Source organism: Ambystoma mexicanum, chromosome 4p (assembly GCF_040938575.1).
Source record: "Ambystoma mexicanum isolate Mex_15411 chromosome 4p, UKY_AmexF1_1, whole genome shotgun sequence".
Taxonomy (NCBI): domain Eukaryota; kingdom Metazoa; phylum Chordata; class Amphibia; order Caudata; family Ambystomatidae; genus Ambystoma; species Ambystoma mexicanum.
In genome coordinates, this window is record NC_090927.1 from 854,598,847 (window position 1) to 854,670,935 (window position 72,089).

Genomic DNA, 72,089 nt, shown 5'->3' on the forward strand with positions numbered 1-72,089 from the left:
TATATAAAAAGAAAAAAACAAATGCAGAACCTCCAAACCAAAGAGAGACCAAATGATCTGGTCCTTTTAAATTCAGCAACACAGCTGGACTAAATTGCTATGCAAATGTAGACATAAATCTTCTTTTCCAATGTCCACCAATGGTGGATAATATTTATTTACATAGCTCAGAACATCTATGTTTACAAAGGCTCACTCTGCCCAGAAATGCCGCTAACAACTCTGACACTATCTCCAGTGTGTCAGGGATAATACAGGAATTGGGTTACTGTGCAAGAATTGCTAAATTCAACATAAACACACAGGAGGATCTGCAATAATTCCTAATGTACTTACTAGAAGTACTACAGACACCGCACATCCTATAAATGAAATCTTACACATTCCATCCACTTGGAAACATGTAAAAAGTCTCTGCAACCATGTTTCACAATAACATGTCCCTAATGAACGATATCTGTATGCATCTATACCAAATTGTAATTCAATTCCAACTTCTCTAAAATGCAAATCATGGCATATTATGCTAATTTTGCAATTCAGACAATCTTTCGAACATAGAAATAGATTCACATGCCCAATATGCAATATTAATGCTTTTAAGATACAATGCAGATGGTACTAAAAATGACTAACAAATGTAATAACGTGACACATGCCCAAGTAGCTCTTGGCAAAAAACATTCATAACAGTAGGCATAATATGCCACACAGGTGAGACAACCAGTTCAGGCCTCTGTACTGCATATGTGAAAAAAGAAATGGTTGGTTTGAATGTAATGATACTTCCAGTACCCAAAAACATTGGTTTCCAGTAAATCTGACAAATGCCTTCATAATATTCCTGAAACCAAAAATTAGACATTAAATTATGCTTTAAATTCCCATTTACATTACTATACAGTTAGAATACGCCAATAGGTATTTACTTTAAACATAAACACACAATGCTAATATTCCTTCATTACATTACAATTAAAACACACCATCACCTATGTATTTACGTAGTACACCCATACTACAACTGTACTACTTAATACACACACAAAATGTGTCTGTTTCATAAATGTAACAGTCTGAAAAAAAGTTGACCAAAATGTAATTTTTATTAACAGTAAATGAACAAAATGTTTTGTTCAATCCATCTTGCATTTGTTTCCCCATGACCCAATGATTACGATATGTTAATACAAGACTCAAATTTTGTATAAAACATAGTACATACAATGTACTATTTATGAGGGTAAAAATAAAGTAAATGTATGTGTAAAACCTTGAGTATGTATATCTTCCATACCATGTTCTACAACTAAGTATATTTTCTTTTCTTTTCAGACAAACACATATGTTCTATTGTTACCATGTCCAACTGAGCGCGCTATTGTATACATAGCCAATAGCCACATTTTGCAGACGTTCAACCCAAAGTAAACATACTATTTTGACTGTAGACAATGGCCACATTGCTCAGACCATGCCACAAACAATCTAGCCAAAGGCAAAGGCCACAACTTTATGTATTGTTATTACTGCTGCTATATCCATACTCCATGCAGCCATGCCCCGAACAATATTACCTTGTTACCATGTCCAACGAAGTGCACTATTGTACCTAAGGCCAGCAGCCACATTATTGCAGGCATTCAACCCAAAGTAAACGTACTGTTGTGCCCATACAGTATCCAGATTGAACCCAACACCACTGCCCACATTGTTTCAGGCATTTAACCCAAAGTAAACATATTATTCTGACCAAAGCCAATAGTCACATTGTTGCAAGCATTCAACCCAAAGTAGACATACTGTTATGCCCATAGCCAGTGACCACATTCTTCCAGGCATTCAACCGATTGTTGCAAGCATTCAAACCAAAGTAAACATACTATTGTGACCATGGGCAGTAGCCACATTGTTGCACACAATCAACCCAAAGTAAACATATTGTCGTGGCCATGGCCAGTGGCCATCCCCCAAACAATCTGGTCACAGCAATATGAATTGTTATTACTACTGCTACTATATCCATACTCAGTGACAACCCCACTGCCATTTTTATACAAAATAACATATACGTTTTTCCTTTTCATCCCTCCCATACCCTCCAAAGACAGACTTTCATCCTAAGAATAACCAGAAATGTATATAGCTATTAGTCACACTCACTAGTTTCATTACATAAGTACAAAACCCAAAGTAAGCATTGAGTAACATATAACATAACACCACCATTATCAATAGATGCCCGCAGACACATAGTGATGTCTGAATTAGTCGCGGGCAGGAAAAATGACCACAACCCCAGAGGCACTCAATAACTCAAACAATTTTCCTTTTCGTCTTCCCCTCACCTTCTCCAGACACTATTTTATCCTCAAAATAACCACAAAAGTATTTATCACAGCTTTTTTCTACTGTTATGTACATGGAATATGGGCGGAGTTTGCAAATCCAACATGGTGTCCATTTCAATCATCGGCCGCATCCTATGTCCGCAAATGGTACACAGCTCTCTGATTTGTCCATAGGTGTTGGCTGGGACAGAATCGGGAAGTGAGTCTGCAGACCAGACAGGGAGATCAGACATTTCTTGGGCCCTACAATTTGAGCATTTAAAAAAAAATTTACTAAAAGGATTTACACTTTTGGGGCCAGCCTGCTGCTCATCATGCAAGTTTTGTGCAAATCCATCCAGCCGTTTTGGCTGTAGCCATGAACAAAAAAGCTTTCCAATCATGTCTATTTCGATTTCACAAGTTTTGACATCCCCCTATAACTCTGCCCCCCTCGTTTTGGCTGTAGCCATGAACAAAAAAGCTTTCCAATCATGTCTATTTGGATTACACAAGTTTTGACATCCCCCTATAACTCTGCCCCCCCTTGAAAAAAACATACAAAACTTTGTTAAATCATTCAGAATTGACTCTGAAGTGTTTTGCAAGTTTTGTGAGGATTTGTCCAATGGCGCCAAAGTTATTAGCCACCCAAATACTGTTCTTCCTATTGGAAGTACAACTTAACCACAACTCCAGGGTTGCTACCGCAGACCCCGTAACGCTGCTAGGTTGTTGCAAGTTGTATATATTTTCCAAATTGCAAACTGTTTAGAAGTATATTGGTTGACATATTGCTATGTTGTTCAATAGTAAAGGAGGGAGATGTGTTATTACTGGGACAAGACAGAAGTCCCTTATGGAAGTCGGACAGAGGCTTGGCCTTTCCTGCCTCCTGTACTGTGTTGGTATGGAATGCGAAGAGGTTTGGAAAAAGGAAGGTTGATGTCAGCTGGGGTTGCAAGGTGAGTGAGCCCACCAGTTTGATGTGAATAAAAACTATAAATCACTCATCGGACTCCTGAATCATACATAAAATGATACCAATGACAAATAACATTGCGAGGAGAAGGGTATGGGCAGAAAGACAGCTTTGCAGGCTGCTGCACACACAAGTGGGCTTTTGTCTTTCTGTGGTTAGCTGGGTTTATGAAGAGAAACCTAAACATAGTTAACCTCTGTGATACATGATTTACGAGAGACGACCTAGAGACTGTCCCAACAGAGAGCCCCTGGTTTGGAGAATGACTGTGCTCTACCATGCAGCAGCTCCTTGCTGGAGTTTGCATATCGCTGCGGAAGGAAGCAGAGAGTGATCGTGTTTCTGGTGATGCTCGCCATGGAGATAGTGTGATGGTTGAGGAGCAGCGAACTGACACAAAGATAAGAAATGTGTGAAAACAAGATTGCATCCCCTGTTATGAAACCGTGGGTCACAAGGCCATGTTGTCAGATGCTGTCAGCCTTGCATGGGTAACTGATATGCTCTTTTTCTTGTTTCACGGTGGAAACCAATTAAGGGTCTCCTCAATTGAGGGTGACCTTTCTTATGAAACAACACTTCACCAAAGGTAAAACAACTGGAGAAATCAAGCTTCAAATAAAAGAGCAAAAAAGGATCATCAGGAATCGCCAGGCTAGAGAAAGAAGAAACAAGAAGAAACAAGACTTTAGGAACCGGGAATCAATACATTGTATTTTATGATAACTCCTAAATAAGAGGCCTACCTCAATAGCCTGAATGTAGAACAGGCCTCAATCGTCTCAAGCCTGATAATTCAAAAAACACGGAGTTCTGTTTTGGTATCTGATGAACAAAACAATAGTATAAGTGTTTTGAGTTCTAAGTAAATATGGATTTGTATATCTATGCAGTATTTTCTCTCGCCTATTTTGAAAGATTGGGAAGAGCAAGTTTACACTAGTTCCGGACAGGGGACTGCTTAATTCAACCTTAGAACCAGAGAAGGGTCTTTGAGATGGGATAGGGAAAGGGGAAAGAGGGGAGGTTAGTATGGTTAGTGGGACTTGACCCCGGACAGCATGAGGACGCTCTGTGGAGACACTGTAGTTCAAGCAGTATTCATACAGCATTGCGTCCCAAAGTTCTGCTGCTCCAAAAACTCAGCCCAAGAAAAAAGGTTCAGGAGGACAACAAAACTGAATCCAAATGTCTTATTAGCAGATACAGGAAATCCAAATGTAATCCTTCAAACCAAATCCAATAGACTGTAGGTAGGAAAAATCACAAGTAACAGCATCAAAGAGGAGATTACAAAAGACTGTCCTTTTAAACAAAGCATGGTCCGAATACTAAGTATAGCTATTTCATGAAGCAGTGAAGTAACTGAGAGCAACACTTACTTCAATCAGAAGCAGCAATGCTGCGGCAAGATAAAGCTTTTCTAGTTCTCGAAACATCATTGTGTGAAAAACGGTGTACTGATGCTTTGCGTGCTTCCATGGCAACATGGAATGCACATTGATCAAAGCAAGGCTTGGATGTTGCTTTGTTTCCAAAGACGGCACATAGAGTCAATCGCCATGGCAACCGCCAGTTGCATCGTGCAGCAGACCGGGGAAGCCGCTTGTCCGTGGATGTAACATGGAACGGACCCATTCCTGACACTATCCTCCCCCAAAGGATGAAACCTCTCTCGAGCAGCACAGAATCAGGCCAAAAGATGGGTGTGCGACGATGTTTCCTTCAGGTTCCCACGTGCGATCTTCTGGACCATAGCCTTTCCATTCGATGCAGTTTGCCGTTGCGAACCTTGCAATCCAGAATAGCCTGCACCTCATATTTATTGACCCCTTCAACACACAGTGGTGGTGGTTTAGTGAGGAATCTAGTGTGCATAGGACATTGCTACAATAAGGACACATGAATTAGATGCACACCCCGTTCAGGGAGAGCAAGACGAACAGCCACCAGATTTATCACTTTGCTGATGGGGAATGGACCTGAGGGTGAAACTTGCTTTTACCTGGAATCTTCAAATTCTTAGTGGATAGCCATACTTTCGTCCCAACCTGATAACTAGGTGATGCCGTACGGTGGTAATCGGCATACTGTTTGGCAGAAAGTTGGCCCTGTTCTCAGTGCTCCTTAACTTGTTTGCATATTCGTGTTAAATCCCTAATTCAGGCCTGGGCAGCCGGTGTATCTTGAGGTAGGGCAGGATTCACAGCTAAAGACTGTGGTTGTTGACCACATATGGCATAGAATGGAGAACTGCCAACAGAAGTATGTAATGAATTGTTATATGCAGTCTTGGGGTGATAGTGAAAGTGAGAGGCCCCCAACAATACAGTCAATTAATTCAATAGAGTCAATCAAGACACATCCCTGGTGACAATGAGACCAGAACCAAGTGCTGGTGTTAAGAAAAGGCTTTATCTAAATAGGGCAAGCAGAATCTACTCTGCTCACGACGAGAGCCCTCTGAAGAAAACACGTTACAAATTGCTTTTATACAACAATATTGTCATCGAATAGGGGGAAGGCCTAAGGGGCACATGATTGATTGAGATTGGTCACTAGGGGCGAACACCTATAGATGCCAAAGGGTTGGAGACGCTTGGTTGGCTTGAGGACACGTGGTATGGCGATGATGTTTCTCGGGTCAATCGGTCACCTGGGCTCATTGAGTTGACATGTGGGATCGACAACTTGTTGCACTGTTTATATATTAAATAACCATTTGACATTTGCCCTTGTGGCCACACATTGCCATTCATTCCCTACCATACTCTGCTTGTCCAGTGAACTCAAAGACTTGTACGTTTAGACACTTATGAAGAACGTTTTTCAAGTACATGTTAATTTATCTGTAGGCATAGGTCAGAATATAACTATTAAATGCAGCACTTGATCTGTTGGTAGGCGTTTTAACTGTGGGTTGATACAATGCAAGATGTATTGGCTAAAGAGGTGAGGCCTTTGAGGTCATTGCATGGTCTGGAATGTCCATCTGATAAACAACAAAGAGGGCTCTACATCTAAGACTGGAATTACACTTTAAAAATAGGTCACAAGAGGCACATACAATTATGGGCATAAATATCATTGTGGGGGGTTAGTGGTCGGTTGTTCAAACACCATTAAATCTCTGCTAATCTTCTTTGACGCCATGAAGGATGGAGGGGAATTGAAACACCTTTGCGGTATAATTCCGCATTGCATAAAGAGACAGGGCCTTCAGAAACAAGTTTTACATACGGGCTCTTTACACGTGGCCTATTACTTTACATTCTGGTTACATTTGTTTAAAGTATGCTATACTTCTATTCAGCTAAATATCCTCACTGTTACAAAACTCATTAGGAAAGCAAACATATGTCAAGGTTAGTGTCCATTCTACACTAAACAGTTCATGGTTCAGGTTCTGCACATGCGGCCTTAACACATATCGTTGTAATATGAACAATCTAGTCAGAGCGATTGGTTGCAGTATTTAATTTCACACAATATCATTCATGTATTCACAGTTAAACTAAAAAATGAGGCAGCTTTATGCTGGCGTGTACAGTGTTATGTTGGCCATGCATGTAGTTACAGCATTCCATTTCTGTTAGCAGCATCGTACCATACGTTGATATACATCACACTTTTATAATTGAATTCTAACGTTAGGGCTTTCAACGACACATATATTATACATTGCGCTACTATGCTTATTGTTCTACTACAGTCCTTACATTATTTTGCATGAGATAGAACCGGCCCATGAGCAGCATTTTCTAATTGCATGAAAAAAGGCATTTTGGCTCTCGCTTTACTAAGGCGCGAACAATCAAACAGACTTGGGGGTTGCTTCAACTGTTTGATCCTGTTTTAAGGAGTGTGGGGACAGTATTCTTTATGGCTAGGGTCTGCTGGGTGGGGGGCAGGTTTATAGAGACAGATTACTCCTGCGCTGGCCCTTGTGCTGGGCCATGTCAGGATCAATGAAGTAAAACGGAAGGCAGAAGATACAGTGTAAAGTTTGTTGCATTCTCGCGGCTAGTCTCTCATGAGAACCGAACAACTGCAGAGTCGGCAGAGGGGAGTAGGTAGGGGGGAGTAGCTTGCTCGCTGTGTGCATCTGACTGGGAGAACTGTGGGCCTTCGTTTTAATTTCACGACTGTCTTGCCATTACAAAATGGAGTCGGTAACTTACAAAATGGAGTCTCGTTCAACTCTGGTTTCATGCTGTCTTGAGGGGGGTCATAGTTCCTAGGGGTGTTCCCGCACGAGTGCTCCGGGGCCGGGGCCCTGAACCCACAGCAGCTGCTGCTGGGCCTACCCAGGAAGTGTGGAAAATGGAGGGGGGGGGTTTCTAAGACCCTCTCCTCCCACACAATAGGCACTGGACTTCCTCTCGTCAATCCCAAAAGCAGAGATTAGGGCGGTCCAGAAATGGAAGGTGAACTGCATGCCCCTGTTAGTGACTATGATAGTGGTTAACCTAAAAAAACAAAAAACATGTTTTAAGAATAGATCAGCCAAAACAGTGGCAGACGGGATGACTGAACAAGGAATGAAAAGTGCCATTTTTGTAAAATAGTCAATAATCACCCAGATGGTGTTATGACAGAGTACGGATGGGAGTTCCACTATAAATCCATTTAAATCATATACCATGGCTTAGGTGACACAGGGAGGGGTTTCAGAAATCCAACATGTTTCCCTGTTTGTTGTTTGCATTGGGCACATATGGCACGTGTAGATATGTATTCTGCCACATCTCATGAGGTGGAAGGCCATCAACACCATCTGCGTAATAGACCTAGGCCCTCATTACGACCCTGGCGGAATACGAAAAACGATGGCGGAAATGTAATACCGCCATCGAATACCGCCCGTTGCGATTATGACCCGTCACCGTAAAGTACGATGCGATTAGCGACACCGTAATGAACGCCAACGCTAACTGCACCAAGTACGCGCACGCGCGCCGTGCAAACCCGCAATATCCGCCATGGCGCAACGGTACGCGAATGCTGACCCCAGCGGACATTCACCTAACGCCATCAAGCATGGCGGAAAGTACCATTCCGCCATGGCGAGAACTACGGCATCGCGAACCAACCGTAATGGCCCCACTGAGTGCCTGTACTCCACTCCCTGGCCACATTGCACAACTTCTCGTAGGCGCAATGCAGTCACACCATGCAACCAGTGAAATGTACAAGTCACCCATGCATGCCAACGAACAAATGCATGCAGGGGCCCCAAGTGCCCTGTGAGTGGCCATCCCCAATTGGCAACACACCATTGCCGTACTGATGCAGCACAGGCACCTGAAGGTGCAAGTACATCAAAAAGAACTGAAAATTCCATGACACAAAACAACAACAGTCCCCCATCGCTTGCCACCAGTGTAAACCAACAGTCAAAGCAGTAACCTGAGGGAGACTGCACCAGCCCTGTACACATGGCAGTAGTCAAAACAACCATCAGCATAAGCACGTACCACACAACTGTACCCAGAAGCCGGAACCCAATGCAGAACACCTCACAATACATCGCGCCACAAATCGGAATATGCCACATTACTAGCAAAGAAAAACGCTACACGGTTAATATCTGAATATAAATTCAATGCACATCAAAATCACCAAGGCCATACAGCCATTTGAGCATAAAGTCACAAATGATCAGCATTACTGTGGGCTGCATCCGCAATAAATGACCAGCTTCCCCATGTGTGACGCCCTGTACCTCCATGGCACACAGGGGCTACATCCACGTCCAAAAAGGCAACATGGAAGCGCCTAGGACCGCAGGCCCGTCCCATGAAGTAGGCACTAGTCCAGCTGGAAGCTAGGTATGCTGCACCTAGCCACTAGTACTGCGTAAGGGCATGTGGGCCATTGGCGATCGTCCCATAAGATCGTAATGGTGCTCCACTGATTAACTCGAAGCTGCAGGTGTCGACTGTAGAAGCCATCTGCAGGAGTGGCGTACAGATGGCAGCGGCAGAAGGGGAGGAGATACCTGTCACCCAAATGAAAAAAAAGATAGTATGGGCATCCGAACTTCATATGTCGTACTCACTACATTCAACACACCAAACCTACAACCATATGCATGCTAGCCCACTCATAAGGATCAATTGCACTCAAAAATCACTTGCGAATCATTACGACACAAATCGAGGTGAATACACTATTTCAAACGAGTGTCTGTGTGCATGCGCCTGTCAGAACAGGATCCATCAGATGGGATCATCAACGTGCATAGACACAAGTGATTGAAGGCGCGCCGAGACAGGGAGGGTTCAACAAGGGCAGACAGACGATGGTCCCACTATGGCAGCCTTGCATCACATAGCGCAGGGGAAGGGGATACATTCCAAATAGCCATGTACATGGCCGACTCCCAATTAAAACATCTTCCCATGCATCCATTCATCATTCCCTCATCCCGTAATGAAAACGCCTGAATATTCACTCACATCACATTCGAAATTTCCATTGAGTCTGTGCGTAATGCAGCCTTCAAAATCCACTGTGCTCCTGCCCGGATTCCTTGTGTAGTGAAGTCACATGTATTTGGGAACGTCCTGCCTTATCGTCCACTACGCTATAGCGCATCCCATTCAAATCATATCATTCATTGCATTCCCGTCATGGGCCCTGTCCCAAGGACATTCAACAATAGAACGTTACATTTCCAGTCAGACCTGTGGGCGTCTCCACGCCGCTAGTTGAAAACCGAAAGCGCTGTCCTTCGAATTCCTAATTTGCAACATCACGTTGAAAAGGCATCTGTGAACGCTTGTATTCACAAATACATCTATGCAGTGCGTCTGTGTGTGAAAATGGTAACTGCCCTCAATCACTGATGGGACTCCCCGCCGTCGGCGAACATCGGTACAGTGCTGCATGAGGGTCCACCGTTGATCAAGCACTACATTCCACTGACCCTTCACAAGTCTGCTCGCGAATGCAAATATCGTATGTGCAACAATGGGACCATAGCAGAACCAACATTTAAACCAATATTCAACAGCCTTCGGGATTAAGAACATGAATGCAAATGCAAGATGCCATGCGTCGAATTGCAGCATTGTGTGCGGGACGTGCTCGCACGAATGGCATTGCAGCTGACACAGGTGGAATGAATCACCACAGGTGAAGGCTATACAGCCTGAAGACACATAAATTGCATACCCAAACCCCTCCCACAACCACACCCACTCCAGAATGCTACCGGCAGGACTAGCGATGTTGGGCCTGGGGGACCTGATTGCACTGCAAGTACTCCAACTTCAAGAAGAAGACGAACGCCAACGACTGCAACAACCGGCCGCACAGAGGAGACGCAGGAGGAGGAGGAGGAGGGCAAGGCATGGCCAGCAAGCCCCACCAGCACAGCCACTACCACCACGCAGGCAGCCCGCAATCCCACGCCTCCGAGCTAATCCGTTCAACCTCACAGCTGAGCAGATCCACACCCTCTACCGTTTGGACCGGGACACCATAACCGCCATAGTCGACATGACACACGCTGACCTTGTCAGCATGATAGATAGCCCAACCGCCATCCCACCCCTACTGAAGGTGGTGTCTGTACTCCACTTCCTAGCCACAGGCACCTACCAGCACACAGTCGGACAGTTGCATGGCATTTCACAGCCCCTATTCTCACGGACACTATTCCAAGTGCTTGATGCCCTCCTGAAGCACTCAGACGACTACATCACTTTACCACGCTCGGAGCAGGAGCTTACAAACACAAAAGTGGGATTCCATGCACTTGGCGGCATACCGGGTTGCATTGGTGCCATCGACTGCACCCATGTGGAATTGGTTGTCCCACATGCCATGGAGGCCCAGTACCGCAACCGGAAACAATATCATTCTATCAATGTACAAATGGTGTGTGACTCCAACAGGATCTTTACACATTGTTGTGCCCGATTTCCAGGATCAACACATGATTCTATGGTCTTGCGGAACTCTAGAATACCACGCTACATGGAGCGACACGCAGGGCGCCGATCCTGGCTACTCGGTGAGTCTCATTTAATGCATGAGTATGTGGGGTAGGTGATGCGTGAATGACCTTGCAGGAAGGGGGGGGTGCGTACGTAGCAATGACATTCCACAAACATCCTTTCTTGTCCACATACAGGTGATTGCGGGTATCCACTGAAGAGATGGCTCCTCACACCAATCCGGAACCCACAGGACCAGCATGAGGAGGACTACAACCATGCCCACTCACGTACCCGTGTGGTCATAGAACAGGCATTCGGCCTACTGAAGGCTCGTTTCTGCTGCCTCAGCAGGTCTGGCGGGGCACTCCTGTACCACCATGAGAAGGTGGCAAAGATGGTCATGGCATGTGTCATGCTACACAACATGTGCGTACGTAGGAATGTGGCCATGCCCCCCGACGCAGAACTGCTAGCACCTGAAGATGGTCATGATGAGGGTGGGGATGTGGCAGCACCTCAAGGGGTCCGCGAGGCACAGGAGGCCCGTGAATTACGTCAGAATCTCATAGATGCATGCTTCTAGCACTCACGCCTGGTGGCTGTTACATGGACACGGGACTTGTGGCACTGTGTGTGTCTGGATCATGCACAATGTGGACTGTACGCAAAGATAGGCCTCGTACACAATGATCAATGTCCACACATCTCATTGGATGATTGTGAAGAGTTGTATTGCATATGTGAAATGACATTACACACCCAATCGACCCGCCACCCAATGAAGCCCAACACACCCCCTACACCCTCCCACCTCCCCCCCAACACCAGTGTCCGAAGACGCTCATCGTCAGTGGGCAGACGCTATTGCAAGCCCCCTCTCCGGGTATCAGGGGCACCCCTGCCTGTGGAGTGCCGGTTCCTCCCAGATCTAAGTTGGGGGCTGCCCTGGACGGAACTTGCAACGGATGATGTCTCTGCCTGCTCACGTCCATGCATGTCCCTAAGGGTTTGTGAGAGCTCAGTGAGCACACGGCGCACAGTGGCAAGTTCACCACATACGTCTTTGGACGTCGCATGCAGTTCCCCCCTCAGGCTCTCGGTGCTTCTCTCCATTTGTCCCCTCAGGCTCTCGGTGCTTCTCTCCATTTGTGCCCTTAGTGTCTCTGTACTACGCTCCATTTCTGCCCTAAGTGTCTCAGTAGATGTTTCAATGGCTGCCTTAGAACCCCCACATTCATCACCATGCTCCTTGAGGAGCGTGGCCATTTGCTGCTGTTGCACTATCATCTGCTCGAGGGACTGTTGCCTCTGCTGGGCCATGCCCATTTGCGGTGGTGTCACAGAGGGGCTGGACGCCTCATGTTGCCTTGCAACTGGCCTTGTGGGGGTTGGCCAGTCGTCGTCTTGTGGGTGCCCCTGCGTGGTGTCCTCATGGTGTATGGGATGAAACATACAGGGGGATTGGGACAGGTCATGGATGGATCCTACATCTACAGCACCATTTTCTGTGTCGGAGCATGCTGGCATGAAAGCAGTGTCACCTATGGTGCTGCTGCCACCAGAAGCAGTGCCTTCTGTGGCATCCATTGGGGGGACCTGTGGTGCTGCTGTTGTGGACATGCTGGCTGCTGGGGTGCCTGTTGATGTCCCCTCCAGTGTGCTGCCACTCGATTTGTGCTGCTGCCGTGTCTTGATCCGTGCAGCTGAGGTGGAGGGTCTTTGGCCGTTGGTCTTGGCCCTCTTTGCAGGTGTGCTGGTAGGGGTGTCCTGAAGCTCGTCGTTGGAATCTGACCCTGTGGTGGAGTAAAGGAGGGCGAGCGTTATTCATGGGTCTGCGGTAATTGTAATGGCAATTGTATCACATGCATTGGGGTGGTACCTGGGGGTGATTTGGGTCAGGGCCTTGGAGGTGGTCTCATTTTTGTGTGCATTGGGGATGCAGTTGTTTTGCAGTCTGCAGTTAGGGTGTGCATGCTACACATGTAGAGTGTGTTTTTTGGATTTTTAAATATTTATTTATTTAATCTGACTTTTAAGGGGCGCTGTCATGGCAATGTATGTGGTCGTTCTCCTGGACATGTGTTTCTAGTGCACTATGGGGACACATGGTACTTCACATGGTTGGTAATTGTGGATTTGGCATAGTTTTATTTGGGCCACCTACCTGATCCTTCTGATGTCTGCACTCCTTTCTCCATCCCTCCGACTCCCTCTATGCTCTCCATTCCAATGGTGGAGGCACAGATTTCTTCCCAGGGGGTCAACTTGATGGGTGATTCCGATCCTCCCCCGGTAGCTGTGGCAATGTTCCGGTTGGCAGAGAGTATGCTCCGGACGCGTATCCGTAGGTCGTCCCATCGCTTTCTGCATTGCTGTGGGTTGCGGGGTGCGGTCCCCACCGCACTTACCCGCTGTGCCACCAGCGCCCATATGGCCTTCTTGTTCGCAAGTGCCGTCCTGGTCATTTGCGTCGAGAAGACGACGGCAGCGTTCTCCTGGAGGGTCTCTGTGAGCACGATGAGTTCCTCGTGGGAGAAGTGGACCTGCCGCTTGCGGTCGCACGCTTTTTTAGCAACTTTTCCCATATTTATTTTTTTAACTGGGGTGGCTAACGGTTTGGGACGTGTCTCAGGGTCGGATTTTTAATGGTTGTGTTGGGATTCGGATCTTATAGGTGTACGGCGTGCTGTTTCCCGTTCCGGCCCCATGTTTTTACTTCCGTTTCCGTATATTTACAGTGACCGTATTTTGCGCTGACCGCTCATTACGGTGACCGCTAATATGGGTGGCGGAATTGCACCTAGGGCGACGTACGACGGCGGTAAGGGGCGTTTTGGGGTCATTTCCGCCATCGCGGACTTTGCACTTCCGCCATGGCGTAATGCTCGTGCCCGATGGGTCAGAATTAGCCGCACTTTCCTCCATCGTGCAGTGGCGGAAACGCTATTTACGCTATGGCGGTCATGTCAGTTGATTTCCGCCAGGGTCGTAATGAGGGCCCTAGTCTTTTGTCTTCCTGGATGGACTCCTATACGGGAATCGTGACATCAACTTAAAGCACATAAACAGGTTTCTTCAGACGGGATGTAAAAGCAGTCTTGAATATATGGTAGATCATTAATGATATCAGCATTAAGGCCTGTCTGTCTCCTCTTGATTTTGGGACACCCATTTTTGTATATTTTCTTTCAAAGTAGGCTGTTGAGTACAAACACAAATTACAGACATGACATCTGGCTTTCCATGTTGTGAGGCAGGTTGATAATATTGAAATCAACCATATAAATGAAGTTATGCCAGTGGGCTTGCTGAGCTGTGATGCACTTTACGGTTTTCAGGGCTTGAATTTTGAGGTGGTCTGTATACACCATTACAGTGTGATGTGCCCCTAACAAATAATTTATATAATGTATATAATTTTTATAATTTATAATTGGTTATTTATTACGAGCTTAATACTCAGATGATACTAAGTGTGGACCTGGCGATTCAATCTGTTTTGCTAGTGTTGTCTTGCTGCCAAGGCGAGCACGTTGCCCCTGAGCTATCCTCCAGAGAAAGGATACCTCCATTCTTTGAACGCTTCTTTAATGAAGAGAAGTTCTCTTTCTGTTACAGGTTAATTCCCTTCAGGAATGGTTAGTTTTCTTGAATAAAATGCGACTGGATGGAGTGAACCAGTGTCAGGACATGTTTGCGAAAGAACAGCTCCTATGGCAATAGTAGAGGCGTCAGCTTCTACTATGAGTGGTTGCATAGGATTAGGATGTTGCAAAACTGGTGCCTTTGTAAAGGCTGTTTTTAGTGCATCAAATTACTTTTGCACTGTGGGATTCTAAGAAAACGGCACTGCAGGGCTAGTGAGATTCGTAAGAGGAGATACAATACTGGAAAAAGAGTGTATACATTTTCTATAGAAATTGGCAAAACAATCATTCTCTGTGTCCTATGACAGTGGACATTGAGAGGATCTGTGTTTGCTCTGTGAGTAAACTTGAGGCCAGGGCAGTTCCATCTACGGCGTTGACTACTTCTGGACATTTCTTGGTAGCTTGGTAGCAAACTGTATACCCATGTAGTTACCAGTGGCTCCTAAATCTTTTACAGCAGAGGTCATAATAATAGTGCTTGTGGAAAGTTCAAAGAAGACAGGAAGGTATACAGGGTGTACAATTTGTGTGCCAGGGGAGTCCAGAGGAGAACTACTCGACTGAGGGAATACTTCTACGGATGAGTTTTGGAGTTTACCTGTTTTTGTATTGGTTTTTTGAGACAAATATGCAAAAATGATCAGATGCCCCACAAAACATACAAAGGATGGCTTTACGTCTATGTTCTCTTTCTGCGGTTGTTAAAGGACCTCTCAGTGTATCTATGTGCATGGGTTCTGGCTCAGAACTAGTTGAAGAAGCAGCAGCCTCATCCTTAAGACAACCAGCTGTGGAGAACGTGTTTCCCCTTTTCTTTCGGCTCTCCGAGCATCAATCTGTAGTACCATGTCCAATAATTCATGAAACCCAGTTGGTACTACTGGTATTGTGAGCAAGATATCTTTACGTTCCTCAGACAAACCTTTGTGAAAAATGGCTACTTTCTTGTCCTCTGGCCATGTAGTTTCTGCTGCAAGCTGGTTAAACCGGGCCAAATATTTTAACAACGGAGCATTACCTATCTTTAGTTGTGGAAACTCTAAATCAGTCGCCTGTGTTTTGTAGCGAGTATAAAAAATACAATTCATGGCTACTATTAATGTGTCAAAATCATATAGAACTGGGCTGTTGCCCTCCAATAATGGATTAGCCCACAATAATGCTGTTCCGCCTAAACATGAAAGGATAAAGGCTGCTTTAGTGGTAGCATCCGGAAAATAATTAGGGTGGCACAAAAAATGCAGTTTACACTGATCGAAAAAAAATGCAATCGTTTTTTGGCTCTCCATGTAACCTTTCTGGGGGAGCCAATAGAAATTGATAGGGCATGAGTACTGGTATTGGGTTTATGTGCAGGAATGTGCAGTTTCGTAGCCGTCGCTGTGGCTTCCCCAAATTCCTCATCATGAGGTAAAGGAGGAACCATGCTATGCAATGAATCGATTCTCTGAGAATCCATCAAATCATCGCGTAAGTTAATTACCAACTGGACTAGTGAGCTAAAGATCCATTAGCCCTGTCCATAATGGCTTCTTATTCTGTCATACTTGCTTGGGTAGCAGATTTGCTCTTTTCCTTGTTTCAGAGTGCAAACCCAAATAAGGATCTACTAAATCGAAGGTGACCTTTTTTATGAAACAACACTTCCCCAAAGGTAAAACAAATGCAGAATTCAAGGTTCCAGTGAAAGAGCAAACAAGGATCATCAGTTATTGCCAAGCTAGAGAAAGAAGGAACAAGACTTTAGGAACCAGAAATCAATACATTTTATTGTAAATACGTGATCTACCTTAATACTGTGAATACCCAGGTATCAATGGTCACAAGTCTGATAATCCAAATTAAATGGTGTTCTGTTTTGGTATCTGATGAACAAAGCAATAGTATAAGTGTTTGGAGTTCTAAGTAAATATGATTTGTCTATCTATGTAGTATTTTCTCTCACCTATTTTAATAGATTGGGAAGAGAAGTTTTACACCAGTTCCGGACAGGGTACTGCTTAATTCAATCTTAGAACCACAGAAGGGTCTTCATCTACCCTCCAATCTTTGCCCACACCTCTAAGCCAATATCTATCACCTCCTTATGTTCTTCTAATGACTATGCTCACTACTTTTCCTCTCAAATGTCTAAAATGTATGACACTCTCACAGCTCTCCTCTCTCTCACTCCCCAGCCCTCCTTTTGTCCACGGCCTCATCCCTTACCTCTTCTACACTTGACTACTTCTCTCCTACCTCTCCTATTGAATTAACACCCATTCTTCACAAGGCCAACCTATCTTGAACTCCTATAGATCCCTTTGCTCATCAAATGGTCAAAGAGTTAGATTAAGTCCTTGTCCTTATCTCTATCTCTCTGACCTCTTTTACCTCTCGCTCTCCACTGAACTCTTCCCTGCATCCTTCAAATCTTCAACTGTGCTACCCCATTCAAGAAACCCTCTGCTGACCCAAATGTTCCAACACACTATTGCCCAGTTTCTCTCCATCCCCATTATTCAAAAGTCCTTGAGAGGGTGGGCTATGACCAGATCACTAAGTAGCCTGAGCATAATGGCCTTGGTGCTCCACTTCAATATAGCTTTTGTAGGAAACACTCAACCCAGACTGCACTCCTGCATGTCTCCAACTTTCTCTCTCATGCTCACCACTCCAAAAATTCTTCTATACTCATACTGTTGGACCTTTTTTGACACTTTTGACACTCAATCCTTTCAAATTCCCTTGAACTCACAAATCTCTGAACCCACGCTTTGACCCCACCCTCTCCCTGCCGGTGTCCCCCATACATCAGTCCTTGAAACTCTGCTCTTCAGCCTCTATGCCTTTGCCCTATCTCATTAATTAGCTTTCACTATCACCTTCACTATCACCTTTTTGCTGATTACACTCACATATGTTTTTCCTTTCCCTTCTTCAACTCAGCCATCTCAAAACAGATTACAAACTTTCTCACTGCAATACATCACCGGATGGCTATCTGCTGCTTCATGCTGAACTCTTCAAAATGCCATCTCTCCTATCTTCTATCTCCTTCCCTTCTGACCTTCTTGCTCCCTCGCCCAATTCCTGCAGTCTTCGTGTCTTCTTTATAAGACCTACGACTACAGCAATTCATTACTACCACTGCCTCTGCTACTCGGTTCAACCTCCTTAACATGAGGAAAATGTATCTTTTTCTTACTAAACACTCCACAAAAACTCAAATCTCAACTCTTGTGCTCAGCAAACTGCACTACTACTCAGGTCTCTTCCTTGATCTCCTTCTTTACTCCTTCACCCCTCTAGAAAAAGTCCTCAAATTTGCTTCTCATACTCTCTACAACCTATCCAAATCCTCCCCCACGTCTACCGACTGGCAATCAGCTGGTTGGCTCTCCATGCACAACCGCTCTCCTTTGAAGTTCCTTCTCCTAGTCCATAAGGCTATCAATGGTCTTGATCCTCAGTACCTGTCTGAGATTGTATCTCAGTTTACTCACCATCTCGTTACCTTTGATCCTCCTCCGAACTCAACCTCACTGTCTCATATCCCCCCTGAGCAACCTCTCCCTACTCACCCTGTTTCATTAGAACCCACTGCCCTTAACAATCAAAGCCGGCCCAAGTGTGTTTCTCTTCAAAGCTTGGTTTAGACTTCACTTACTTGCCAAAGAGGGAGCTCCCTCTACCCTCTCCCCTATCCTCCCTAACAGACCCCACCACTCCCTCCAGTGACGCCTAATAATGTCATTTTTTATATTTAATTAGTCATTTGAAGCATTGCCCCCTTAGGTTAATGTTTCCTTTCTAAGTCATGTCCTTTCTTATATACATTTTTTTGCTGGTTATTTTGTATTTTTACACCATCATGAACTACTTGTTCTGTTCTCATATTTATGCTATCGTACAGGCACCCTTTGTGGGAATGCTTCCACCATCTGCAAATGTGTTATTGTAAGTCATTTATGTTCGCAATTGACATCCCTGTATTTCAAATAAATACAAATTTCACATGGTTAAAACAGACAGAAGCCAATTTTTAGGTATCCAGGATGTAGTAAATAAGGTGGAAGCTAAAGAGAGAAAATGGATGACTAATTATGCCACTTGCTGGTTAAATAAGCTGCTTCTGCTGAGGGAGTGGTGTCTTCCATTTCCCGGGAACCCCAAGGAGCAACACAGTGGTTAGAGATAAGGAGACATTGCTCAGTTAACTCTATTTTTCAAAAGAGTTCCCATTGGTCAATGTGCCACATACACGAGAGTGCAGCATCTTTGTCTGACACTGTATCAAATTTAAGAGAAACTTCAGTGGTGTCGGAAACAAATGCAGTAGAGACTGGATAATTTTGATTGACACCGCTGAAGAAGATCTTAAAAAAGTAAGGTGATGAACTAGTCATTCTGGAGCGCCAATTTGCTACAGACACATTGATGAAAGATGCAAAAGATACGTTAGGCAAACTGAATGAAGAAATCGTAAAATGTAGACTACTCAATCTTGATAAAAAGATCTGGAAGTTTAAGAAAGACATGTCAAATTACAAAGAAGAAAGGACATATCCTTTCTTACAGCCAACATTTTATACAAACTCCAACTCCAACTTATACAGGAAATCATTTGCAATCAAGATTTAGATGGGCAGCACATAGATTGAGACTCTTTGGGCCGCATTACAAGGCTTGCACTCCCGTAATGAAGGGTGCTGGTACGTTCATTCGGGGATCCATGATTACGAGGTCCCCTAGCGGGACCTGGAACAGATGTCTGGTAAAATCAGATTTCCTTTCCAGGTCCCACAGGGGACCAAGGAGCTAATACCGGGCCCATTAGCTCCATCCCCATTCCCATTGAGCCCTATTGCAGCTCAAATTGGATTGGGGAATGGTTTTGTGCATGAGGAATTACCGGGTCCTCCAAGGTTGGAATGACCCGGTAATTCCTCATTCACAGAACCCGGTACTGGAACCCGGTGGGAGGCAGCCATGCCGGCTACCTCCATACTCGTAATGAGGCCCTTTGTAACGTTTTCAGAAACAAGTGCAAGCACCAGTGGTAGTGATCAAGACAAGAGAGATCAAGGGGCAATGGTCTCCACTTCAATCTAATCATCTTTTAACCTCCGCTGAGACAAGTATCCTAAAAAAAGGCCTAAACGATGTGCCAACTAAAAGAGATTACCTTTTTGAGACAGAAATTGAACTGAGGAAATTTTTCAGACTCATTACGTTATAATTCTCTTTTTAAAACAGCACGTAGGACCCACCTCCCTGTGTGACAGGCCTCAAAAATCCATCTTCTTTCAACCTTCTGAGCAACACCATCTGCCCTGCAATCATCACGTTTGAAAACAGAGTTATCAAAGCACTTTAGGTATAAGATCCGGCAGCCAATTCATATAAAGACAATCTAAAATTTGATGAGCGAAAAGCTCTCGCCACCCTTCAAAATCACGACAAAATAGTCATCAAGCCCGCCAGGAAAGGCGGTGGAATTGTCCTTATGGACATTCAGATATATGAAACTGAAGCACTCGCCCTGCTTAACAACACTTTAAACTATAAAAAAACTAAAAATAGATCCCACCAAACGTCTCCAGCAAGAGATGTTAACTTTATGTGAAGAAGCTGAGACAGAAGAGTGGATATGCGCTAAGGAAAGAGAATTCTTGTCTAAAACCAATCCCAGGATACCTGTTTTGTACGTTTTTCTAAAGGTGCATAAAAGTGAAACAGCTCCCCCAGGTAGATCAATCGTCTCAGCTATTGGGTCACTGTTAGAACCACTATCGGTTTATGTGGATTTCTTTATAAAAGCTTTTGTACTCAGAACTGAGGCATATATAAAGGATACAACTGATATTATCAAGACTATGGACGGAGTGCGAGTTGAAGACAATGATGTGCTGGAATCATTTGAAGAAGAGTCTTTGTACAATGTAGAGCAGCAGCTGCATGCCTATATGTTGGAAACGGTTAATTGTGACATGTGCAAACCCAGTAATGATAACTATACCATGAAGAGTCCTTGAGATAAGGGGCCTCATTACGACCCAGGCGGTAACCATGGCGCTAGTGGCGCCATGGTTGCTGCCGGTATTTTATCGATTGCGCCATGGTGAATGGCGGAATTACCGCCCCATTCCAAGGTTGGTGGGGCAGTAATTCCCCATTCACCATTGGCCCTTCCCCATTCCCATTTTTGCCCCCATAGGGCTCAATGAAAATGGGGAAGGCGGTAGTTACGGTACGGCAAATAGCGGTACCGTAAATACCTTCAAGGTCCCTTTGCGGGTCCAATCCTTAACGGCTGGTAAAGGTCGGGACCCGCAAAGGGACCTCGTAATTAGGCGGTAAGGGGTTAACGGCGCCGCCACCTTTTATGGCGCTGTTAACCCCTTACCGCCTGGGTCGTAATGAGGCCCAAGGTATCCATTGAGAATACCCTACATGAAGTATGCCAGAAAGACTGGTGGTCTTCTGAGGAAAGCGCCTGAAGAAGTTTGAAGACGTGAAAAGAAGAAGCTGGTGATGTCACAAGGAAAATGAGACTCACTGAAAAGGATGACCAGAAAAGAGAATGCATAGACAATATAGAATTTGATGGCAAAGTAACGAATCGAGAAGACTTTATATGCGGAATTCAGATAGCATGTGTGAAGAACAGTACAGAAAACCCAAGCCTTTTTATAACTGTACAGATGCTGCAACGCAAGTAGACTAAGTATTCATAAGGCTGACTATAAATAGCATATAGACTGCAGGCGGTGCCGTCAACATATATGTATATGGAATTCTGGATATTCGATGATACAATTTAAGTAAGTGAGTCTCCATGAAGGAAGATGGATTGAGAGCTATGTGTGTGTCGCAGCAAAGAATATGCTCGAATTCGAAGCAAAACTAAAGAGGCTGCCTGGCATGATGTCAAAGACTGGAAGCAGCCAAGAACTGGTTATCAGACTGTGAAGAACAGTATACGTGAGAAGCCGTGGCATCCCTTGTTAAGTTGCAAAGAGAGAACACCATGAGTTAATTGGGTGGGAAGAAACAGTCAACTTCACCCACCAGCACCTGGAGTACCAGCTTACGTGCTGCTAGAGAATTGAATGTTCCAGAAGGTTACAAGCCTGCCAACCAATTGTAGAAGGCTGCATAACGAAGGGCCTTATAGTTGAAGAACCAATAGTATTCTGTGTACTTAATAAGTGTTGAGGATGACTTGCACTAGAGGTAGGCTTAAGTTGGCCACCTGACCGTAGAGACCCAATCACGATACTATCCCATATAAAATGTATACTTAGATGTTCCCCTTGAGCCAACCACAATCCCACGTTTGCCACATAGTATGACATCACGTATGATGGGTTTTTGGTATATAAGAATGCTTTTTTATGAAATGTGTTGAGATTATGCTGTGCGACATCCGTTGACGCCCGTTGTACTCCCTGTTCTAGACATTTGAAAATAAAACAGAGTTATTGGCCAACTTCCTGAGTCGGTCTTATTGCTTAGTTTGAGAAGTTATTATCTTTCCCATACATAGTATGATGTGTTACCTTGATTAAAAGGGCCTCTAGGGTTCAACATCAATTTACCACAGGTAGACTGCCTCAAAATGTTTGAGACCTGCCTCAAAAGCAAAGAGTCTGGATTAGACACTGTTCTGACAGGTTTATAGTGGATTGTGTCAGACTGGCATCCTTCAAAAATGTTTTATGCAAATAAATAAAAGGGACCAGTATGGGGGCAACATTTGCCCCACATCTGGCCAATCTATATGTAGCCTGTTTTAAGGACAAGCACATTTTGAATGCAAATAACCTTTTCAGGTCCAATTTGATTGTTTGATTGTGTGGAGACGGTACATAGATGATATTGTGACAATATGGTGACGTACTGCTGAGGGCCTCAATGAGTTTCATATGTGGCTGATTGAAAGAGATGTCCATATCAAATTTACCAAATCCCAGGACTATTTGGCTTTACCGTTTTTAAACATTTGGATAAAGAAATCCAAAAGGAAGTTGTTCACTTCCCTATACAAAAAACCTACGGATAGAAGTAGTGCCCTCCATCTTGAAAGTTTCCACCCCAAGGCACTTAAAGAAAACTTGCTTTATGGGCAGTTTCTCCGGATCAGAAGGAACTACTCCAAGAAAACTGATTTTGTAGCAGAAGCGGTCTAACTCAGGTTTAATGTAATTTCCAGAGGGTACCTCAAGAAGGTAGTCAAACAATGCTGTAAGCGGGCCCACAATACCAACAGGGTTTATTGTTTGGTGCAACGACCAAGAGAGAAACAAGATAAAATGGTGTGCGTTACCACAACAAGCCCACTTAGCAATCTGTTAAGAAAAGAAATACGCGGAAATTGGAATGAACGACAGACTTGGAGCTTGGCAAGCAGATGTTTGCTTTAAAAAAAAGGCTGTAATATTAAACAGAAATTTGTGAGAGCAGAACATGTGTAGAGGAGATCGACCAAGGAGCAGCCCCTTTGAGCCTTTCCTCCAGTGATAGCGCATTTCAAATGTGGACAATGCTGTCTGCAATTTAACCAACAATTTGAAAAATGTAGACTTTTTGCAACTGTAAAAGCAAGTTTGTCATCTATAGAATCAAATGTCCCTGTGATCTAGTATATATAGGGAAGGCGAAACAGGAAGTTTGCCAAAGAATTTGCAAACACCTGTCATGTGTGAAGAACAAGGGGGCAGACAAACCTTTGGTTGACCATTACAAAGAAAATAGCCATGGGATCAATTACATCTTTTGGTTTGTCATTTGGCAAATGAGATTGAAGGGAGGCGTGAACCACAAGTTCTTACTCCAGAAAATGGAACACAGATGTATACAGAAGTTCAATACTGTACAGACGGTGTTTGAATATATGTATCAAGTGGGGTCCACTCGTCACGTGACGTTTCACATTGCTGCTATGGCAGTTATCCTTGGATGTGTCAGCTCACATATTGCTATTTCTGACCCAGCTGAGGACTTAATCACTTGAAATTAGGTCTGGCTGTGATCCAACATGGTTGTAATAAACCTATTTCTGCTGCATTTTTTGAGTAAAAGTCTAGCTAGGTGTGTCCGTAAGAATGGGAACACGTGTACAGATTGGAGTTCTATCTGTTATACTGGATGCGTCCCCTAAAAACTACATATTGGGAAAAATGCATAGCCCAGAGTCAAATTTTTAATTTTGTGTTTCCATGCAGCTCCGTTTGGAGTCAAGAATGCAACATTTGTCACTAAGCTGCATTAAAAACTGCATTATGGATCTTTTATTTCTACATTCTGTTCCATTTAGCTCTATTTGGAGCCCAGAATGGAATGTGTTTGACTAATCTGAATCAAGGTGACATGCTAACGGTCATGTTCCCAGCACTCTTTCTGTCTCCTGTTTGCTCCCTCGGAGCATGCAGGTCCACTGTATGGCAGAGTGTGGCACTCTGCAATGATCACAAACCTTTTTGGTGGTGATACAAGCAGGAGGTGTGCACGTTGTGCACGCCACACTTTGATTTGCTGACACTCCCTTACGGTGGTGTCAGACTAGGGAAAGCCAGGTTCCCATGGTTTCCATTAAACGTCATGGGCGCGACCCAGGCTCTCCAAAGTCTATTTTTAGAAAGGTCTAAACGCGGCAGACACCATTTTAATTGCTGCTACTGGACCCCGCGTGAAGCAGGTAAGCATTCGAGTCCCAGTGAACAGGGCTGTCAGAAGATGTGGTGAGGCCCGGGGCAAAACATTTGGTGAGGCCCCCTTACAGTTTTTTGCACTCGGCCAGCGGCAGCATATCCGCACACAGGAGACTTGAGAAAGCTACCCTTGAGTTTGTGTGGAGGATCCCAAATATGGTTTATTACTACTTTCTCTACTGAAGAAAGGTTCATGCCAGACTAACTTTTTTATCATATGAATAAATATATATAAGATGGCATGAGCTCTCCACTGCGCCACCTCCAATTCTCTGAGGGTCAATCACTTTTCCAAGCAAAGAGTTGAGGGCAGAACTCTTTCTTCGGCTGGGGCCTCCCTCTGGAAACAGCCTCCCTGCCTCGCTAAAAACGAGGAGCACCATATCCGGTTCCGGAAGCACCTCAAGACCTGTTCATTTGCTTCTGCCTTCTTTCTTCCTCTCCCTTGCTGATCACCTGCCTGATCCATGCACTGGTCACCTGGTCAAGCTCTGAATCGGGCCCAGGTCCCTGCCTGTACGTCCTATTGCAATCCCGCACTGCCTCTTGGCTCCCCTGCACTTGTGGTCTGTATCTGTAACCCTACAGTCCCCGCTCTTGCTCGTATTGTCCACCTGTTGGCTACACTTATGAGTACTCACACTTGCCACCAGTTGGCTGCACTCTTGTTTCTACTTTGTTCCTGCACTTCTGCATCCTACCCCACCCTCGGCACTTCTCCCCTCCCCATTCCCTGCTCTTGTACGATCTGAATGACACAAGGCCTAGTAAGATCTGTGTTTTGTCCTACTCTTTTGTTTCTCCCTCCTTGCCTTGTCGCGCCTAGAAACACTTGCGTACAGGCACGTTATAAATGCCATGTAATATAATTAAGGAGCACCCTGCCCCTGTTTGCGCATTAAAACACACATCATACACAGTGACAAATGATGTAGAGTGGAGGCTGGTACATTTCTGAACTTAAGAGGCTTAAATGTTTGTTCCAATTAGTCAGGATCAACAGAGCACAGTGAGGGAGCCCAAACCAAAGGGTGGCTTGGGGGCGGGGGGGGGGGTTCTCACTCCCAAGAAAATGTTTGAAACATTGGGTTAAAAGTATGCATTTTATAGCACTTTCTTTGCAAAATTGGGTAGAAATCCACACAGTTTGCAATTAGTTTTGTATGGAAGCACATGGAAATTCCCAATAGTTGCAAATCACAAATTGTGCATAGGAACATTTTCCAATACATTTCATGCCGCCTTTCCACACGGGATATGCTAGTATAAACATATATTCATGCTGGTTGTTCTAATTATGTTGAAGCAGGCTGCATCAATATTTTCCATTATTACCATGTACGGATTCCCAACCAGTAAAAATGCCATGCCACAGAAGGTATATCCAGGCTGACTGTGTACCATAAGTGTTATTACTGGCTAGATTGGCCTACATTCAAAGTGGGCCAATTTAGCCAAGTAGTATGTTTGCTTTAACCTTGATGCATAGTCCTGTGCATCAAGGGTAAAGCAAAAAGAGCACTGGCAATGCCAACAGTTTGGGCATTTGTGTAGGCATGGCAAAGGCACTTCTGTATTGGTATTAGCTGGCCATTGATAGTGCCAGTGCAAAATGGTTTGAGTACCTGAGCAGCTAATAGCAGTGCCTCGTAAATGCCTAATACTTATACATAAGCCAAAACTGTTGGCTTTGCCAATGCTTATTTTTAAAAGAATTTCAGCAAAAGACATGCAGGGTGTTTTTAAATTGAGTGGCCAAAGGCAGACCTGATTAAGACATTTTTATTACACCAGTTACGTGTTTACAACTCCAATGAAGTCATGAACTCTTAGAAGACTCCTTTGAGGAAACACTTGCAGGCACATTGAGGGCAAAGTTTGATGGCTAGCCATGTTTAAAGCTAGCCCAAAGAGTTCCAGTGAGGAGTTGTTTTGGGTGGGGAGGACAGGGACTGGGTGAGAATGCCATAGGGATAAGCATGGCCATGAGAAGTCATTTCACTTTTAGCACCTGCATTCATATCCATACACTTTTAGGTAATTGAAATCGTGATGTGGGGTTAGCACTTGCATGCTAGGGGAGTGATTAGAAGGGAAGTGGTGACATGAGACACCTCATTCTCACAGCAGTCCTTAAGTGTGATGTTTCAGAAATGAAGGCAAGAGGTAGCTGCTTGTAACATTGAAGCTTCACCAGAATAGTCTCATTCGAAAAGTGGAAAGATTTTAGGTGCCCCCACACAAGGAAGTTTGCCCCTTCCTCACAGCTACTGACGTTAGCACCTCTCCCAACATTTGAAGTATTAGTCCCCTTTCCCCCCTGACATTTTAGCCTAGGTGCACCTCTGATGCCATGAGCCCAGCCCTTAATGAAGTGGCCCCCAGGGTGGCTACATTTAGGGGTGGTGCTGAACACACACTCACAAAAAACACTTTCACCCATGCATTCATCCACCAGTTACACAACTCTATGCATGCATGCATACATAAAACCAAACACAGCATTGACACAAACATCAACATGCATGCATGCATTCATACATACATACACATATACATATTAATTTAATTTAAATACACATACACACTTTTAATTTAAAATAAAAAACACTTACCTTACCTCCATGCACCCTTAAAAAGCATCCACGCAGCCGACACGTAGACATGCTGCCTGACAAGAGAGAACTCCTCTCCCATCAGTCAGCGGGGTCACGCTGAGCAATGTGAACACACTGACTGACAATAGAGAACTCCTCTCCCATCAGGCAGCGTGGTCACGCTGAGCAACGTGAACACACTGACTGACAAGAGAGAACTCCTCTCCCATCAGTCAACGTGGTCACGCTGAGCAACGTGAACACACTGATTGACAAGCGAGGAGTCCTCCCTAATCAAGATGAACACACTGACTGACAGGAGAACTCTCCTGTCAGTCAGCGTGGTCATGCTGAGCAACGTGAACACACTGACTGACAAGAGAGAACTCCTCTCCTGTCAGTCAGCATGGTCATGCTGAGCAACGTGAACACTGACTGACGAGAGAGAACTCCTCTCCCATCAGTCAGCGTGGTCACACTGACAACATGAACACACTGACTGACAAGAGAAAACTCCTCTCCTGTCAGTCAGCGTGGTCATGCTGAGCAACTTGAACACACTGACTGACAAGAGAGAACTCCTCTCCTGTCAGTCAGCATGATCAAGCTGACATGAACATACTGACTGACAGGAGAGGAGTCCTCTCCCATCAGTCAGTGTGGTCACACTGACAACATGAACATACTGACTGACAAGAGAGAACTCCTCTCCTGTCAGTCAGCATGATCACGCTGACATGAACATACTGACTGACAGGAGAGGAGTCCTCTCCCATCAGTCAGTGTGGTCACACTGACAACATGAACACACTGACTGACAAGAGAGAACTCCTCTCCCATCAGTCAGCGTGGTCACACTAACAACATGAACACACTGACTGACAAGAGAGAATTCCTCTCCTGTCAGTCAGTGTGGTCACGCTGAGCAACCTGAACACACTGACTGACGAGAGAGAACTCCTCTCCCATCAGTTAGCGTGGTCACACTGACAACATGAACACACTGACTGACAAGAGAGAACTCCTCTCCTGTCAGTCAGTGTGGTCACGCTGAGCAACGTGAACACACTGACTGACAGGATAGGAGTCCTCTCTTGTCAGTCAGCGTGTCCACGTTTTCAGCTGAATGACGGGAGGCAGCAGAGCTCACTTCTGAGCCCTGCTGTCTCCCATTATTTTGCTGTTTGTTGCGGAGCCAAACGGCTTCACAAGAAACAGCAAAATCATTGCAGGGGCAGCACAGTCCCCCGTGTGAATAAAGGACACGGGAGACTGTGCTGCCTTCCACTTAGGAGAGGGGGCCGCGAGACCCCCAGCAAGCGCGAGGCCCGGGGCAGTTTGCCCCCCCTACACCCCCCTCGTGACGGCCCTGCCAGTGAATAGCTTATATTTACAAGCCGCAGTGGCAAAGGCCTTCGCATTTACTGAGCACATGGCAGACTGCCAAATTGCAGTTGCAACGTGACTCCATATTTGTTTGTGTTTGGATTAGCAACGTGGTAGAACTACAATGGGATATTCTGCATGTATGACATAAGTAACATATTTTACAGTGTGGCTTGGGGATTTGGTAATTTAATTGCCTTCTCTACACGATTGTTTCGAACAGACACCTTGGTGTGTGTGTTTTTCTAGCACCAAAGGAAACAAGAATGAGAGAAAGACTTTAAAGGATTGCAAACCAGGTAAACACTTTGTTCTGATTTTTGGAAAGCTGGCATTTCTGTTTGGAAACTAGAAATAGAGTAGGTCTCACTGCGCATGTTTAGAAGCGGGAGGTAAAGAAAATAACTTTTTGTAACCCATGAATCAGCAATGCATTTAATCCAGTTCCAAGGTGTCACAGGGAGGCAAAGGGCAGTAGTGCTTACACTACACCTATCCAGGCGAGGCACGTTTTAATTTACGTTTTGCGCCATGGAGGAGTCAGACTTTTTTTTTACTTTTTTCTGACTAGTGAGGGAACAATAAAGAGCATGGTTGTTTCAATTGAAACAATTTAGCAGCTGTACGAAAATCAGTTTCCGGACTGACAGGAGAACAGTAAGGTCTATGTTTGTTTCAACAGAAACTATTTAGCGACTGCATGAATTTCAGTCTTAAGAGGAAGCCCCAGATCTTTTTTGTGACCGGGAAGGCTTTGTGTTGTGTATTAATTAAATACAATGAGTTTCTCCGTTTTTTAGTTGTTTAGGTTGCTTAGGACTGAGACAATTCTGGCACCTATATCTCAGAGAAGACTATGGAGTAAGCAGTTTTTCTTTGCAGGTTCACCAGTTCACAAGGCAATCTGTGTGCCATGAATAACAACTATACAACAGCATTTGCTGCTTTGAACAGGGAGAGATACGGAGAGTCCCAAGTAAGTCGGTGAACCTTGACTGTCTGATGGAAGGAAATATATATGTAGAATGACCGAGTTTGTGACTGATGATGGATCCTTTCATTTGTTTTTTCACCTGTAGGGGTAGCTTTTTGAAAAGAGAAAGGCCTACTTGTGCCGTATATACAACTCAGTTTCATCATGGGGAGTCACCTGCTATCTGCCCTGATGAAGGCCGAGCCAATTGAAGGGTGGTGAAGATACATTCTGCTTCATAAGAGGCGGAAACACACGTCTGTCGACACTGTTTTGTTTGAATAATACACAGTGCATCAAAGAAAATGTATGCAAGTCTGTGACGGAGCCATGACATTTGAGTTTAGATTGTTATAGTTTTGCCACTGTCAATTGGCCATAAGAAAACATTGAAATAGGGTATGAACACTGTAAATGGCCAGAGTAAAGGCATTGAGGCGCCACGTCCAGACGGATGCCTGTGGATGAAGAAAAGTGAAATTGTGGTTTAATGTAATACTGCTGCTTTGAGCTTTTTTCAGTCACTTTTGCTAACCCCAGTGTAGAGGAGGAGCCAAGTACCTCTACCGGATGTCCCGCCCCCTTTTGTCTATATGTTGGTAACCAGAAATTGTGACATTCGCAAAGCCAATAATGGTGCCTATACCGCGAAAAGTCCTTCAAACAAGTTATTAATTGAGGAAACCCTACTTAATGTACCTGCGGAGAAATGCCGGTCTTCTGAAGGAAGTTCCGGAAGAAGTGTGAAGATGAGTGAAAGAGAAGACTGGTGATCACATGAAGCAGAAATGAAGCACTCAGAAGAGATGCCAATGAAGAAAGTATATAGACTTTATAGAATCTGATGGCAAAGTAGAGAATCAAGCAACATTTTGGGAGCAACATGTTAATTGCATGTAGGAGAAGCACTGAAGAAAATGCAAAGCCATTTCCCAAATGTACAGATGCAGGTATGCAAGTAGATAAAGTAATCATAAGGCGGCCTATACGTAGTGAATAGACTGCAGGTGGTGCTGCCAATATAAATATATACATGATAAATGGGTATAGAATCTGATGTTCCACAACGCATTTTAGCAAAGTTGGACTCCGTGAATGGAAGGGCTGAAAGTGTGGCGCAGTAGAATAAAACAGAAGATGGCGAAGGAAGATCTGAGAAAGCTTGCCTGGCCCAGTGTCAAAAGTTGGGGCACCAAGAACCTGGTTATCTACTTGAGAAGATACAATGAAGGTGAGAAGCCAACCGAGCTCCTGTTTGAGGTGTAATGGAAAAACACTAGAAGTGTCATGTTTTATTCACTTAATAGTATTAAATACAACGAAGGAGCTCAAAACATGGTCTCTAGTCACATTCTCAGATGAAAATAAACTTTGGGGTGAGCTACACCGAAACCAGAAGATAATGCCATGCTCTCACCCCCTTGTATTTACAGGCACAGTGAGCCTTTGCAAGGCTGACTTCAAAGACATTAGTTGAATGGCAGACCACAGGAATGATGATGGATGTTGGGCTAATTCGTTTGGCAGGCATGACCAAGCCAACCCCCCAGCACCTGGGGTACACGCTTGCGTGCTGCTAGTGAGTGGAATATTCCAGAAGAGTACAAGCCTGCCAGCCAATCATAGAGGGCCACGTAGCAAAGAGCCCTATAGTTTGAGAAGCCAATGGAACATTGTGTATTAGTATGACACGGAAGATGACTTGCACTAGGGGTGGGCATAGCTGTCAACCTTATCCTAGAGATACAATCCCAAACCCATACCCTATAGAAAGTACACTTTGATGTTCTCCTTAAGCCTATCGCAAACCCCCGTATGTTTTCTTATTTTGCCATGTAGCATGATGTCAGTGATGACACATTTTTAGTATAAAGTTGTGTTTTTTATGTGATGCATTGAGACTCTTGAGAAAGAGAATACCTGTGCAGCTTCCGTTGATGTCGATTGTATTCCCTGCTTTAGACAATTACAAATAAAACAGTTATGTTTTTGCCAACTTCATGAGTCGGTCTGATTATTGATGTATGAGTAATATCTGCATCCCATCCATCTCATATATTGTTACCTCATTTTACAGGGCCTATGGGTTCACTTGGTAGCAGAAAGATAATGGTTCAGACCCGTTGGTTAGTAGGCTTTATGATTTTTTCGGAAAATCGGACATCCCCCGCCATTTAGCCGGAGGATCGCAAGGTTTCCTGTGGATAGCGGCCGATATAGGACTCTTGCAAGAAAATTGATACAGGTGGGACAGATCCCTCTTTCACAAAATCCCTCCTGGTTTCCACAGGTGCTGAGTGGACCGAAGGCGATAGTGGCTGATTGGAGGAGGAGACAAACCTGAGGATCAGGAGCTGAAAGGCGAATGGTGAGTAGATTGCGGGACCTGGTAAAATAGGGGAATGGGGATTGTGGTAAAAGGAAAATAATGGGGGGTTGATTAATATATGACGAGGAGCGTCAGAGATATATGACAAGGAGCGTTAAAAAGAGCCCAGAGTCCTAGCTCAAGGAGGTTTTATGATAGGGAATGATTCAAACTCCAGTTGGAGAATTTAGGGATTAAGAGAAAAGGAGTGATATGACAAGATATATGGAAAGTCGACTAGTCTGCATGTGTATTTTGAAATTTAAGAAAGGTGTCGAGGAGTGAAAAAAGTAAAACTGTGAGGTTAAAGAAGAGGAAAAAGTTGTTATCTATCTTTTTAATCATTGTCCGCGGCGACTGAACAGGTAGATGGAAATAAATTGAGAAGAGGCTTTGAGCGATGAGGCTGGTGCATGCTCATATTTGTTATTTTTCTGAAATGTATTTTGTGTAAATTAACAGTAAGTATTGACAGTCAATTAAGACTTGTCACAATGGGGGATGTTACTCCACTGATGCACCAGTGCAAAACACTGCCAAAACTCGCACCCAAGCTCAAACAATATAGTGCAGAATGGGTAAAGGGTACAGTAGACAAAATGTGTATGCCATGCCCACATGGGGGATCGCTGTCAAAAGCGGTTTTACAACACATGACCACATACTTGCACGCTGTATACACAGGGAAGAAATTGGAGAAAAGGCTAGCTAGTTTAGAGCTCTGGAAAATGTACCAGAAGGAACGGGAAGAGCCGCCTCCTGAGGGCTGGATGCTTAGTTAGTGGAGAGGAAGGTGCTGAGCTGTCTGCTCCCCTTACCTCGCCCGAAGTAAATGGCGATAGTGAAAAAGATGGAGGAGTATATCCATTGACGGAATTAAAAGCGGTGACAGGATATAGTAATCTGATACATGAACTGCCTGCTTACAGCAGTGACGATAGTTCAGAAAAGACTAAAGGAAAGGAGGAGATCTTTAAGGTCTCACAAGACAAAGGGGAGAAAAATGAATGACCAAATGTGACCCTAGATATAGAAAAAGAGATTGAGAGATGGAAAGGAGAAAAGGATAAAGCTGACAAGGTAACGCTCATACAGAATGAATGGATGGGTGGACAGATATTGCTCAAGCTCGATGAGAAAAGTATTGAGAAAGTTAGGCAAAGGGAAGATCAAAACGAACAAGATAAAAAGGCAGGGAACGAGAGAAACGATCGAAAAAGGATGATTACAAGAGAAAGGATAGACAAAGGCAAGAGCAAATATATCAAGAAGAAAGGGCATAGGAGTAAAGGAAGTATGACAACAGGCAGAGAGCAATCAAAGAATGAGATAGGCTAGAAAAGAAGAGATAAGAGGAAGAAGCTCAGAGATTACGGGATAAAACAATACAAAGATGAAGGGAATAAGTAGAGCGTAGAGCAAATGAAAGAAGGGAAGAGAAAAGACAAGAGTAGGAAAGGATTAGACAGGAAGGGAATTAGATGAAGAAATGGAGAGAAAAAGGAGACGGAGGGAGCGCAATATTGATCGCATTCAGAAAGAGTTAATCGAACCAAGTCCAGTGATATCATGGAGCCACATAGAAACGTTCCTCCCGTCACCGGGAGCAAAGTCAGGGCCATCTAAAGTTACATTACATGAGAATTTTGAGATAGGTAACATCATAGATAGGACCGATAAAGCCTACAAAGAGATGAGGGCAAGAAGCAAATCAGGAAGCAGGGGGAAAGGAGATTGATCTATACTCGCCCAATCACAAGGCAAAGAAGGAAGCCTGTTTAGTCTCCAGCATAGAGCCTCGTCCTTAGACAGGCTGACCTTAGACAGGGGCGACAGAGAAGAAAGCCATACTAGTTGCAGACTAGGTATGTCAGACAAAGAAAGGGAAACCTTACGTGGGCAGGAGGGAGAGAGTGCATGCCGTCCCGAGGGATGTCTGCAGACAGACAAGGAAGGGAGATGGTCTCATCTAGAGCAACCTAAGGATAGGGCGCCAGATCCCATTGCATACCCAGAGCCACCTAAAGGACGATCGCATAGTGAGAAGGGAGAGTCGCCACCATATGTAAACAGGCTGAGGTCATTGCCAGGTAGAAGGCAATCAGGAACCATTGGGCCCAATATTGATAGGCAGGCAATGGGAGCCAATTGCGGTTTTGGGTTCACGCAGTTCCCATTATTGGAGAAAGGAGGGCCAGACCGCAGTATATCCCCTGTCCCCAAATGGACAAGGGTAATTTAAGATGTAAACTCCCTAGTTTAACAGTGGGTGCGGTAAAATGGATTTATGAGATAGAAAAGATGACAGGAGGAAATACTCTGGCTATAGGGGACATTAAAGGTCTCCTAGCAGCCATTCTTGGGGAAAGGGCTAATGACATTTGGACGAGAGCAGGTTACTTAAGTATCGTGGCACAGAACACAGCTCATGACAAAGAGCCTTTTAATAATTGCAGAGCAGATGTTTGGAGAGTACTTCGGATACAGTATCCTGATACGTCATATATGAATGCATTATGGTACATAAAATGAAAGATGGTGAAGATCCGCTTGCTTACAGTCAAAGTATTCAGGATCGCTGGACATTGGAAATGAGGGAGCCATGGGGAAGTCAGTGGCAGTATTTTATCACATTCTGTGTCAGGGATTGCCAGAACAGGCACAGAGACAGCTTAAGAAATTAGTGGGGATGGAAGCGAAGCCATGTGCAGAGAGACAGTTGACTATCGCACATCACGGACGATTGTTACAAGAAAAAAAGAAGAAGAAGGAAGATGCTAGGAAACTTGAGAAGCTAAGTTAGTTCAGAAGAAATTGTCAAAGTATGCCCTAGAAGAGGCAGTACTGACAAGCCGAGAAGGGCTGGGAACGCAGCAAGCAGTGGGTACATTGCAGGTGAATAATCAACATCAGATGCATCAAGGAGGGAACCGGTTCACGCCGTGAGGTAGAGGAATGGGCTATAGAGGAAGGGGTGGTTTCCAGAATAATCAGGGTGGTTTTCAAAATAACCAAGGTGGGTTTCAGAATATGCAGAAATATAATCAAAATATGCAAGGAGGTTTTAATCAAGGAGGGCTAGTTAGAATAGCTCCTCGTATATATTGGACATGTGGAATGATAGGACACATTGCGCAAACATGTGGGAGCCATGGGTATGTAGAGAATGGGCAATTCTCAAGAGGGGGGACAGCTTATCCTCCAGCATATAGCTCACGAAATAGGGACAGGTTTGCCCAAGATCATACAGTGTATCAAGCACATGCGCCGCAAATGCAACAAGCATTGCAACCACAGCAAACACCATTGAATCCGCCGCAATGGCAGTCACAGCATGCACCCATGCAGATACAGCAGAATGCAAACATGGGTCAGTTACTAACACCTAGAGTAGGGGGTGTCACTGTGGTGGGAGGAAGTCCTTTCACGGGTACAGGGATAAGCATGCACCCACAATAGGACAGCTCATAGGGTGACCTGATGTGTTCAGTACTATCGGTGACACCGAACCCCCAAGAGGAACCGAGGGTTGATGTTACCATAGGAGGCAAATCTTTTTCTTTTTTAGTAGACACTGGGGCAACTCGCTCATGTGTACGAGATCGAAAATATCTGTTATGGGGAAATTACATTTATGTTCAAGGCTTCTCTGGAACTACAAGCAGAGTTCCTTTTACTAATGAATTACCAGTCTCTATAGGAGAGTGTGACATGTCTGTTCCATTATTGTATTCAAGAAAGACACTGGTTAATATTTTGGTCCGAGATTTAATGACGATGTTAAACATGAGGATTTACTTTGAAGATGAAAGCATAGTGTGTTCCACTCCAGGGATACATTATCTAAATGTGGGCGAATTTATAATGGCGTTTACAGGCCAATTGGCTCTGTGAGGAATGCTATTAGAGCCAGAAGTCTTTCTTTATGGGGTATGCATTTTGTTAACATAGCTACCCGGACTAGTGGGTAAGATTATGAGAATACCTGATGAGTTCTTGCTCAGGCCACAGATACCTATGGACGAAAAGGGGAGACAAACAGTTCCCCTAGGGTTACATGCAGCCATAGTGTGAGGGGAATTGGCCATGCTCGAAGGTACCGATGATGAGGGCAGGCCATGAAGAACGCTAATTGCCATTGGGAGGGGTATAGATTGACTGACGTCACAGACAAATATATGTTCACAGATGATCCATCAGATGATGAAGTTGTATTCAAGATGAGTATTACATATTGGATCAAAATAGAGAGAAGGGAAATTCCACAGCTAATGGTAATAGTGCGGCAGCGCCCGGCATTTTTTGATGAGGACATGGAAAAAGTGGCAATCTCTTTATGGACCAAAGGCCCCTACGACTTAGGCCTATTGAAGGGGGTAGCAGATGTTAAGATTAAGATGAAACCAGGAGCAATTCAACCTCGAGCAAGACAGTACCTGATGTCTCCAGAGGGTATCTTTAAGACCATATCAGCCATGATGGAACAGGGTATCTTGGTGACATCAGAGTCACTGTGTAATACTGCTGTGTATAGAGGCAGAGTTTCCATTAGTTCCGAATCCTGGACAATTTTATGTATTATCCCCACAGAGGCACGATATTTCACGGTGATTGACTTGAAAAACAGGTTCTTCTGAATCCTGTTTCATAAGGACTCCCAAGACCTTACGTCATTTACGTTTCATAAAACTAAGCTGAAGAGCACTTGTTTTCCCCAAGGGTACTGTGAATCTCCATCGATCTTTAATAGTGTCCTGCAGATGGACCTAACCAATATTTATTTACAAAGTGTTGTGCTGCAGTACGTAGATGACGTTTTAATTTATAGCACAACAGAAGATGAGTGCAGGCAATATTCGATTCAGTTAATGACTATACTAGCAGACAAGAGACATAAAGTGGACTAGGAGAAGTTGCAATATTGTCAGGAGGAGGTGCTGTATATAGGTGCAGTGTGAAGCACTGGCGTTAATCCACTGAGTTACCTAAGGCTTGTTGTACATACATAATGCTACATAGAACTTATTCAAAGAGTGTAGAAAAATGCTGCTGAATGGTGCCTCATAGATAGATGGCCAGCTTAAGAACCCTTCTGTGCTTGTGACGGGTTAACTGCAAGAAGCTACTGTAGGCAGACATTAGTCCAGGGCTGCCTTCCACCGTGCTCCCAGCTACCAGGTGCACTAATAAGGCTGCATTCCATAGAGAGTTTCCCAGAAAAAAAAGGAGGGGGCCCGAGCGCTAAGGAGAATGGAAGCTTTCCTATGGAAAACATCTTTTGCTCTAAGAGGGTTCTGTTAAGAAACTTCTAAAAAATCCAGTGTGTCACATTGATTGACAGGAAGGCCTAATAAGAAAACTTTACCTGCTCTAGGATGGGAGGGACTCTTCCTGGGCTGTTTGATAGAGACGTGCATGCAGAACAGCACCCGGATACCAGCCAGCACTGAAGGGCAGAGGCTCCTGGCTGTCACATCCCGCCTTCATGCAGGCTGCAGAGCCGGGGCTAGGCCAGTCCTGGGAGGGAGAGGCACGAGGGCGGCTTGTGTCCTTGATGTGATAAGATTGCGCCAAGATCAGCGATTTCCAGGAGCATAAGAATATATATTTTCTTCTCACCTATAACTAATAACCTGCATTGTTTAGCTTGCATTTTAATCCCATTTTATTGAAAACTGCTGCTTTGATTTTGTTGGTTTATTAGTAAATAAATGCAAGTGTAACATCTTTTTGTGAGTGGGTTTCTTCCAGACTGTGTACATTGTGCCTCTCATAGCTTCGAACTTGTGAGGGGTGGTAGAAGGTCATAGGTCAATCAAGGCTGGTCCCGGGGTGAGCAAATGCCCTTTCTACTACAATAGGTCAGTTAATCTCACATGAGGGGGAGAAAGTCACAACTGAAAGAGCTGAAGCGATTATGAAAACTGCAAAACCGCACACGATAAAGCAAATGCAGCAGTTTCTGGGATTGTGCAAATATGTTGGAGCATGGGTATTTGATTATAGATCATACACGAGATCCCTTTTGCAGGCACTGAAGAAAGCCCAAGTGAACAAGGAAAAAATAGAATGGACTGAGGAAAAGGAAGGAGGGTTTGAGGAATTAAAGAAAGCAATATGTACAGCTCCAGTTTTAGGAATTCCCAACCATTCTGAGGAGTTTTTCTCATTTCACACACAAATGGGACAGTTAGGACAGTGGTGCTTACACAGAGGACTACACTAGGGTACAAACCTCTGGCATATTATAGTGGGATTCTAGATCCAGTTATGAGAGGACACTTTCCTCGCGAACAATCGCTGGCAGCAGCCACATTGGCCATTGAGATGTCTGCAAGCATTGTGATGGGGCGTTTTATGATGTTGTTTGTTGAGCATGCATTGTTTGCTGTTTTGGAGAAACCTAAGTGTACATTGACATCTCAGAGGGCTTCTGCATATGCGGTAGTTATATTGAATCCAGCGATCGAAATAGTCAGGTGTAAAATAGTGAACCCTGCCACATTTGTAGCCGAACCTGTGAAAGAGGATGAGCAAGTGCTTGATTGCTCAAAATACAAAGAGTTCTACGATGATATTCCAAGGGTGAAGGAAAATGATCTAGCAGTGGGCAGGTTCTCTTTATTAACAGGCCTTCAAAAATTGATCAAACTGATGGGGAAAGGCATTCAGATTCAGCTGTCGTAAGGCACAGAGGTAATGGGGAATTTGAAGTGGTAGCAAGTGCAAGACTACGTCTCACTTTTTGGCACAAGCTGCAGAATTGGTGGTGCTTATTGTCAGGCTTGAGAAACATGCAGGGCAGAAAGTAACTGTGTACAATGACTCCACCTACATGGCGTCAACCGCGCATGCACGGCTAGCACGTTGGAAAAGGATGGGCTACTTCCGAGCGGATGGCACTCTAGTTCAACACGCAGCATTATTGGACAGGCTTATTAAGGCACTACAACTCCCAGTAGCCATTGCAATAGTTAAATGCGCAGCACATACTAAGAGGACTGATTGTATTTCACATGGGAATGAAGCCGCAGACGAAGAGGCCAAAAGGGTTGCATATTCACCAGATATTTCTAGTTTTGATACTCCAGATGTAAAGGAAAAAAGTGGTTACAATTATGATTGTAAATTAAAGGTTTAATCATTTGTCCAGAAGAGGTTCAAGCCAATGCATCACAGGAAGAGAAAGAGTTATGGACATGGAGGGGGTGTTCTTTATCATTTTGGCAACAGGCCACCTCTGGCAAACCAAGGATATCTGTAGCCTCATTAAGGGGTAGCGCTTGAACAGCTGCACTACCCTGAGCATATAACTAGGGAAAGCCTTGCAGCGGCTATTGCAGATGACTGGTTTGTACCGAACTTGTTAGAACACGTTGCCTTTTATGTAGTAAATTCCATCGTATGTCAAAAGTTTACCGCTGGGCACACACTGTGAACAATCATAGGATTGATTCCTCAACCGAACAGTCCTTTTCAGCATTTACATATTGACTATGTTGATATGCTGCAAGCATGTAGTGGATATAGGTATGATAGTGGTGGTGTGCCCTTTTTTTCGAGATGGATTGAAGGTGGTCCATGTACACACCCTGATGCCACTTGCGATGCAAAGATTTTAGTTCAAGAAGTCTTTCCGAGATGGGGAGTATGTGAGGTGCTGAGATCCGACAATGGGCCCCATTTTGTTAATGAAGTATTCAAACAGATCTGCCTATTGCTTAGCATAAAACACAACTTTTCTTCTGCCTATCCCACGTAAGTGAACGGGATATGTGGGAAACTCAACGGTGTTCTCAAGGAAAGACTTGCTAAACTCAAATTGACATTGAAAAAGGGATGGCTGTATTGCCTACCCCTTGCATTATATGAATTAAGGAATCAGCCTGGGTCGGGCCACCACCTCACACCCCACGAGTTAGTAAAAGGGAGGCAAATGAGAACGCCCCTGTCTCCTCCATTGAGGAGTAGAAATGATGCCCAGATGACTGCAAAATTGTTAGGAAATGAGTTATGTACGTAATTGACATGTATGACATCTAGTATCGCTATAATTTCGGATCAACTCAAGCGTAAGAGGTGTCTGTCTCAGGACACAGATGAAGACCATTCAGCAACCGGATGTGAGAAATTATTATCTGTACCCAAGCTGTTTATTGGAGACCCCGTTTTAGTGCACAACTTCACAAGAAAGTGGCACGAGCCCTGTTTTAGTGGACCATTTGTAGTCGAGAATGTCACTCCCTCAGCAGTAAAGGTCCAAGAAAGGCAAGCCTGGATCCACTTGGGCGATGTGAAACCGTATGCTGGTGAGGCCGACGCACCCCCACCCGTTGATTCGGAAGCAAGACAAGAAGAAGTAGTTCAGCACGTGCAGACTCAATTATGACGAGGAAGAAGGACGCTAAGATTTCTGATTAAATAAATGTGTGTGCATTTGGACTGTGGCTCACCTCAGACACTCTTTATAGATATTTTAGCAGGAGTGAAAAAGCAAATGTTCTTGAGCCGCAGGAAATTTTAATTGGACTTGTGCTAAAAAATGCCAAATCTTGATTTCGAGTACAACGACTGGAAAAGGGAGCAGTTCCCAGATTAATTCCTCACTGGGTTTCTCTTTGGTTAAGACTCATGGTTCTATCAAATGTTGATACCCATAGACTCTTGCTATCTTTATATACTTACTTCGAGTCCATCCTTATCTTATTCATCGTAGTACTAACATTTGTGTATTTCTGCAAGATCCTAAGAATCACCCTGCAATTAGAAGGTTACTTATGGAGATAATCGAGCATATTCAGCAGCTACCTGAACATTTAATGAGGCTGCCTGATTTAAAAGGTTTTTTCTTTCCTGAAAAGTAGTACACAGGCACAATGTGGACAGTTGAGAATAACGTAGTTCCAGAAAGTGAGCAGACTCAACGACTTGTGGAGACACACCAGTGGTGGGGTATCATGGATTGGTGTTAATATATGCATGCTCTATTATTGTTTTTCTGTTTTTGCTAATCCACACTGCTTACTTTGTTGGTCCCAGAAAGGTAGGAGTTGCTGTATTTGTCCCACTCCAGTGACCTATGCAGAATTAGCTGTTGCAAAGAGACCAAGGCCATATGTGAATATACCTACACCAGTGACACTTGTAAGGTCACCCATTTCTCTGACGAGTCTTCCTATGATTCCCCCTGTAGGAAGGACCCTTACTGATATACTTCATGAGCATTATGCACGCACTCTCCTTGCAAGAAAGAGACCGAGGTGAAGTGTAAGCGAAGATGATTATGAGTTAAATAATTATCTAGATAGGACAGCACATTTGGGGAACATGTGGTATTAACACATGAAAGAGGTGGGAAAAAGAACCCCTGAGGAGGATTGCTATGTTTGTGCTCTCCTTATGCTATGGGCAAGTCCAAGATATTTATAGCTATAGGAATAGATGTCCAGACAGCTCATGGCCTGACTCACCTTGCACTCTGCCATACAAGAGGTCAGTTCCAGGGTCGAACAGCATCCTTGGTATGGTTGACTGAACTGTCAGCTCCAGAAGAAGATGTTTATGTTCAAGATTTGAAGACAAGAGCAAGAGCACACACCAGAGATCATGTGATAAGTTACAAACAGCCTGAAATGAAGGGGGGTGGAAATCAGATGGGAAATAAATAAGAAGCTCTATTTTCAAGGAACAACTGATGAAGAAATATGAAGATGCAAGGATAGAGGCCAGATGCGGATCTGGGGAACGGTACTTTCTGCAGATGGCTAGGAAGAAGGCATAGCTGTATGCAGAGCTGTGGCAGTAACAGGACATCACAAACCAGGTATAGATCATGTAGAAAAAGAATGCAAACCTCTATGGCCGAAGCTTGCAAAGTTGTTGACATGGGTCGAATACAAAGGAGGCCCATTGCCGATAGTGCCTTTGGCTAGTGCAGAGCTATGCTTCAGAAACAATGGCAAAAGAAAAGTTGGAGAGAACCAGCAGTGTGGTCAATCTACAATGTAGCAGGAATGAAGGATGGAACAGTAGTGATAATGGACCACTACTGGGCCTGTGGATCCAGAGCAAACATGAAGCTGCCCAGGGAGTGGGGAGGACTATGTTCTATAATGATTGTTCATGTTCAGGCATGCTGATTCCTGAACCTAAGAAAGAGGAGGTAATTTGGATTCCTCAATCGAAAAAAGAGGGATAACTACTCAGCTAAATTGATAGAAGCTTTTAATGACATTCCGTATGAACACAGGTTGTTCAGCCAGACTTCAGCGATATTCACAACAATCTTCATGCCAGGGATCCAGACGATGGCAAATGCCAGATTGTTACAGATAACCAAATGGGAGCTCCTGCAGACGATCAACACTACCATAAAGGGATTCAATGCTATCAAGGAAGAGCTGAGAGCCATAAGACTGATGACTCTTCAGAACAGATATGTCCTGGATATGATTACAGCTGTGGATGGAGGTGTTTGGGCCAAAATCGGAGAATCGTGTTGCACATTCATACCTTCTCATGATGAAGAAAATGGGACCTTGACAGAGGCCATAACAATGCTGACAAACTTGCACATCAAAATGGAAGATGAAGTAGAAGACATTGTAGATGACAGCTTGTTTGCATCAATCTTTTCATGGGTTCCACAATGGATGGCAAATATCTTTAAGTTTCTTGGAGCCTTGTTGGTGATGATCATATTTGGATTCTGTGTGATCAGAATAACAATCACACAGTGCAAGAAGACAGCAAAGAAAGCAACAAGAATGAAGATCATGATCGATGTAGAGTCAGGGTTTGGACCCAAAGAGCTGACAATTTAAGAAATAAGAGACTATGTAAAAGCCAGTATTCATGCACCTGAGGGAACAAAATTCCTGTATCTGAGTAACCACGAGAAGTATATGGGAAGATCAATCTACTGCAGCCCGAATGGACAATGTAGTTTTATGACCTGGAGTGTTGATGAACTTGTAAAATCAACAGGATCTCTGAAAGGAGTAATAACGCTATGGACTCTAAAGAAGCATTTCTTCAGACAAGGATGTTTAGATGGGAAGACTGATGGGAGTGTGGTTGATAAATCAACCAGAGGGGGGAGTGTAGAGGAGGAGCCAAGTACCTTTACCAGAAGTCCTGCCCCCATTTTGCTTATATGTTGGCAGCCTCAAATTGCGACATGCGCAAAGCCAATAATGGTGATTTTATCACGAAAAGTCCTTGAAACAAGGTATCCATTGAGAAAACCCTACATAATGTACCCACAAAGAAATGACAGTCTCCTTAAGGAAGTTCCGGAAGAAGTGTGAAGATGAGTAAGATAGAAGACTGGTGACGTCACATGAAGCAGAAATGATGCATTCAGAAGAGATGCCAATGAAGAAAATATATAGACCTTATAGAATCTGATGGTGAAGTAGAGAATCAAGCAACATTTTGGGAGCAAAGTGAAGATTGCACATGCAGAGAAGCACTGAAGAAAATGCAAAGCCATTTTACAAATGTACAGATGTATTAATGCAATTAGACAAAGTAATCGTAAGGCTGACTATACGTAGTGAATAGACTGCAGGCGGTGCTGCCAATATATATATATATATAATAAATGTGTATAGAATCTGGATGTTCCACAATGCATTTTCGAAAACTTGGACCCCATGAAGAGAAGGGCTGAAAGTGTGGCGCAGTACAATAAAACAGCTGACGGCGAAGGAAGTTTCGAGAAAGTTTTCCTGGCCCAGTGTTAAAAGTTGGGACTGCCAAGAACCTGGTTATCTACTCAAGAAGATACAATGAAGGTGAGAAGCGAGCCAAGCTCATGTTTCAGGTGTAATGGAAAAACACTAGAAGTTCCAGGTTGTATTCATTTAACAGTATTAAATACAACAAAGGAGCTCAAAACGTGGTCTCCAGTCACATGGTCAGATGAAAATTGTCTTTCAGGCGAGCTACACCGAGACCAGAAGATAAGGCCATGCTCTCACTCCCTTTCATTCTCAGGTACAGTGAGCCTTTGCAAGGCTGGGTTCAAAGACAGTAATTGAATGGCAGACCGCAGGCAGGAATGATGATGGATATTGGGCTAATTGGGTGGGGAGGCATGACCAAGCCAACCCCCCAGCACATGGTGTACCAGCTGGCGTGCTGCTAGTGAGTGGAATATTCCGGAAGGGTACAAGCGTGCCAACCAATCACAGAGGGCCACGTAGCAAAGAGCTCTTTAGTTTAAGCAGCCAATAGAACGTTGTTTATTAGTTTGACACGGAAGACGACTTTCACTAAGGGTGGTGTCATGGCCAGAACACAAAAACCACACCATCTAGTGGTGGCAATGCATCACTTGACTCACTTATGTCCCTTTGGGACCCATAAAAACAGGGGCCCTGACTGGACTCAGTCCTGGTGCCTTTGGCACCAGGCTCATATTGAGATGTGAGCAGGAACACTTTATTTCAGTGCAGGAGTGCTTTTACTTGATTTCAGTGCAGGAGTGCTTTTACTTTATTTCAGTGCAGGAGTGTTTTTATTTTACAAGAACTTTCCAGGAGCTGAAAGCCTTTATTCCAGAGAACATCCTCATGTGCTGACTCATCAGTTGTGGCTCCCTAGGCCTGGTCTTCATGTGCTGACTCATTGGGTGTGGCAGGGTGTGGCAGGCAGGCTGAACCTGATGGGTGTGGCTTCAGAAGCTCAGCTATATAAGCTGCTCCATTCTTAAGGCCGGTGCTTCGCGTTACTGTGCACTCTCGTGCAACATGACACTCACCGCCGCTTGGAACGGTTTACTTACCTTTAAACCAGGCATTCTCCTGCATACTCACCTCCAGAAAACTGGTGCTTCATCGCTGCATCTGCAAACTCATCTACTGACATCCAGTCATCTTGATCCCGACGCCACAGCACCGCACTCCGCATCCACGAACTCGGATCCTGTGAAAAAGAAGAAAGGCAAGGTTAGAACATCCGTCCTAGGGCTGCGCCGCATTTGAACCCCGCGCGCCCCCTAGTTAACAACTTACCAGCTACCGTACCACTGCAGCTTCGTTCCTCATTCCCTCCGGCTGCCGCCTCGAGCTCTGCAGCTTCTGCCGGGCCGGCAACATCACCTGCAAAGGAAGAAAGCAAAAGAGCAAACATCAAAAGTGGAATGGACAGCAATACAAGACAACAAACTTTACAATACAACAAAAACAGATGAGGCAAGACAAAGGCAAACAGGAACAGTTACCTGAAGTATAGTGGCTTAGTCGCAGCAGAACAGGACTACCACATGCAAGGGACCAGTGAAGCTACTTGGTCCAGATCATAAAAGTGCACCTGCCAGAAGCAGCAGGACAGAGTACTCATCAAAACTAATCAACAGGTGAGCTATCCAGGGACAACGCATCCCACGGGTACCACGGTTTGGGAGAAGGGGTCTGGAAGGGAATCAGGTGCAGAAGCTGGCATACTCACGCCCCCTATCCTCCACGCAGGAGCAGTCCCGAGCAGCATCACCTATTACCACCAGTCAGCACATAAGCGCAGAGGGCAAAGTCGGACCCGAACAAACTCACCCCCAGGAGGGCTGAAACCATGCCCCAACGCCTCCGCAGAGACCAGGTGAGCATAACAGATGGGAATAGCTGTCCACCTGACCTTAGAGATCCAATCACGATCCCATACCCCACAGAATGTATACTTAAATGTTCTCCATAAGCCTATCACAAACCCCAGTAGGTTTTCTTATTATGCCACGTAATATGATGTCAACGATGACTACTTTTTTGTATAAAGTTGCGTTTCATTATGTGATGCATTGAGACTCTTGAGAGAGAGAATACTTGTGCGGCGTCCGTTGAGTTGATGTCTGTTGTACTCGCTGTTTTAGACAATTGTAAATAAAACAGTTATGTTTTTGCCAACTTCCTGAGTCGGTCTGATTATTGATGCATGAGTAAGATCTGCATCCCATCCATCTCAGATACTGTTAGCTCGTCTGAAAGGTGCCTACGGGTTCACTATCACTTATTCTTGTGATAAATTATCCACCGAGAGTGGATTTGAGACTGATTTTTGGTGCTATTGAGTGGTTTTAATATTTTAATATTTGTATATAATAAAACATTTATTTTTGTACAGTAAACCATTAAGCACATACATGTTCCTGCAGGAAGAAACTGTTTTGAATGGAGCATGACTGAGTAAGAATGATGTAGGTAGATGTTAGGCCAGAGTCACAAGAAACACATGTGTCTCCCACAGGTGTTCTTTTTTTCCTGACACTGTATCTTGCAGTTAACTCTATTCTGCTGGAACGTCAGAGAATAGTCTAGAGGCACTCTAAACTAATGATGGGGTGCAATATGGCCAAAAAGTGCATTACTTCAACAGAATGGCATGTAGGCTACTAGTAGCCCTGCAGACCGGATTAACGGGACAATGACGGCCCTTGGGCCACCAGATAAATCCAAGGTGATGAGATCTGGCTTGATGCCATCGACCCAACTGGTGGCCTATAGGCCACTATTACAGACTAGGTCTGGGGAGCTATTAGTGATCCACAGGCCACCAATAGGAGCACAGTGGCCATAGGCTTGGGCCTAAGTCACTGGCTGCAGGCCATGGCCTGTGACTTGCAGACTAACAATGGGGGTAAAGTGGCAATTGTGCTGCAGGTCAGCTCCATTGGATATTTCATGTGGCAGGGGCTGTGTCTCAAGCAAGGTGGCCACCCAAAATGGTCACAGGACATGGCCAGTTGCCTACAAACCTGAAATGAAGACATAGCTGCCACTGGGCCTGGCCCTGTGGCCATTTTAGTTGTCTTGCTGTCACCTGGTGAATGGCCTTTGGCCATGCCCAAGGCAAAATGAGTGCCAGCTTTATGCAGATGACACTCAAATCCTGGTGCCCCTGCATGGGAATTATCATGAATGTTGTTCAGTGGGAAACTGTTTAGTAGTTCATATATGAATGCAGGACAATTGCCTGTGCGTAAAAGAAAAAAAGGCAGAAATATTATTGTGTTGTGTTTCTATGGAAAATCCTTTACCTTATTCCTGGCCTTCTAGTCTAGGCACACACGCCTCTCCTGTTAAGGTACGTAGGGATCTTATTTGACTGCCAATTGTCTTTGATCCCACAAGTAGATGGTGCAATAAGAAAGTGAGCACTTTCACTTATACAAAATTAATCATCGCAAGCATCTCATGGATGTTGTGGAGCCGTGTGGTCTGGTTGCGTGACGCAGCCCCGCGCATGAGAGATGACAGACTCAGTGGTGGTGCTTCAACGGCCCCGCTTCGGTCTGTCTAAAAGGCGCAAAGCGGGCCTCTTTATTGCCTTACTCATGTCATGACGTCACACGTCATTGCGTGGCTCACGTGACTCTACACTCCTCCCAATTTTTATAACAACAGACATTTTGCCTTCAGAACCGGTTATAAACAAACCAAATAAGACATGGGTTGAACAAACATACAACTGAAAAACACTGCATGTCTGAGGGCTCACGGTTACCCCCATTCGAGGTATTTGGCTAGATTTCTGTCCTCTCAGTGTCCACATTCTCAGGTGCTAAGGTCATATTCTTTAAGTCGCACCGGAGGCCCTCTCGATTCCCGGGCGGGGTAGCACATTTCTGTCTCACTGGTGGGGAGGGGGCGCTACTGGGTGATGTCCGGCCTCGGGATGGTGGAAGGTAGTGTCCATTCTATGTCCATACCAATCGGTCTGCAGCCAGGACGGGCCAGAGAGCCTACTGAAGAAGTTGGAGTTCTGTGTAACTAGCTTGTGGTCGTCCTCAGCTGTTACTTGTGAGCCTTGCACCTGCACTACCTTTAGAGGTGAGGGCTTGTGTGGGAGGGATCATTTTCCTTCTGGGTGTCGAACTCGTACCAGGAATGTGTCACCAACCGCTATATCATGTCCTCTTAGCCCTCACCTACTGTTCTCCCTCTGGATTGTAGCTTCCCTCCGGGCTCGTACGTCTCCATTGTCTATTGTCCCTCGAGTTCTCCCCTCCAGTTCAGGTAGAAAAATGTGGGGACATCTTTGAAAAAGAGCTTCTGCTAAGGCTACTCCTGTCAAGCATGTGGGGATGTCCTATACACAAGCAGGAATTGGAACAGGGCTCGTGTCTCACATGATCCTTGTCCATGTGCTATGTGGAAGCATTTGACAAGCCTTCACATGAAACTTCCTGCTTCGCCATTTGCACATGGCCACACTTGCAGGGCCGGATAAACTCTTCTACCTTTGACTCCAATGCTGGGAACTAGACCTTGATCCTAAGGCGGCTTTTTGTTTTGGCAGCGCCTTGATGGCCGTGATGGGCAAGGGCAATCACCTGGTGGGTCAGTTCAGTAGGGATGACTATGTGGTGCCCTCTCAGCAGGAGTCTGTCATCTGTGAAAGTGAGTTTGCATCGCACTTTCCACAGTTGCTCCAAGGTGTGTTTTGCTTCCTGTGTCCTGGAGCCCAGGCCTTCAAGAGCCTTTTGTAGAGGCTGCATTGATTTCAGTGATGTCCATTGAGCTGGGGACGGAACTCTCTATGACGAGCCATAAGTGCTCTTCAGCTGCTGCAGCCTGCTCTGGGGATAGGGGGCTGTAGTTGACAGTTTAGGGTGCCAGGACAAGTAGTCTGTGACATTGTTTTGTCCTGGCCTGTCCTTGAGGTCCACATTGTATTCCTGGAGTGTGAGCAGCCATTTTCTATGCGTGGTGGAGGATTTGATGACCCGCCCGTCATGATAGGAAGAAGGGGTTTGTGATCGGTGACCACCTTCACTGGTTTCCCGTAAATGCAACTACGGAAATGGCGGCATCCCTACAATACTGCCGGGGCTTTGCGCTCTATCTGGGAGTATCTGCTCCATAGGCGAGAGTTCTCGGCTGGCATATGCCACAATGCACAGTGTGCCGTCCCTATTGGCCTTGGTGATTATGGGTCCAAGTCCGAACGGGCTCACGTCCACAATGATTTCCATACTCTTCTGGGGGTTGAAGAACTATATTATGCATTCGTCAGATAGTACTTTCTTGATGTTTCCAATGCTGTTTGTTCTAGGGCTGACATCTCCATGCTGTTGACTGCTTGGTGAGGTTCATTAGGAGTTCGGATATGGTGCCCAGGTTCTCAATGAAGCAGCCACAATAAGTGACCATCCCCAGGAAGCTTCTTACGTACGATACAGATTTTGGGGGTTTGGCTTCTTGAATGTCTTTGACTTTTGCTGGGTCGGCGGATACTACTCCCTCTTGAAAGATGAAACCGAAAAATGTGATCTTGTTTTCCAAAAATGTGCATTGTTCGTGGTGGAGGGTTAGGCTGCATTATATGAGTTTGTCTGTGGGGTGCAGGATCTTGAAGAGCTTGTGGACTGCAGGTTCTGCTGAATAGATCAGTGTGCACTTTTTTGTTAGGTTGTCTTTCTCCCCTGTGGTGTTAAAATACATATCTAGGCGCTCCCGCCATAGTTCCCATTGCAGTCCCAGTGAGGTTGGGGCTTCCTCGATGGTGAACTCACATAGGGGTGCGAGCGAATCATGTTGTTGTGAGAACCCCCCTTGCTGGTGCGGTGGTGTGGGGCTGCAGCCTCTTCTGCTGACATGGCTTCTAATGCTGTTTTGGGGTGCACAGGCACTCCTGGAGGAGTCGCTGCCCCTGTTCCATGGATAGTATTGGGCCCACTGTGAGGGTACACAGGCGCTCCTGGGAAGCCGTTGCGCCTTTTGGGGTTTTGGGGTGTTCTACACCAGTGATTTCGGTGCACAGGCAGCTTTCTTTCATGTATCGCCTCTTTTGTGTGGCGTGATTTGCAGAAGGAGCAGTGAACAAGCAGTCTCTTGTGAGAGCCGCACTATTCCCCAGGATGATTCAGCTTCCCCTTTTTACTTAAAGTGGGGTTGACGGAGGTGTAATGCCTTGGGAGTTCCATAAATTCTGGCGATGGCCAGTTGTGGCTAACACAAGGCTGTATGTTGGGCAAGATCCCTTACCGGCATGCGGGATCGTGTTGGGGCCTTGCCGTGGGCTGAGGGACAGCACACCATGTTGATTGGAGGCCAAGACACTTCAAAGACTGTCCGATTGGCAAGCCTGCGTACTGGGTACCGACCCTCATTGCCAATGTTGTGGCGCTGTGTGGTCTGGTCTAGTGGTGCAGCGCCGCGCATGAGAGATGACAGAATCAGTGGTGGTGCTTCAACGGCCCAGCTTCGGTCTGTCTAAAAGGTGCAAAGCGGGCCTCTTTATTGCCTTAACCACGTCATGACATCACACATCATGGCACAGCTCACATGACACTACAATGGATAAGGACCATCTTAATGTTCTAGTCGAAGCCATTGTAGAATAGAATGCTGCATGTCCATTTCCGTATGTGTTTCTAAAAAAAATGTGTTCAAACTCCAAGCAGTGCAAAATTGCACACTGAAAGAAAAATGTAATCATGTTTCTCAGGCCAGCACTTTTTAGGCTGGCTATTAATAGAAGTTCAAATGAATGTGTGTGGTGACCTCGAAGGATGACAGGACGTCTGAAATGATTCTAACTGCCTTTATTCAAAGGATACATAGGTGGGTGTCAATTGTCCAAGTGTGGGGCAGGAGCAGGTACTCACAGTTGCAGTCTGGGCCTCCCAGTTACTTCACTGGAGGCAGGGTGTGCACATGGATGGCACGCTGTAGGCTTCCAGGGCCCCCATGAGGCCTCCTATGGCATTGCACTTACGCCCTCGAAGTTAGGCTGCATGGGCTCTTGAAGGCCCCAGTTATGTTGTCTCCTTAATCGGAGCAGCGCTGTGCCCAGACTGCTTGTCTGGCACTCCGTCAACAATCTGCCGTGGAGCGCGGGACCACGAGATCTCATTCTGCCGAGATCTCGCGAGGCCGCGCTCCCGCGATCACGTGATGTCCCCACACACCTCCTTTGCTGAGAAAAGGATGGATGGTCATTCCATGACAAAGTCTGCGAACTTGCTGGGTTTCCTTTTCTCTCTCTGTGGTCTGCCTTGATCTAGGAGCGGGGCAGGGTTGCGGGAGCACTCTTGGGGAGGTGCGGGTGAATCGGGTTCTCCTTGTCTTGCCCTTCGCTGTAACTCCCTGAGTGGGGTTGGGGAGTTGGTGCTTGAGAACTCGTCGTTGTAGGGTGACTCCGATGCATCTCTTTCTGACTGGCGAGGGTTGTCGGATGGCTCTTGTTGGTCTTGATCTTCTCCGGTTTCCCAGTGTGGCTGTTCAATGGATTCTTTTCTGCGGTACATGGCCACCCTTTCTAGATTCCATTTCCTTCCATCGCTGGTGCAGATGTGGTTTGACCCTTTCGCAATGACTTCTATGGGACTGCTGTATCTGGAGCCGGTCGAAGTGTCTTTGTGGGGAAGACGTATATTTACCAAATCGCCTTTGTTAACTGCTGTGTGGCGAGCGGCCCGACGTGTGTCCCCTTGAACCTTCACGGCTTCTTTGTTTCGTTGCATGCGAAAGGCTACGTCTTCCATGTCCACATCTTCGTCAGCCCTCACTTGATGGAGCCCAGGTGGTACCAGTGTGGATGCTGCCCTTCTCCCCCTTAGCAGATGGAATTGTGAAAATCCAGTGACCGCATTGGGAGTGATGTGGTGGGCTGCAACGGCTTCCTTGACAGTCTTGCACGGGTTTAGGCCCGAGGCATGAGTTTAAGGAATTTCTCCATTTCTCGAGAGACCAACTGGACTCCATTGTCCGTCACAATTTCCTCGGCGAGGCCTTCGCGCTGAAATATGGCGGTGAGTGCTTCGATGACTGTGTGTGTGGAGATGTCCGAGGTGAAGTCAACTTCGACCCACTTGGAGAAGTAGTGGACCGTGACTATCCCAAATGTATGGTCTGAGGGCATACTGTCCAGGGGCCCGATGAAGTCCAGCCCTAGTTTGCACCACACCCCTTTGGGGACTTCGGTGGGCAGCATGGGGGCTTGTCTCACCGACAGGCGCGTGTCACTGTTAGTGCACTCATGGCACCTTTCAACCATTTGTCGTATGTCCTGATCCATGCCTGGCCACCAATAGGCATCGCGTATCCTGCGTCTGGTCATGTTGCACCCCAGATGGCCTGAGTGTGCTCTGCACAGTATCACCTTGCGAATTCCGCTGGGCGGGATCACTTGGTTGCCTCTCAGAATGAGACGGTTCATGGTGGAGATTTCGTCGTTCACCTTCCAGTAAGGACGTAGGCCTTCAGGGATTGCTCTTTCATCAGGCCACCCTTCGCAGACCCAGGCTGCTACGCGCCATAGGGCATCGTCCAGCTCGTACTCCTCCTGCCAGTGGCGCTCGCTCAGGTCCATGTACTCGCCGTTCCTCAAGTCACTTATAGAGGCTACGACACATTCATCTTCAAAGAATGTGGTCCCAGGGGCGTTTTGGTTCAGGAGCCTGGACATGCAGTCCGCTTGTGCGTTTTTCCAGTGGGCAATGTGGGCTATCTCGTATGTGTACTCTTGAAGTTTTGCGGCGATCCTGGGCAGTCTCGGGGTGGCAGTCTTAGTGCCGCCTGGGCTAACATGTGAATGAGAGGTTTGTGGTCGGTGACCAATCTAAATTTCGTGCCCCAAACGTAAGATCTGAAGTAGTCGGCGGCCCAGGCACATGCCAACATTTCTTTCTCTACGGTGGAGTAATTCTTCTCCGCTGCTGATAGGGCTTTTGATGCAAATGCCACAATGTTTTCTGTGTCACCCTTCTTCTGGGTCAGAGTGGCCCCCAGCCCGTATGCGCTGGCGTCCGTGGTGATGCAGGTGTCCCATTCAGGGTTGAATGGTTTTAGGCATGGTGCGTGTAGAATCCTTCTTTTGATTTCAGTAAAGGCTTTATCTTGCTCTGGCCCCCAGGAGTAGGTTGCCCCCTTCTTCAGAATTTCTCTCATGGGGGACATGGTTTCGGAGAACCTTGGGACAAATTTTGCATAGTACTACGCTAGGCCCAGGAACAAGCGTAGTTCTTCTCTGGACATCGGACCGGGGCGTCTGTTATGGCCTCCATAAGGTTCTTCTTGGGGCTCACCCTTTTGCTTGAGATGCAGTACCCAAGGTATTCTACCTCGCTCACTCCAAAAACACATTTCTCGTGGCGTAGATGAACGCCTGTCTCTCGAAGCTTGCTCAGGACTGCCCTGAGTGCTTTGTCATGGGTCTCGTTGTCCTTGGCATACACGAGGATGTCGTCCTGAAAGAATGAAACTTTTGTGAGTCCTTTGAGTAGGGAATTCATCATCCTCTGGAATGCGGACGTTGCCGAAGACAACCCAAACGGCGTGCGGGTGTATTGAAATGTGCCAAAAGGAGTGATGTATGCCGTAAGGGGGCGCAAAGCTTTGTGCAGTGGAGTCTGGTGATAGGCGTCAAACATGTCCAGCTTCGAGAAGATTGCTGCTTCTTTCATCATGAGGACAATTTCACTGATGCTGGGGAGCGGAAAGCTATCGGTAACAACCTCTAGATTCAGACTTATCAGGTCGATGCATATTCTGAGGTCGTTACTGGATTTCTTCGTAACTAGGACCACTGGACTCAGCCACTCTGAGGATTCCACTGTCTCGATGGTTCCTTTTTCGGCCATCTTCCGAAGGTGGGCATCTAACGCAGGTCTCGCCGTGGCAGGTACTGGTCTGACTTTATGTTTCACAGGCACTGCGTTGGGTTTCAAATGAATCTTGTGGACATAGTTTCTCACTTTCCCCCTGTTCTCGGAAAACCGGCTTGGGAAAATCTCCTTGAAATTTTGCACTGCTCCTGAGAAGACCATGAGTACCTGTTCCGGAGTGCTGGGGTCCAGTTTTATACTGAGTCTTGTTGATCGTCCCATCCAAGCACGGCTGGGCCTTTGGACAAGAAGTAAACCTTGGTGGTGGTAGACCTGCCTTTGAATTCAATTTGGGCTCTGATATAGCCGAGTAGGTTGACGGTTGCGCCTCCAAAGACCGTCGGTTTTTGCCTGGTCGTTCTGATTTCCACTTGTGCTTGTCCCATCATATCCTTGTACGTGTCGATGGGAAGGATTGTGAGGTCTGATCCTGAGTCGGCAATGACACGTGTTTCCATGCCGTCCACTTTAATGGTGCAGTCGGGCTTTTCTCTCCTGGCGTGCAGGGCGTTGACCATGGTGACCATGGGTCTGTCCTGTAACTCGTCATATTTGCTTGAAGCGCGGTCACCATCAACGCGGGAGACGGTTTCTTCCCGGCACGTGCATGCCGGGGCCACGTGACCATTGCATCCGCACTTGGAGCACTCCTTGTTCCTAAAAGGGCAGTCACGATCCTTCACAATGTGTTTGGTGCTGGCACATCTGTAGCATTTCGGCACATCCCTTTGCCTGGGGCCTTTGTCTCTGGGGCTGTCATGGGACTGCTTGTCTCTGCGCCCTCTCCATTGCAGCGCCGTAAGTTTGGGCACCGGCAGATGACTTCCCGCCTCTTTGTGCCTGCTGGAGGTTTCTTCCTCCACCCTGGCAATTTGGATGACCGTTTCGAGGGTCACTTCCTTTTCTTGAATGAACTTGTCCTGCAATTTCCTGGAGTTTGTGTGAACGACCAGCCTGTCGCAGATGACTTGTTCTGCGTTTTCGCCGAAAGCGCATAGGGATGCCAGCTCCCTCATCCTGCTGATGTAGTCATCCACAGGCTCGTTCCCTTCTTGCTTACGGGTGTAGAACCTCAGCCTGTGTAGCACCACGTTCTCCTTATTGGTGAACCTCTTCACAATGCGACGGGTAGCCTCCTTGTAGACGTCGTCATCATCGTTGTCCACTGGTATGGCTGTTAAGCTGGCAAAGATGCGCTGTCCTTCAACCACCATTGCTTTCAACAGCATCGCCTTCTTCCTGGCGGGGGCATATCCCGTGCCACCTACAGCCTCCAGATACGTGGAGAAAAGGGGCTCCCATTGCATCCACAGAATTGTGGGGGCCCCAGGTGAAGGGAGGAACGCAGGGAGTGGTGTGGCGCCTTGCATGGTGGAACCGTGGGTCTTCTAATATCCTCATCGCCAATTATGTGGTGGCCTCGAAGGACGACAGGACGCCTGAAATGATTCTAACTGCCTTTATTCAAAGGATACTCAGGTGGGTATTCCTCTCTGCATTGTATCATCTTGTTTTTGACCTAACACTGCTCGCTCCTGTTTAACAGTGTTGCTAGCTATTTTCCTCTTTCTTCCGTTCCTCCCTCCTTGCTCTGCTTCTGCATCCTATCCTGTTTGTTGCACAATCGGCGTTGATTTCATCTCTCTGGTGAATTTGTGGTTTTCAGCCTGTGTCAATTGTCCAAGTGTGGGGCAGGAGCAAGTACTCACACTTGCAGTCTGGGCCTCCCAGTTACTTCACTGGAGGCAGGGTGTGCACATGGATGGCACGCTGTAGGCTTCCAGGGCCCCCATGAGGCCTCCATTGGTATTGGATTTAAGCCCTGTAAGTTAGGCTGCATGGGCTCCTGAAGGCCCCAGTTATGTTGTCTCCTTAATTGGAGCAGCGCTGTGCCCAGACTGCTTGTCTGGCACTCTGCCAACGTTCTGCCGTGGAGCGTGGGTCCACGAGATCTCGTTCTGCCGAGATCTTGCGAGACTGCGCTCCTGCGATCACGTGACGTCCCCACACTGTGCCCTCTTACTTATTTGGAAGGTTGTAAATGGCCTTGTTTGTAGCTAATTTTCCTGGTTAGCGCAGGTATATGTCTCTTCTCGATCACTTGAATCTAGCACAAAGAGCCTTTTACAGGTAGCTAAACACTCTTCCACTCGCTATGGAGGCAGAACCGTTCGTACATTAGGATGTCACCATTGGAATGAGCTTCAAATCTGTTTCAGAAATGTTGTGACTTCACAGGTGTTTAATATGTGGTTACAACAGCATCTAATCTCGTTCTATGTAACTGAAGGCTATGTTGAAATCTGCTAGGTGTGATTTAATGGAGTTCACTGCATAAGTGATTGTACTATGCAATTCATTTTCAATTATTTATTCTGTTAATTGTTTATATGTTTGGATGTTTAGCTCCTTGACACTGACTTGTGTTGGTGATATTTTGCACGTAATAAATAAAAACTACAATACTACATACTACTAGAAAATAGCCACTGGGCCGGGTCGCTGACAAGGGCCAGCATCCCTTTTGGAAGGCTTTTCAGGTCCCAGGGCATGTCCAAAGACCATGCACTGAGCACTTTGGGCCGCTCATCCTGGAAAAAGGGATCACTTCACTGGCCATCCTACAGGAAAATGCCACCGGTAGCAAAAGTGACATTACCCATCTGATGACATCACCAGAAGTGAAATCATGTAATTGTGGACCCTGATAACATCAAAGGAAGTGATGCCATATGACCACAACAGTAAAATGATACCTGGAATAGGTGTATGATTACTAAAATAGCAACACTTACAAACACAGAGAAAAGGCTACTTTCATTTTCTACCATTTATTAGCTATAGTACTTTCCCAATATATAATGGATGCAGTCATGATAAGCCGGGGGCACGCCCAGCAGTATCATCATAAGCAGGAACACTGCTTATTTATGCCAAAACAGCTCGGTATGGTGAATCACTGCAATGCTATATATAAATGTAACATCCTCACATGCTATGCATAGGCATTATATGTTAAATCCTGCTAAGCCCTTCTATATGATATGATAGTTTATTTATGTAGCGCCTATGCACAATGTGTTTCAAAGCGCTTCAAGACAAGGGAGGGAACAAGGGAAAATACAATGACATTCTTAGAGGCCATGAACAGTAAGGATGTGAAATTAACTATCGTACTCAGCCTGACGACATTTCAGATAGTACAAGAGCTAAGACATAGATAAAAAAGGGAGGGGGAGAGTAGGAAGGAAATGGAAACAGACAGGCGACTACCGTACTAGGCCTGACGACATTTCTGGTAACGCCAGAGAAAAACAAAAGGTGTGGGAGAGGGGTGCAGAAAGGGATGGGAAGAACAAAACATGCGACTATCGCACTAGGCCTGACGACATTTCAGATAGTGCTGGGAGTAAGGGGAGGGGGCCCAATGCAACCTCATATACCCTGTAATGCCATTTTGTTGCAAGGTGAGGTCTATAGGCTGTGTATAGTCCTTGTATGGAATCTACTGCCTCACAAGCCCAAGTGCTGTCTGTGATGCTGGAAATGCATCAGAGAGACAGGGCCTCTGAATCCTTGTCCTTTACTGCTTTTTATCGTGTGTTCCGTCATGTTTTCTGCCCAGGAGTCCATGTGGGACTCCTGGCAGTGCGGCTCTCTCTTTTGGTTTGGTGAACAGACCCATGGGATACCCTTAGGGCACCCATGGGTAGGGGTACAACCCTGTGCCCCTAGTGTATGTTTTTGGGCACCTGTGGGTGGCCCACAGAGCAGGGTATGGGCTGGTGGCAGCTCCATGCTGAATTTGACAGGTGCTCTGGGTGTCCTCCATTTTGGGATACCCAGGCCCTGCCATTGGGATCAGTTGATTCCTGATAGGAAACAAGATGGCCCCTGTGGCCTCTTGCTTTCTATTGCCTGTTACCTTGTTTTCCCAAAGTCCTGGGAAGCCCTGACTCTGTCCCTTCCCCCTGACTGGCTGTTGGGTGGAAGTTCCATATATGGTGTTGTTGTGAAGGCCCAGCTAGACTGACTGGAGCCTTCCCAGTGACTGTATGTTGTGGGTACCTCCTGTGGGTGGGACCTGGGTGAATGGAGTGTGTGACCAATATACACTCCTTGTTGTGGTTGTCTGGTTTCTGGCATGAGAGACAAAGACTGAGACAGCCCTGCCCGAAACTGGCCTGAATGCAGTGTGTAGTGTTGAATGGCTGGGTACTTGTCCCAATCCACATTCCTTGTTGTGAGTGTCTGAAAGGGAGGAGTGTGGCCTGAATGCACTGTGTGCCTGATTGGCTGACTGACTACATGAATGCCCTTCTGTCTGATTGGCTGCTGAGTGTGTGCCAGCAGTGTGGATGAGAGACAGAATAATATATCTGGGGACCTCTCACCACTGGTAGAGGGGTTCAGGAAACGTTCAGAAGCGTTCTGGAGCTGAGTCTCCACTCTAAGAGTAACTGGAACTGCTGATCCTCGACGTCCAGCTGGAAGAAGAAGACTTGCTGTGGCATTTGCTTCGACCGATCCGAAGGCTGCCGAAATCGTCGAGGACTGACCCGAGAGAGGACCTGGTAAGGCGCCCTCTTCCCGTGCTTCGAGGGACCATCGAGCACCGCTCCATCTTTGCAGAAGCGCCCTGGAAGACAGACCCTCGAAAGGCTGCCGACCCGAGACGGGACCGCCGAGGAGATCGAAGTGAAGCACCCGGACATCGACGCCGTCGAAGTCCATTGCCGTCGACCAGGGTTCGCAGGTTTGTGTAACCGCTGGAGGCCCGTCGAAGTTGTGTTGCCCAGCCGTGGGAACCACTTGATGCCGTGCCGCCGACGACCGGAGCCGTCCGCTCCTTTGCCTAAGAACATTCGAATCGAAGGACTCCCTCGTCCACACCGTCGACCGCTTTATCCTGCCGGAGAAAGTCGAGGACGACCAACGCGCCGAGGAGAAACCTGCCGGTGGGTTTCCCGCCACCCGAAGACCACAAAGACCCGAACGACTCGACGCCCTTGCTGGGCCTCCGTCTCCACAATCTTTGCGGTCCAGCCCTATTGTCACCGAGGTGCCCCGCACGCCTCTGCCTTGCAGGACGCCGACGCTCCGACGCCGACGAGCACCGCTCAGACGAAGCTGCCGCCTCATCAACGCCGTTCTACCTTGTTTGTCGACGGACGTTCGACGCCCCGTGTCTCCCGCTTGAAAGGGAAGGCATTCAAGAAGGGCCGTCGATTCCCCGTCGCCGAACACCGAGTTCCTCGACGCTTCTCAACGCCTCTCGACGATCCGTGACTCCCGCTTGAAAGGGGGTCGCTCAAGAAGGATCTGTCAACGCCTCTTCGAAGAACTCGACTCCACCAGGTACATTGGGGGGGTAAAAACATTATAGGAGGAAATAAGACTTGCAGAACAATATATGGACTGGGCTTGTGCTATATCTTTATTTTACAGGTTGCCCAGGTGGGGGGATCTCCACACAGAACTGTGTCTAGTGGTAGGGGCCAGTATTCTGCCTATTGCTCAACCATCTTATTTTCTCTCCTCTCTCTATTGCTGGTTTCACTCTATCGATCTGTGTGACATTGTTACAGTATTGTTGATGCACTTTAATGAGATCTAATACAAAGGGTGGTACCACTTTAGAACTGTATATATTTGCCATTGTTGATTTTCCTGAGTACAAAGTGAGTTATAATGATAAGTGTACATAACCTTGAACATTGATTATATAAAGACTGTGTTCTAACCAATACAGTGTGTGGACATTCCTTTGTGGGGGCTTGGGGACTACACTGTACTTAAGAACCAGCCTGCATCACCTCCTGAGAAGCTAGGCCTTGATTGCTCGTCCATTGCTACCGTACTAGAGAATCTTGGCTGGGGTCTTCTGTGCCTCTCTTCTACCATATAGAGAGCAGAAGTACAGACACCCCCCACCGGTCTTTCTTTGCAGCTGGTGGCAGCGGTGGGATGCTTATGGTTTTAAGAATCAGTGTATAACCGTGCCACTTACAAAGGATATCCACACTTTATTAAATTAAGGTTTAATTGTGTACAAGATAACTGCATTACAAACAATGGAGTCTATTGCAAATGGCAAATTGACTCGGATGAGCTTGGAGGCTCTCCAGAGTGCTTGTGAAGCCAGGGAGATAGACTTTGTGGATAAGTCTAGGGCTGAGCTGATAGCTGCCCTGGTGGACTACCAGATTGATGGTGAAACTCTTGATGAGGGGGGGAATGCAATCAATGAGGACTCTGCCCCTGGGGTTTCTGCTGAATCTGTTTCTGGGAATGCCGCCATTCCTGCTGCCTCTGTTCCAAACCCCAGCAATTCCTTGGAGCTTGAGTTATTAAGGATGAAATTGGCCTTTGAATACCGCAAGTTGGAAATAGATGCTGAACTTAAGAAAGAGGAGTTGGCTCAACAAGTGGAGCTCAAGAATAGGGATCTTGAACTCAAGAATAAGGACCTTGAACTCAAGAGCCAGGACACTGAATGTCAGAGAATCCAGCTAGAGAAAGCTAGAGTGGAGACTTCAGTTAAAACCAGTGAGAGTGTCAGGTCCCCAGCCACCAAGTTTATGAAAGATTTGGTTGGTGTATTTGTGGAGGGTTCAGATATCCTCCAATGGATTGAAGCGTTTGAAATGGCTTGTGCGATTCATGATGTTGATAAAAGAGATTGGGCTAAGTGTTTGTTAAGCAGAGTGCCTCAAACTGGATATGACTGTATTCTGAAGCTGAGTGTGGAAGAAAGGGGTCAGTATGAGTGTATGAAGTCTGCTTTGATTGCCAAGTTTGGCAAGACACCTACCCAATACCTTAGAAGGTTCAGGGATTTTAAGAAAAGAGAGAATGTGTCTTGGGTTGACTGGGTGAGTGCTGCGCACATGAAAAGATGGGGCGGATCGATGGATACAAGGTTAAGACTTTTGTTGAATTGTCCCACCTCTTGTTTTTTGAGCATTTTTCTGAAGCCTGTTCACCAGAGCTGTGTCAGTATGTGGCTGACCAGAACATTTTGGACCCCTTTAAGCTGGCTAGGTTGGCTGACAAGTGGGTCTCCCACCGGGTGTCCCCTAAGGACTCCAGTGGGAAGGACAAGGACAAAGAAAAGGGGGCCTCTCAGAAAGCTGAGGAGTCCCACAAGCAGTCACAGTCGGGTAAACCTAAACCTTCCTCTCCCAAGACCCAAAAATCTAGTGGGGATAAGTCATCTGTGGGTGGGAATAAGAGTAGTGGTCCACCTGCTGCAAAGCAGGCTCCCGGTGGTTCCAGTACCGTACCCCGCACTCCTGGCGCTTGTTGGGACTGTGGGGCTCTGGATCACAAAAGGGGTGGCTCCAAGTGTAAAGGTAAGGCACTTGGAGTACAGGCTGTCAGCCTGACCTACCCTTACCCCGTGTCTGAGGTGGAGGCCACTGTCCTCCCCTCCTCTACCGGAATCACATTTGGTGCTCCAGTAGAGATTTCCTTAGTGTCCCTTGGGGCCTGGGACCAGTATGCAGAAGTACTGGCGACTATCCCACAGAACACCCATAGGTTTTTGAGAAGTGTCCTCTTGAATGGCCAGCCTTCTACTGGTTTGAGAGACACTGGGGCAAGCATGACAGTGGTGGACAGGACCCTGCTCAAGCCAGAGGACTATGTAGGTGCTCCTCTGCAAACCACCAGGTTAGCTGGTGGGCCTCCCAAATTATCACCTGTAGCCTTAGTCACACTCAATGATTGGAGACAAGACAGCAAAGCTTCCTGTCCTGGTTCAGGACAATGTCCCTGCTAACATTCTGTTAGGAAATGATCTAGTAGAGTTGGGGTTGATCTCGGATGGTCTTCCCATGACTGCTGCTGCAGTCACTAGGTCACAGGTGACACCGGGTCTGGCTGTGGGTCAGGTACCCGAGACAAAAGCGAGGCCAAAGTCAAGAAGAAGGAAGACCAAGAAGGCCACCTCTGTGGATTGAACACCTTCTCTTCCTGCTGTTCCGACAGCACCCATTGGGATCCATGCTCCGGACGGGCTGGGTCCAGTGGAAAACCCAAACTCAACTCCTGTGGGAGAAGAGACAGAAGACTCTCCTGTGGGAGAGGTTCTCAACCCGGAGGATCATCCCGACCTTCAATGCTTGTTAGCTGAAGGGGGACCCTCCCGGGCAGACTTCTGTAAGGGACAGAGAGAGTGCCACTCTCTCGAGGGACTGAGGAAACAGGCCCTGTCCCAGGCACAAGGAGAAGTGCCTAGGACATTCAAGATTTATTGGGAGGGTGAGCTCCTTGTTAGTGAGCCCACTAAGCCTGAACCTGGTGCCCTCAAGAGGTTGGTGGTACCCCAGGTTTACAGGCCCTTCCTACTGCAGTTGGCGCATGAGGTGCCCTTGGCTGGTCATCTTGGGACCAAGAAGACTAAGCAGAGGCTCTCTGCCCATTTCTACTGGCCACGGATGGGAGTGGAGGTGGAGTCCCACTGCAGGACCTGCCCAACTTGTCAGTTGTCTGGCAAGACTGGAGGCAGGGCCATTGCCCCACTGCAGCCATTGCCAGTGGTTGGCACACCATTTGAGAGGGTGGGCATCGACATCGTCGGTCCCCTTGACCCTCCCACTTCAGGTGGACATCGGTTCATCCTGGTCTTGGTAGATCATGCCACCAGGTACCCGGAGGCAATACCCCTTTGGACTGTTACTGCCAAGGTGGTTGCCAGGGCTCTCCTGGGCATTTTCACCCGTGTTGGATTCCCCAAGGAGGTTGTCTCTGACAGAGGATCCAACTTCATGTCTAGTTACATGAAAACCATGTGGAAAGAGTGCGGGGTAACCTACAAGTTCTCCACCTCTTACCACCCCCAGACCAATGGTCTGGTTGAGAGATTTAATAAAACTCTCAAGGGCATGCTAGGGGCTTTGGAAGAACCCCTAAGGAGGAAATGGGATCTCCTCCTGCCATGCCTGCTGTTTGCTTACAGAGAGGTACCTCAAGAGGGTGTTGGTTTCAGCCCCTTTGAGCTACTCTTTGGACATCCCATGAGGGGGCCCCTCGCCTTGATCAGAGTAGGCTTGGAAGCCACCCCTCCAGGTCCCGCCAAGCAAGTGAGGGACTATGTGTTAGGCCTCAGACGGAGGATGACACAGATGATGGGTCAGGCAACAGCAAATCTCAAGGCCAGCCAGGAATTGAATAAGTACTGGCATGACCTTAAAGCCTCACAAGTGGATTGGACTCCGGGACAGGAAATCCTTGTGATGGAGCCTACCAAGCCTAGAGCTCTGGCAGACAAGTGGACTGGACCCTTCAGGATCATCTCCAAGATGGGCGAAGTCAATTATCTGGTTGACATGGGAGCCTCTGGGGTAGCCCCTCAGATATTCCATGTCAACAGGCTCAAGCCTTTCCACCGGCGAGCAGAGGTCTCATGTCTCTTGCTAGCTTCAGTGCAAGAAGAGGATGAGAGTGAGCCCCTTCCTGATTTGCTGCATAGCAACCCTCAGGATGGCTCAGTGGAGGGAGTACATCTCTCTCCGGATTTGACAACAGAGCAACAGAGGGCCTGCAGGGCTTTGCTCCAACAGTATGCCTCTCTGTTTTCACTGACGCCAGGCCTTACACCGTGGTGTAGGCATGAAATTGACACTGGTGACAGTGTGCCTGTCAAAAGCAGGTGCTACCGTATGTCAGATACCGTCAAGAACCACATCCAGGCTGAGGTCGCCAAGATGTTGGATCTGGGTGTTATTGAACCCTCAACCAGTCCCTGGTCCAGTCCAGTGGTCCTTGTCCCCAAGGCAAGTTCCCAGGCGGGTACCAAGGATTGGAGGTTCTGTGTGGACTACCAAGGAGTCAATGCCGTCACCAAAACTGACGCGCACCCATTGCCCAGGGCTGATGAGCTCGTGGACACCATAGGTGCTGCCAAATTTGTGAGCACCTTTGACCTTACCTCAGGCTATTGGCAAATAGCTCTGACGGACCATGCCAAGGAAAAGACGGTCTTCTCAACACCTGAGGGACTCTACCAGTTTAGGGTCATGCCTTTTGGGTTGAAGAATGCCCCTGCCACCTTCCAGAGATTGGTCAACCATGCGCTCAGTGGGCTGGAAGCCTTTTGTGTGGCTTACTTAGACAACATTGCCGTCTACAGTTCCACCTGGGAAGAGCATTTGACACATCTGGATAAGGTGTTGCAGGCCTTGAAAAGGGCTAACCTCACTATCAAGGCCACCAAGTGCCAGATAGCTCAGGGGAAAGTTACCTATCTTGGTCATGAGGTAGGAGGGGGTCAAATCCAACCTCTCTCCAGTAAAGTACAGGATGTACAGAACTGGGAGACTCCCACTACTCAAACCCAGGTGAGAGCCTTTTTGGGCCTCACTGGGTACTATCGCAATTTCATGGCAGACTATGGAACCATAGCTGCACCCCTGACAGCTCTAACTTTACCCAAACAGCCTAGGAAGGTTAATTGGACCAAAGACTGTCAGAGGGCCTTTGATGGCTTGAAAGAAAGTCTGTGTAGGTCACCTGTGTTGTGTGCGCCTGACTACAGCCGACCCTTTATCGTCCAGACGGATGCCTGCGACACCGGAATTGGAGCTGTCTTGTCCCAGTTAGATGACAAAAGGAGAGAACATCCTATCATATTCATCAGTAGACAACTCAAGGGTAGAGAGCTTAGGTGGGCTACTGTTGAAAAGGAGTGTTTTAGCATAGTTTGGAGCCTTAGGCGTTTTAGGCCCTACCTTACGGGGTCTACCTTCAAGGTCCAAACAGATCATAAGCCCCTGAAGTGGCTTATGCAAATGAAGGGTGAGAATCCGAAATTGCTCAGGTGGTCCATTAGCCTGCAAGGGCTAGACTTCACCATAGAGCACAGACCAGGGAAGAGTCACGATAATGCAGATGGCCTTTCCAGAAGGTATGTTGACCGTCTGGATGAGGGTGTCTATCCCGTGGGAGATTAGACACCCTCCACCTCAGTCTGGGGGGGGGGCGACTGTGATGCTGGAAATGCATCAGAGGGACAGGGCCTCTGAATCCTTGTCCTTTACTGCTTTTTATCGTGTGTTCCGTCATGTTTTCTGCCCAGGAGTCCATGTGGGACTCCTGGCAGTGCAGCTCTCTCTTTTGGTTTGGTGAACAGACCCATGGGATACCCTTATGGCACCCATGGGTAGGGGGTACAACCCTGTGCCCCTAGTGTATGTTTTTGGGCACCTGTGGGTGGCCCACAGAGCAGGGTATGGGCTGGTGGCAGCTCCATGCTGAATTTGACAGGTGCTCTGGGTGTCCTCCATTTTGGGATACCCAGGCCCTGCCATTGGGATCAGTTGATTCCTGATAGGAAACAAGATGGCCCCTGTGGCCTCTTGCTTTCTATTGCCTGTTACCTTGTTTTCCCAAAGTCCTGGGAAGCCCTGACTCTGTCCCTTCCCCCTGACTGGCTGTTGGGTGGAAGTTCCATATATGGTGTTGTTGTGAAGGCCCAGCTAGACTGACTGGAGCCTTCCCAGTGACTGTATGTTGTGGGTACCTCCTGTGGGTGGGACCTGGGTGAATGGAGTGTGTGACCAATATACACTCCTTGTTGTGGTTGTCTGGTTTCTGGCATGAGAGACAAAGACTGAGACAGCCCTGCCCGAAACTGGCCTGAATGCAGTGTGTAGTGTTGAATGGCTGGGTACTTGTCCCAATCCACACTCCTTGTTGTGAGTGTCTGAAAGGGAGGAGTGTGGCCTGAATGCACTGTGTGCCTGATTGGCTGACTGACTGCATGAATGCCCTTCTGTCTGATTGGCTGCTGAGTGTGTGCCAGCAGTGTGGATGAGAGACAGAATAGTATATCTGGGGACTTCTCACCACTGGTAGAGGGGTTCAGGGAACGTTCAGAAGCGTTCAGAAGCGTTCTGGAGCTGAGTCTCCACTCTAAGAGTAACTGGAACTGCTGATACTCGACATCCAGCTGGAAGAAGAAGACTTGCTGTGGCATTTGCTTCGACTGATCCGAAGGCTGCCGAAATCGTCGAGGACTGACCCGAGAGAGGACCTGGTAAGGCGCCCTCTTCCCGTGCTTCGAGGGACCATCGAGCACCACTCCATCTTCGCCGAAGCGCCCTGGAAGACAGACCCTCGAAAGGCTGCCGACCCGAGACGGGACCGCCGAGGAGATCGAAGTGAAGCACCCGGACATCGACGCCGTCGAAGTCCATTGCCGTCGACCAGGGTTCGCAGGTTTGTGTAACCGCTGGAGGCCCGTCGAAGTTGTGTTGCCCAGCCGTGGGAACCACTTGACGCCGTGCCGCCGACGACCGGAGCCGTCCGCTCCTTTGCCTAAGAACATTCGAATCGAAGGACTCCCTCGTCCGCACCGTCGACCGCTTTATCCTGCCGGAGAAAGTCGAGGACGACCAACGCGCCGAGGAGAAACCTGCCGGTGGGTTTCCCGCCACCCGAAGACCACAAAGACCCGAACGACTCGACGCCCTTGCTGGATTTCCGTCTCCACAATCTTTGCGGTCCAGAACTATTGTCACCGAGGTGCCCCGCACGACGCCGACGCTCCGACGCCGATGAGCACCGCTCGGACGAAGCTGCCGCCTCATCGACGCTGTTCTACCTTGTTTGTCGACAGACGTTCGATGCCCCGTGTCTCCCGCTTGAAAGGGAAGGCATTCAAGAAGGGCCGTCGATTCCCCGTCGCCGAACACCGAGTTCCTCGACGCTTCTCGACACCTCTCGACGATCCGTGACTCCCGCTTGAAAGGGGGTCGCTCAAGAAGGATCTGTCGACGCCTCTTCGAAGAACTCGACTCCACCAGGTACATTGGGGGGGTAAAAACATTATAGGAGGAAATAAGACTTGCAGAAAAATATATGGACTGGGCTTGTGCTATATCTTTATTTTACAGGTTGCCCAGGTGGGGGGATCTCCACACAGAATTGTGTCTAGTGGTAGGGGCCAGTATTCTGCCTATTGCTCAACCATCTTATTTTCTCTCCTCTCTCTATTGCTGGTTTCACTCTATTGATCTGTGTGACATTGTTACAGCATTGTTGATGCACTTTAATGAGATCTAATACAAAGGGTGGTACCACTTTAGAACTGTATATGTTTGCCATTGTTGATTTTCCTGAGTACAAAGTGAGTTATTATGATAAGTGTACATAACCTTGAACATTGATTTTATAAAGACTGTGTTCTAACCAATACAGTGTGTGGACATTCCTCTGTGGGGGATTGGGGACTACACTGTACTTAAGAACCAGCCTGCATCACCTCCTGAGAAGCTAGGCCTTGATTGCTCGTCCATTGCTACCGTACTAGAGAATCTTGGCTGGGGTCTTCTGTGCCTCTCTTCTACCATATAGAGAGCAGAAGTACAGACACCCCCCACTGGTCTTTCTTTACATTGTCATCTTATGCCGGGTAAAGCCTGAAATATTAGATGCATGATTCAGCTTGTTTGTTTTTTCATTGTGCAACCTTAACTAAATCACTTTTGATGAGCTCAATCTGAGAAGTTAGGGAAAATTAGGCTCAGTGAGATGAAGTAAAGATGGCCAGGATCACACATGTTAGTCAAATGTAGAAGCCTGGACTTGTGCCTATTTCACGGTCTCTAATTAACCCAGCAGGTCACATTTTCTACCATCACATATTTAAGTTTACACTAACATACACAGATTTTTGCATTGTTTTCTTTCATGAGTATACATTGTTGGTGCTTAAAAAACTGATATGTGCCTCCCCAATCCACATTCAAAATAAATCTGAAATATAGAATAAATCTTTATGGAATCCTCTTATGTGAAACGAGTTAGATTTATTATGATGGTATGCAAGAGAAACACAATAACTAGGGGTAATCATCTAATTCACCGAACTATCCCTATACATTTCTATATACCGCCTAAAAATGTGAATTTTCTAATTCAAACAAAGTACATACAAAGCGTATTTGCACAGTTGAAAATGAAATGCCACCCATAAATCATAAAACATTACACTTAAGCAAACTTCAAAGAGGGGGTGCACACATACACAAATACACACATGAAACATGTGCATGGATTACAGCTTCCACACAATAAATAATTCTGGAGATGACATGGCAAGTGCTATAGTGGAAAATGGTTCTTTTCTTTATGTAATTGGGAAAAGCGTGCACTCTTACAGGAATTACTTGTAATGGAGGCTCTCGCTGTACAACAGGCAGTCATAATTTTGAAAAGGTGAATGGAACTGAACACACTTTATTCCAGGCCAACATTGTTTTTCCACTGAACAATAAATTACACTTTGACTTATAAGTGTGGTGGCTAGTGGGCCAGGCTTTGCAGAGACAGTGCCAGCGGTACCAAGGACATTGCCATGGGTAGCAGCTGGTTCCCTCAGCTACCCCAACTGTGGTCAGTGGGTATGATAGTGTATGTTGCTAAAACACCTACAAAATCAGTGAAACATCTTTCAGTAAAGGGATGTTATGCTTATAATTCCACTATAATCTAAGAAATTGTTTAAAAAACCTTGCTAAAGGAACTTTAATGATGCTATGGTTGCAATGTAAAATAACAACCCCACTAGTTCTTTAGTTGTGATGGCTAATGTGCCACAGTAAAAAACAACAATTTCTCAGAAACCGCCATGCACTGCTTGCGAGAGCTGATATACCAACACAAATGTTTTCATACATCGCCCTTGGAAGTGTTGGCAGAAGTGGAGGTTCACGTAACATGGAGTCTCTCATTCCATGGTGACCGTCTAGTCTTTCTCTAATATGGCCGTCTGCACTATAATGCTAGGAGGAGCCTATTCCTCTCTGCATTGTATCGTCTTGTTTTTGACCTAACGCTGTTCGCTCCTGTTTAACAGTTTTGCCGGCTATTTTTCTCTTTCTTCCGTTCCTCCCGCTTTGCTCTGCTTCTGCATCCTATCCTATTCGTGGCACAATCGGTGTTGATTTCATCTCTCTGGTAAATTTGTGGTTTTCAGCCTGTCTGTATCTTTAGTCTCTGTGGACCCTTTCCTGTGGCTCTCTGCCGTCACTTATTTCCCTTTTGGTTCTTTCCCCCCTGTAGCGCCCCTCTGTGCCTTCTGCACCAGTCTAACTCAGCTACAGGTCAGATTCGCATTCATTTGTCGTGCTTTGCCGTAACTTACCATTCATTCAGCTCTCCCTCTTTGACAGCTTCCTTCCGTGCTCCGTGCACCCATCAACTTCCTGCTACAGTCTAAATTTGTTACCTCTTATTTTCTTTCGCTGTGCTTACCTGCTTGTGTTATTGCTTTTCTCTCTGACGATAACAGGCTTTCTTAACATTTTCTGCCTTCTTGCTATTCTTAGTTCCTTCCACTGTAGTATTCCAGTTTCCAGGATTTCTCTCCTTACGCAGTGGCTTATGGTCCTGCTCCTGAATTCTTATTTCTCTTAGGACCGAAATAGACTTTCTTTCTATCTTTCTTCTTTGCTCTTTCTCTGTCTAGAGTCTCTTTCTTTTCTATTTTGGAGCACATCCCTTTATTTCTATGTATCTATCTATCTATCTATCTATCTATCTATCTATCTATCTATCTATCTATCTATCTATCTATCTATCTATCTGTGCTCTTGTATTGCGCCACTAACCCTAAGGCCTCAGGGCGCACACAGGAGAGAAAGAAACAGACAACGAAGAACATAGAATATAAAAAAGGACAAGGGTGGTAGGAACAAGACGGACTTTACCAGAATCAGGAGTCATAGGATGTTATAAAGCAGACACGATAAGAGTAGTGTCAGTTGCAAAAGGGTGAGGAGGCCTTACCCATGACCTAGATCAAACAAGAAGGTTTTCAATTGTTTCTTGAAGACAATTACTGAACTGATATTGGCCAGATGTTTTGGCATGGAGTTCCACAGGGTACGAGCCCAGGAATTGAAACTGGCTCCTCCAAACCTCTTCAGCGTAAACATAGGTTGGAACAAAGAAATGTTGACGCTGGATCATAATAAACGACCATCAGGTTTCTTTTTTAACCTGGTCTTGAGGTATGATGGGGCCTTGCCATGCAAGCATTTGTACACGATTGACAGCCCCTTGTGGTGCAGTCGTTGTTGAACGGGCAGCCAATGCAGGCTGCGTCTTGCTTCAGAAACATGCATATTGCACCCAAGTCCAAGCACAGCTCACAATGCGCTGTTCTGGATCACCTGCAATGTCCTAAGATTTGTCTGAGATGTACCAATCAAAAGACTGTTACAGTAGTCCAGCTTGCAGTTCACAATTGCAGCCGCTATCAATGCAAGATTTTCTCTGGACAGATAAGGGCGGATCTGCCATAGAAGTTGGATGTAAAAGTGGCAAGAAGACTTGAGGAAGTTGGTCTGCCTATTAAAAGACAGCTGAGGGTCAAAGTATACCCCAAGAGTTTTTACATTTTTTGATATGTGAATAACGTGATGACCAAACAAAAAATTCTCGTATTTCACATCCAGTTTCTTTAGCCGCTGCTGAGTGCTCACAATGAGCAACTCAGTTTTAGCGTTATTGAGAGCCAGAAAATTCAAGGCCATCCAGTTCTGAATTTCCCTAAAGATGAGATTAATACACTCAAGATCTTTTTGATATTCGCCTGTAAGTCTGATGACTATCTGTGTGTCGTCGGCATAATTGGCAAAATATATGCCCATGGCCGACAGAAGAACACAGAGACGACGTGAGTATATATTAAAAAGAAGGGGCGATAAGCATGACCCCTGCGGGACACCACATAGAAGGATGGAGGCAATGGAGAAGGCATTGTCTTTGGTTACTCTCATATTACGTGGGCCTAGGAAAAATTTAAACCAAGTTGTTGCTTCTTTGGTGCATTTGCCAACTGATATTAACCTGTCCGCCAAAAGTTGGTGATCAACAAGATCAAATGCGGCGGACAGGTCCAGAAGCAGCAGTAAGGCTGTATTGCCCTCATCAACAATGGCAGCAATATGGGATTTTAAATCGAGCAGTGCCGTCTCGGTCCCATGATTGGGCCGGAATCCAGACTGTTGTGTTGCTAAAATGCCATGTTCCTCAACAAACATCTGATATTGATTATAAGCAATTTTATCCAGAATCTTCAGGATAAAGGGAACATTTGTAATCGGCCGATAATTACCAGCCTCTGCTGGATCCAAATGTTCCTTTTTAAGTAGGGGTGTAACCCATGCTTCCTTTATATTTTCAGGTACAAATGACTCATGAAAAGACCGGTTGATAAAGGTAGTCACCCAAGGGGCGAGAGTAGAGATGTATTCTTTAAACAGTGTAGCAGGAAATACATCCCCTTTACATGAGGTAGGTTTGAGCCGAGAGACTGTCTCAATAACAGTTTCTACCGAGACTGAGCTAAAGGAAGAGAGAGGGTGATACTTAAGAGGTTCTGTGATATCTGACAACAGAGTTGTGTGCTTAGAAATAAGTTTGACTTGGGCATTGATATTATTTTGATCAGTAAGGGTTTTGTTGGTAAAGCTGTGGCGCTTTCCTTAACGAGGCAAGCTATGCCTGGTGTTAAGGGCTGTCTACTCATCCAAGTATCCAGCAGACAACACAGAATCCCCTCTTTGCCTCCATCTTCAGGATCTCTACTGATTTCACTGTACCATCTCAGAGCCTGGATTGCCAAGAATCTCATAATCTACTCATAACTGCTTAAAACACTAGCAAGACAATCTGACAGTGCCCAGTACTACGTCATTCCGGGTTTTTTATGCCAAGGAGGCTTTTTCCCTGACTTTTGGGAGCTTGCTCCTTGGGGGTCCCCTTGGACTTGGAACCTTATCAGGTCATGGTGGCCTCCGAGGGAGCTCGCCCCTACCTTCATCAGAAGAAGGAAAGGAAGCCCAAGGAGCAGAAGAAATCTCGACGAAAGAAGGATTCTGGAACTCAAGAGAGCTCCGTAGAAGATCCAGGTGAGGAGGAGTTCTGGGAGGGTTCCTCACAGCCTGACAAATGTGCACATACCCACAGTTCATGCAGACATGAGGAAACAAATAGCTAAAGGATAAAAAGTTGGAGCCAAAACACATAAGGTGCACTTTAAATTATATGTGAAGACAACACAAAAAAGTTCAAATAATATTGAACAATATTCCTTATTCACCGATGCAGCATGGCTTAATAGGGCTGCGAGTGCATGTGTGTGTACACTGGCATAACGGAGGCCCCTGGGGTGCAGGAGGCCTGCCACACCAGGTCTGGGGGGCCCCGACCCAGTCCTCACCCATCAGTGAAGGCTGGGCTGGGGCTCACGAGATTGATGTGCTCAGTAGGGGTTGGAGCTGAACGTGACATGTGGCACGTGTCACTTGCACGTTCAGCTACAACCCCTTCTTAGGGGTTGTGACAATAAATAAGGAGCAGGTTCAGATTACTTGTTAAGACTCCAAAGCATCCACTTCTGTCAGCCTATCTGTGAATGAAATCGCAGCGCCTATGGTGAGTGGGGAGCCCTTGACATCTCAGTTTGAGTCTTGTATAACTAACGACATACAATTGTTTCGTTTTAGAGTGGCGTGCTATTGCGTCAATGCAATGACA